Below are 69,485 nucleotides of genomic sequence, written 5' to 3' on the forward strand. Positions count from 1 at the left end.
AATGCCAAATTCTGCACCTAGGAAAAAGAAACCAAATGCACATTTACAAGATGGGGGATACGTGGCTCAACCACACTACAAGCGAGAAGGATCTTGGAACTGTTGTCGATCACAAGCTGAATATGAGACAACAATGTGATGTGGCTGCAAAAAAGGCCAATGCTATTTTGGGCTGCATTCATAGAAGCATCGCTTCCAAATCCCGGGAAGTACTAGTTCCCCTCTACTCAGCACTGGTAAGGCCTCATCTGGAGTACTGTGTCCAGTTCTGAGCACCACACTTGAAGAAGGATGCAGACAAACTGGAGAGGGTTCAGAGGAGGGCAACAAAGATAATCAGGGGACTGGAAACAAAGCCCTATGAGGAGAGACTGAAAGAACTGGGCATGTTTAGCCTTGAGAAGAGAAGACTGAGGGGAGATATGATAGCACTCTTCAAGTCCTTGAAAGGGTTGTCACAGAGAAGAATGCCAGGATCTCTTCTTGATCATCCCAGAGTGCAGGACACGGAATCATGGCCTCAAGTGACAGGAAGCCAGATTCCGGCTGAACATCAGGAAAAACGTCCTGACTGTCAGAGCAATACGACAAAGGAACCAATTACCTGGGGAGGTGGTGGGCTCTCCCACACTGGAGGCCTTCAAGACGAGGCTGGACAGCCATCTGTCAGGGATGCTCTGACTTGGATTCCTGCATTGAGCAGGGGGTTGGACTCGATGGCCTTGTAGGCCCCTTCCAACCCTACTATTCTATGATTCTATAAAATCCTCCATTTCAAATATTACAATATTCTTAGGAGAGAAAAAGAGAAAAAACAGGTTATACAATAAACTTCACTAAAAGACCAGATATCCAAATATAAGTCCATTTGCAAGTTATGCCTACATACCACTCTTTCAAATGTTGACAGTGTTAAGTCTTCAGTCTATTGCATTATAGGTGGTAAGCTTTTATTCTTCCAGTATTGTCAGTCTTTTAGTAACCAAAAGGGCATGAAGGTTCCATTTATGCTGATGTAATCTCACATTCCCAAAAAACAGGTAAGTAATTTAAGAGAACATTTTCATCGGTAAATACTAAAGAGCTTTCCAATACAAAATGTATCTGTATAATAACTTCCTCCCAAAAGGAGGCTACTATTGGGCATTTCCAAAACATATGAATAAGAGAAGCATTGACTCCATTACACCTCCAACAATTAGTCATATTTGACAAGCCTTTATTAAAGAGACGTAGTGGCATCCAATAGACCTGAAACAAAAGTTTTTGCTGAATAAGGCGTAACCGAAGATCCATAGAAATATCTGATACAGATGCGAAAATGGCAGTCCATTGATTAAACAAAATAGGACATGTCGTCTGATCTCGGAAGCTAAGGAGGGTCAGCCCTGTTTAGTACTTGGATGGGAGACCGCCTGGGAATCAGACTTCCTGCAGTGAGCAGGGGGTTGGACTCGATGGTCTTGTAGGCCCCTTCTGACCCTATGATTCAATGATTCCAATTCTCTAGTCCATTCCTGCTGTAAACCCATGTATCATATTTGTTCACTGATAATAAGTATTTCCCCTTCATGGATCACTGCCTTGCTGTGGCGAAGGGGCTTGCGTAACTCAGTGAAGCCATAAGCTATGCCGTGCAGGGCCACCCAAGACGCACAGGTCATGGCAGAGAGTTCTGACAAAATGTGGTCCACTGGAGAAGGAAATGGCAACCCACTCCAGTATTCTTGCCAAGAAAACCCCATGGAACGTATCACAAGGCTAAAAGAGATGATGCCGGAAGATGAGCCCCTCAGGTCGGAAGGTGTCCAATATACTACTGGGGAAGAGCAGAGGGGATTTCGAAGTAGCGCCAGAAAGAGTGAAGCGGCTGGGCCAAAGCCGAAAGGACACTCAGCTGTGGATGTGTCTGGTGGTGAAAAGAAAATCCGATGCTGTAAAGAACAATATTGTTTAGGAACCTGGAATGTCAGATCAATGAATCAAGGTAAGCTGGAGGTGGTCAAACATGAGATGGCAAGATTGAACATCGACATCTTGGGAATCAGCGAACTAAAATGGACAGGAATGGGCGTATTTAATTCAGGTGACCATCATATCTACTATTGTGGGCAAGAATCCCTTAGAAGAAATGGAGTAGCACTCATAGTCAACAAAAGGGTGGGAAAAGCAGTACTGGGGTACAATCTTAAAAATGATAGAATGATCTCAGTATGAATCCAAGGCAAACCATTCAACATCACAGTAATTCAAGTCTATGCCCCAACCACTGATGCCGAAGAAGCTGAGGTTGATCGGTTCTATGAAGACCTACAACACCTTCTAGAACTAACACCCAAAAAAGATGTCCTCTTCATCATAGGGGACTGGAATGCTAAAGTAGGAAGTCAAGAAATCACCGGGATAACAGGCAGGCATGGCCTTGGTGTACAAAATGAAGCAGGACAAAAGCTAATAGAGTTTTGTCAAGAGAACACGCTGATCATAGCAAACACTCTTTTCCAACAGCACAAGAGATGACTCTACACATGGACATCACCAGATGGTCAATATCGAAATCAGATTGATGATGTCCTTTGCAGCCAAAGATGGAGAAGCTCCATACAGTCAGTAAAAACAAGACCTGGAGCTGACTGTGGCTCAGATCATGAGCTGCTTCTTGCAAAATTTCGGCTTAAATTGAAGAACGTAGGGAAAACCACTAAACCATGCAGGTATGACCTCAATCATATCCCTTATGAATATACAGTGGAGGTGAGGAATAGATTTCAGGGATTAGACCTGATAGACAGAGTGCCTGAGGAACTATGGACAGAGGTCCGTAACATTGTTCAGGAGGCAGCAACGAAATCCATCCCAAAGAAAAAGAAATGCAAGAAAGCCAAGTGGCTGTCTGATGAGGCTTTACAAGTAGCTGAGGAAAGAAGGGAAGCAAAAAGCAAGGGAGAAAGGGGAAGATATACCCAACTGAATGCAGAGTTCCAGAGAATAGCAAGGAGAGACAAGAAGGCCTTTTTAAATGAACAATGCAAAGAAATCGAGGAAAACAACAGAATGGGAAAGACTAGAGATCTCTTCAAGAAAATTGGAGATATCAAGGGAACGTTTTGTGCAAAGACGGGCATGATAAAGGACAAAGAAGGCAGGGACCTAAATCTGAATCAGCGAACTAAAATGGACAAGCATGGGCGAATTTAATTCAGGTGACCATCATATCTACTACTGTGGGCAAGAATCCCTTAGAAGAAATGGAGTAGCACTCATAGTCAATAAAAGGGTGGGAAAAGCAGTACTGGGGTACAATCTCAAAAACGATAGAATGATCTCAGTACGAATCCAAGGCAAACCATTCAACATCACAGTAATTCAAGTCTATGCCCCAACCACTGAGGCCGAAGAAGCTGAGGTTGATCGGTTCTATGAAGACCTACAACACCTTCTAGAACTAACACCTATTAGTTACGGCCGCCGCCATTTGGGTTCCTTATTTTTTGGCTGTCTTAGTCTATGTAAATATTTACGTAAACTAAGATGGTGAAAATAAAGGGGATCACAAATAGCACCCGCTACGCTATTTGCGTTTCCCCTTATTTTCGCCATTTTAGTCTATGTAAATATTTACGTAGACTAAGACGGCCAAAAACAAGGAAGGCAAATGGCAGCGGCCATAGCCGCTGCCATTTGCGTACACGTTTTTTTTTTTTAACCCAGCTGTGATAGGCTACATAAGTCTTTACGTAGCCTATCATGGCTGAATACAGGGATGCAAACGGCAGCGGCTACGGCAGCCGCCATTTGCATCCCTGCTAGCCAGCGGCCGGATGTCCGGCTGCTGGCAGAGCCGGCCGGCGGCTCCACGGAATCCCCGCAGAGCGGAGCCGGCGAGGATTCCTGGGGAGAGGGACGGAGCGCCTCCCCCCTGTCGAGGATTCTGGGAGGAGGGACGGAGCGCCTCCCCCCCCCAGCGGATGCCCCGACCGGAACAGGTAAGTGATTCGTACATCCCTACTATCTGATTAGGCTTTACAAGTAGCTGAGGAAAGAAGGGAAGTGAAAAGCAAGGGAGAAAGGGGAAGATATATCCAACTGAATGCAGAGTTCCAGAGAATAGCAAGGAGAGACAAGAAGGCCTTCTTAAATGAACAATGCAAGGAAATCGAGGAAAACAACAGAATGGGAAAGACTAGAGATCTCTTCATGAAAATTAGAGATCTCAAGGGAACGTTTCGTGCAAAGACGGGCATGATAAAGGACAAAGAAGGCAGGGACCTAACAGATGCAGATGAGATTAAGAAGAGGTGGAAAGAATACACAGAAGAACTATACAGGAAAGATCTGAATGTCCCTGATAGCCATGATAGTGCGGTCACTGAACTTGAGCCGGACATCCTCGAGAGTGAAGTCAAGTGGGCCTTAGGAAGCATTACTAACAACAAAGCTAGTGGAGATGACAGTATTCCAGCTGAGCTATTTAAAATCCTAAAAGATAATGCTGTTAAAGTGCTGCATTCAATATGCCAGCAAATTTGGAACACTCAATAGTGGCCACAAGACTGGAAAAGGTCAGTTTACATTCCAGTTCCAAAGAAGGGCAATGCCAAAGAGTGTTCAAACTACCGTACAATTGCGCTCATTTCACATGCCAGCAAGGTGATGCTCAAAATCCTACAAGCTAGGCTTCAGCAGTATGCGAACCGAGAACTACCGGAAGTACAAGCTGGGTTTCGAAGAGGCAGAGGAACTAGAGATCAAATCGCCAACATTCGCTGGATCATGGAGAAAGCAAGAGAATGCCAGAAAAACGTCTATTTCTGCTTCATTGACCACGCTAAAGCCTTTGATTGTGCAGATCACAATAAACTCTGGCAAATTCTGAAAGTGATGGGAGTACCAGACCACCTTACCTGTCTCCTGAGAAACCTGTACGAGGGTCAAGAAGCAACAGTAAGAACCGGACATGGAACAACCGATTGGTTCAAAATTGGGAAAGGAGTACGACAAGGCTGCATATTGTCGCCCTGCTTATTTAACTTATATGCTGATTACACCATGAGAAACGCCGGGTTGGATGAATCACAGCTCGGAATTAAGATTGCCGGGAGAATTATCAACAACCTCAGGTATGCAGACGATACCACCCTAATGGCAGAAAGCGAAGAGGATCTAAAATGCCTCTTGTTGAGGGTGAAAGTGGAGAATGCAAAAGCTGGTTTGAAACTCAACATTACAAAAACGAAGATCATGGCATCTGGCCCCATCACTTCCTGGCATATAGAAGGGGAAGAAATGGAAGCAGTGACAGATTTTACTTTCTTGGGCTCCAAGATCACCGCAGACGGTGACTGTAGCCATGAAAGTAAAAGACGCTTGCTCCTTGGGAGGAAAGCTATGGCAAACCTAGACAGCATAGTAAGAAGCAGAGACATCACCTTGCCGACAAAGGTCCGTCTAATCAAAGCTATGGTTTTCCCAGTAGTAACGTATGGCTGTGAGAGCTGGACTATAAGGAAGGCTGAGCGCCGAAGAATTTATGCTTTTGAACTGTGGTGCTGGAGAAGACTCTTACGAGTCCCCTGGACTGCAAGGAGGTCAAATCAGTCAATTCTAAAGGAAATCAACCCTGACTGCTCATTGGAAGGACAGAGACTGAAGCTGAAGCTCAAATATTCTGGTCACCTAATGCGAAGAGAAAACTCTCTGGAAAAGACCCTGATGCTGGGAAAGACTGAAGGCAAAAGGAGAAGGGGACGTCAGAGGATGAGATGGCTAGATAGCGTCACCGATGCAATGAATACGGCTTGGGGCCAGGTTACCTGAAGGATCGCCTCCTCCCATATATGCCTGCCTGGACCTTAAGATCATCAACAGCGGCCCTTCTCCGTGAGCCCCTGCCAAAGGAAGTGAGGCGGGTGGCTACTAGGAGGAGGGCTTTTTCTGTTGTGGCACCCCGGCTCTGGAATGAGCTCCCTAGTGAGGTTCGCCTGGCGCCTACATTGTACTCCTTTCGGCGCCAGGTGAAGACCTTTTTATTTTCCCAGGCATTTTAGCATTTTAGCTTTCTAAATTTTTATCTTTGTTGTTTTAAGTCTGTATTTTAAACTCCTGTACTGCTGCTAGGTTTTATTGTGGTTGTATTGTTATATTGTGGTTTTAATGTTCTATATATTTTAAATTGTTTTATTGTGTGTTGTTCGGTTTTAATTTTTGTGAACCGCCCAGAGAGCTTCGACTATTGGGCGGTATAGAAATGAAATAAATAAATGAATGAATAAATGAATGAATATGGACTTGAGCATGCTCCGGGAGAAAGCAGAGGACAGGAAGGCCTGGCGTGCTATGGTCCATGGGGTCACAAAGAATCGGACACGACTTAATGACTGAACAACAACATGCTTTCTTGGACACTGTCCACTTCATTAGATGCATGAAGTAGCAACCCCAAATTGGCCAATCTCACATGTGGGGAGTGGGGGGGGGGTGAATCATAGAATCATAGGGTTGAAAGGGGCCTACAAGACCATCAAGTCCAACCCCCTGCTCAGTGCAGGAAGCCTGATTCCCAGGCGGTCTGAGATCAGACGAGATCAGGCACATAATGAATCAGTGTTGTCAAAGAGAACTGAAATGCAAAGAGGTACAGACAATGGTAATTAACAGTTGCCATTCAAATGACCTTTTTGGGCAATGACACAGTTATTTCAGTGATGAGCTGATTAACTTACTTTTATGATTGAATAAAGATTTTTTTGTCCCTATTCAAACCACAGGAAATAAAGTTGAATTTCTAAATGAATTGTACTTCAATTTCGTATTTGAGTTCTTAAAGACCTCTAGGATGGATACCATCTGGGCCTGGTGATTTGTTAGCTTTCAATTTGTCAAAAGGTCAAGTACTTCATTTCTTGTCACCACTATTTGCCTCAGATCCTCAGACACCCCTTCTGAAAACAACTTCTGCAGTGAAGACAGATGGAAAGAATTCATTCAGCTTCTCTGCAATCTCATTTTGCTCCTTTTAAAAGGTAAAGGTGTCCCCAGCCAGTCGTGTCCGACTCTAGGGTGTGGTGCTCATCTCCATTTCTAAGCCGAAGAGCCAGTGCTGTCCGAAGACGCTTCCATGGTCATGTGGCCGGCATGACTGAACACCGAGGTGCACGGAACGCTGTTACCTTTCCCGCCGAAGCGGCACCTATTTATCTACTTGCAATGTCTTGCTTTCGAACCGCTCCTTTAGTACTCCTTTAACTCTGTTGTCATCCAATAGTCCAACTGGTTTCCTGTTTCTGATATATTTAAAGAATGATTTATTGCTGGCCTTGATGTTGTTAGCAATGTGCCCCTCAAAATGCTTTTTGCATCTCTTATTGTCTGGGAGCCAATCTACACGAGTGAGTTAGTGCAGAGGGAGACCAGTTTGAGGTCCTTCATAGAAACATAGAATAGTAGGGTTGGAAGGGACCTATAAGACCATCGAGTCCAGCCCCTGCTCAGTGCAGGAAATTGCATTGTGGCATATGCCCTGGTTCAGAGATTCTCTCAAACTATATTGTCAGGATGTCGGTAACCACTGATCACCTGTCTGCTGTGTATATAGTACAGTCAGATCCCTCTTACGACCAGATACCATCTAGAGCCAGTTCAATACTTCACTCTGATGTAGGTAATACAGGATTCTAATTCTTAAGAAACACTCTCTCAGACAAGATTTTGTCTTTTACTCCAAGTATTAGCATAACAGTTCTAAATACAAGAGCTTATGCATGCATAAATTCAAACACATGAAAACATCTAACATCATTCGTAAACAAGGCTTCTAAGCAAAGTCAAGTACATTTGCTAGTTCTCAGTGATAATCAATATCAAGCTTACCAGCTTGATTCTACAGGCAACATGTTGGGGAAGCTGATCCTAAAGGAGAGCTTCCACTGTTGTGTGTTTTGAGTCTCCTTTATATACTTTTTGGTGCTATAAAATATGTCCAAATTATTTTTACTACAGCTTATATTTCTTATCCAAGAATTCCAAAGATAACCTTTCTACTCTAAATCTTCATATGTCTAAATAAGAGTATTGAATTTTGAAGTTTCTTAAACCTAAATTTAACACTGACACCTCCTTATCTGGATTCCTTTCTAAACAGTAAAAGGGTCTAATGATTTAATTGCCTGGTACAATTGTCTCTCATCTGTCACACCTCATGGCTAAGATATTTTTATTACTTTCAGGTCAGAAGCCCACACTGGGTGATACCAGGCATTGGAATCACACAAGGTCCTGGGAGGCACCACATAAGATTAAATCCAGGGTTGCCTCCCCTCTGGTCACTTCCGTGACCAACTGTTCTCGGGCACAGTCATTTAGGGCATCAAGAAATTTAACTTCTTTCTCCTGGCTGGAACACGCATTTATCCAGGCAGTGTGGGGGTAACTGCAGTCACCCATCATGACAACACTTCCTAATTTGGAGGCCTCCCTGGTTTTGTTTTCCATCTTGAGGTCACCCTGAGCATTCTGGCCTGGGGGATGATGGCACGGTCCCAGCACTAAATTGGTTCTGGAGCCTGGTATCGCCACCCACAGTGGTCCTGCAGGGCGGTTTGCCCCTTTGAAGGTTTCGAGTCCGCTTGACACCATGCCCACTTTGGCATACAGAGCAACACCTCCTCTAGCACCCCCTTCCTTGTCTTTCCTATGGAGTTTATGTCCCGCAACGACTGAATCTCACTGGTTTTCTTCTTTCCACCAGGTGTCCGTTACACCTGCTATTAGGTGACTTCTGAATGCTTGAACAGTCAGTGCCTGAAAGCTGCAATTGATGCTGAGCAATGAAATTGCACTCACAGCCACAATCCGTGTTGCAAAGTCCCCCTGCCCAACACACACACACTCTGACTGGGTTCACATGGTTGCCGCAGCCCACCATGGTTTATGTAAGCCATGGTGGGTTGTGGTGCATGCTGGCCACCCTTTTGAATATCCAAGCCATGGCGGGCAGTCGCTGAGGCTTATTGTGTCATGCGAACCTAGCAAGGGGGGCTTATGTGAGGGTAAAACAATGCTTCCATGGCCTTTAAACAGCCCATGGGGTTGTTTAAGCCTCGCATAAGCCACCCTTGCCAGGTTCACATGACACAATGCGCCACAGCAATAAGCAATAAGTCTTATTGCTTGTCTATTGTGTTTTGCAAATAAATAAATAAATAAATAAATACATACATACATGTTTTTATCTTTTATGGCACCTTGAGGAGGTCCCAGCCTTAGAGGTGGCCTACAATAATTTTAAATAAACAAATAAATGAAATTTATATTGGTATTAGCTCAAGATGGCTGTACTGGTACATGAATTGTGGAAACTTGTCTTTGAGCACATCTTAAGCCACATAACTGTTCTGTGTTACAGACACCAGAACTTTTGTCAAAGCTGAGAACAAACTTTCACAGACCCCCCGTCTCCCCGCCACACACACACACAGCAGGCCCATCGGCACCCTTGCCTCTGCCACTCCCACCCTCTACCCCCCACAGGACTTTTTCTCTCCGTGCACCTCCAAGGGTCTCCTCACAAGCCCCCTTTCAGCTGCTCCCTCTTTCCCTCTGTTTCCCCACCCAAACTCTTTCTTCCTTCGATCCCTCTTTTGCTGCATTTTTCTCTTTTCGAAGCTTGTTTCCTTATCTCTGCTGCTCCGTCCTCCTCAGGGATGGCAAAAGCAGCAGTAGCCCATGGTTTTCTCCCAAGCATTCATACAAACTGGTCAACAAACTCACTGGGAGTTTCAGGCACAAGCCCCCCCCCCCCCAGTGCCTCGGCAGCATAGAAGGGCTGCTGTAGTGGGCCTGGAAGAGTCCTAGCACAACCACCACCAGGCATGTCAAAATGGAGGGTGAGGAGGGTCACTGCAGATGTAATGGCACAGGCACATGATGGGACAGGAGCATAGTGGCGCAGGCATGCTTCCATCCCTGCTCCCACTTTTGTTGTGCACATGTAGCAGGTCTTAAATGCTCCCACCAAGTGCTGGGGAAAAGCTCCCAGCAGTCATTCCCAGGGTGGGCTGGGCAGAGATGTGTGGAAATCCACAGGGGCACGATGCACCATTGGAGACGGAAGGCCATTCCTCTTGAAGGAGAAATGGCAGCAGAACATGCAGGCACCCTGGTGATCCTGCATTTTGTTTGTACACACATGCAGGATTCAGAGAGCAGCACCAGCAGCGCTTCATCAGAGCAATGGCAGCAGCCGCGGCCAACATCTCCCTCCTGCACCCCACCTTCTTCTGTTGACCGGCAACCCAGGTCTGGAGGTGATGCATGGCTGGCTCTCCATCCTGTTTTGCTCCATGTTCTTGGTGGCATTCCTGGGCAACTCAGTTGTCATCCTTGTGGTGGTGAAGGAGCAGAGCTTCCGTGAGCCCGTGTACTTCTTCCTGGTCATGCTGGGTCTCAATGACATCGCCCTCTGCTTGGTCATTGTCCCCAAGATGCTGGCCATCTTCTGTTGGAATGCTAAGGAGACCTCCTACCATGGCTGCCTCACACACTCACACAAATGTTTCTTGTCCATGCCTTCTTCCTCTCAGAGTCCGCCATTTTGTTAGCCATGGCCTTCGATCGGTATGTTGCCATCTGCCAGCCCCTGAGGAATGCAGCAGGCCTCACCAGCATGACGATAGCAAAGATAGGAGGCAGTGTGGTGGCCAGGAGCATCTGTGCGGTGACCCCCGGGGTCTTCCTCCTCGGGAGGCTCCCCTACTGCCGGACCAATGTGATATGTCACACTTACTGCAAGAACATGGGCATTGCTAAGCTTGCTTGTGCCGACTTCACCATCATCAGCTCATACGGCTTGGCTGCTGTCTTCCTTACCACTGGCTTGGATGCCATCTTCATTGTGATGTCCTATGTCCTCATCCTCAGGACAGTTTTGAGACTCCCATCCAGAGATGCCCAGCTCAAGGCCTTTGGCACCTGTGGGACACACATCTGTGTCTTCTACACATTCGCTTTTTTCTCCTTCACCCACCGCTTTGGCCCCAATGTCCCCCACCACGTTCACATCCTCTTGGCCAACCTCTACCTCCTGGTGCCGCCTACCTTCAATCCTGTTGTGTATGGTTTGAAGACCAAGGAGATCCGAGTGCGGGTCCTTGGATCTGAATTTGGTGTGGACTCCTAACAACCTTTTAGTTGCTTCTAGCTCTCACAATTGTAGAGGCAAAACGGACAGCCTTCAGGCTTCATCTGCAAAAGGCTGTGCTATCCAGGGTGCGCTGCTTGGCTGAGACTGGTTCCTCCTTCATAGCCCTCAGGCCCTCCCTTGTGGCTCCCCTGGCCAGACACCCTTCTTCCAGCACCCCTGTTATGCACCTCTCGCATGACAACTTTGCGCATCAGGGTGGCTCTACTGGTGTCCCCCCCACCCCAAACCAGAATTGGCAAGCCCGGTTCTCTGCTGCTGCTTGGCTCTTTCACACTCTCCCCAAGAACTAATCCACATGCAGAAAGGGCACCTTTAGGAGAAAGGCCACGGAAACATGGCCTTGGTGTTATATGGCTTGTTAGCAGCTTAGGTTTGAGGGCAGAATATGCCCTATGCCATAAGGGACATCTGGAGGCCGTGCCTGGAAGATCATCAGCCACCCCTGTTGGAACGCCAGAGGGTCCTGGCTGCTGGATCAGAGCCACTGCCTTTCTAGCCCTGTTTCCCACTGTGGCCAACCAGGTGCCTCTGAGAACCCAGCAGCAGCACAGGAGGGCAGAGAGCAGGGTCTCTCCTCCTTGGTCTGCCAGCATCTCATGTTTCGCAGCCCACTGCCTCTGAGCCTGGAGGCTCCACAGAACCACCAAGATTAAAAGCCACACGCAGACCGCCACTCCTCCTCCATGAATGCATCCTATTTCTCCTTTAAAGCCACCTCAAGGTGTGAAATGGGTGGGGATGGTAGCCTAGGGAAAGGAAGTGGCTGTCCAGGTGGGAGGGCTTGGCCAGCTTGCCTGCCTGAGAGGGTAGCCCTGTGGGCTGCATAGGGAGGTTGAGGGAGCTCTAGTACAGAGGATGCTGGGCTTGCCTGAGCAAGCCCCGGGTTCGACTCCAGAAGCATCTGTAAATTCTCTCCAGGCAAATTACTTCCATGGAGCTCTTATCCATACAATGGATGTAATAGCAACTTATCTTACAAGAATTTATGACAAAGCAGATGTGTCCGTGTGTGCGTGCGTCTAAAATATATTTCTGTACACTTAAAGCACCGTATAACAATAACAACCAATTGTGAGCTGCCCAGAGAGCTTCAGCTATTGGGTGGTATAGAAATGAAATGAGTGAGTAAATGTCTAAACGACAGATCCTTGTGGGGGAGCTGCTAACCAGCCCCAGGCACCGCAGCAAAGCCCTGCCAGCGCACGTTTTTGACTGGCCGAGGAAGAACACTGAGGGGCGGCCTGCCACAGGGGTCTCTGGCCAGAAGTTCCACAGGGCTGGCACTGCTGCTACTCCCGGGAAAGACGAGGCGTGCAAAGCGATTTGCACGCGCCAGAGAGACGACCATGGATCCTTGTGCCGCACGCGCATTGAACAGGGAGCGTGCGGAAACAACGCTGCTGATCCTGCACGTTTGCTCAAAGGCACAGGACTGCGCGCGGTCGAGGGCTGTTGCACACCCCTGGTCAACGTGCGGAGCGGGGCCCATCAAAACTCAAAGCTCCGATCGGAGGCAAGACGACGTCTTAATTTCCTGATCAGGCGGGACATCCAGCACACGGCCCGGGCCTCACTGGGAGAGGAGACGTCTCCTGCCCCTCCACGGTCTCCCTGGGGCTCTCTGTGCCAGAGTGGCCCACGACTCCAGGAAGTGATAGCCAGGCTGGCTGAGGGGGGCGCGCGCGCGCGCGTGCGTCTGTATGGGTGTGCGATGGCGGGCGCTCCAGGTACTGGCTCTCTGGAGGTCCTTGGCGGAAGAGCTGGTTGGGCGGCTGTCCCAGGGCAACTTCCGTGCCACGTGGCCGTCCACTGCAAGCCACCAAGATGCCCTGGCATGGCGAGGGCAGCAGGGCGGCGGCAGTCCCTCCGCGCCATGAGCAGCGTCACGCGGCCGCTGAGGCCTGCGAGGCCATGGCACAAAGCAGGCGCAGGCCGCGAGTGCTGCGGAGGCCGGAGCCCGAGGCCACGCCGCGGCTGGGAGGGCGCAGCGTCCGGCCTGCCGGCAGAAGGGCAGTGATAAGGAACGCCGGCCCCAGCCGAGGCTCGATGCCTCCGCCTCCGGCGCCCGCTATCTGGGCCTCCCGCTCCGCCAGCGGAGCCGCGCCCGCGAGTGGCGGCCGCCCCTCCCTGCTGCTGCCAGCCCCACCAAAGCCGGCCGCCAGCTCCAGCCCGGGCCCCCAGCCGCGGAGGAGGAGCGCAGCCTCGGCGCAGGGTATAAAAGTCCTGCCAAGGAGACCTCGGATCAGCCCAGAAACGTTCCTCAGCCGAGAAGCGCCCAACCCCAGCCAGCCGCCATGGTGAAGTGGACCGCCGAAGAGAAGCAGCACATCCAGACCCTCTGGAGCAAGGTGGATGTGGACGTCGTCGGGGGCGAAGCCCTCACCACGTAAGCCCGGTCGTGCGGTCGCCTCCTCGGGACGGGCCGGGCGCGCCTCCTCCGGCCCGGATGACCAGGTGTGTCTCTCCCCCCCCCCCCCGCAGCCTGCTGGTGGTCCACCCCTGGACCCGGAGGTTCTTTGCCACCGACTTCGGCAACGTCTCCACCAACGCGGCCATCTGTGCCAACGCCAAGCTCAAGGCCCATGGCAAGAAGGTGCTCACCTCCTTCGGAGATGGCATCAAGAACCTGGACAACATCAAGGACACGTTTGCCAAGCTGAGTGAGCTGCACTGCGACAAGCTGCACGTGGACCCGGTGAACTTCAAGGTGAGGCGCGCGCCCCGCTCTCCGAGGGGCTGCCCAGGCTGTGCGTGCGAGACAAGGTGGGATGGGTGTCTCCGTGGGTAGCCGCTATCCCTGCCACAAGCCCCAACCTGGGTGAAGAGCCCGGGGGGGGGGGGGGCGTCTGTGCACCTGAGGGAGTGGCGGCAACATCTTCCGGGAGCGCAATGCCGTCCACGCCTGGCCAGCAAGACGCAGGGCTGCCTAGTCCGTCCGGGCACTCAGCAAAGTCAAGCAGCGCTGCCCTGGAAATGCCGAGCATCCCCCCCCCCACTGGACAGCGCCCGGCAGCCTTGTGCCCTCCTGCCACGTCTGCTTGCCCAGGCGTGAAGGGCTTGGCCCTGGGCAAGCGAGGCGCCGCTGGCCGGGCTCTCGGGGGCGCGGGGCTCGGCCGTTCCCGCCGGGACTAGCGCACGGCCAAGACTTCTCTGTGGCGGCCCCCGCTCTGTGGAACTCCCTCCCCAGGGAACTCCGCCATGCCCCCTCTTTAATGAGCTTCCGCCGTGCATTACAAACGTGCTTGTTCAGGCAGGCATTTGGGGTGGGCTCGGGTACTTTAGGAAATGCTTTTACGGTAGATTTTCATTGTTTTAAACTGCTTCATTGTACGCTGTACATCGCCCAGAGCGGCCAGCCAGGTGGGCGATCAACACATTTAGTAGTGAGTGGAAAGTAAGCGAGACCGGCGCGCGGCTGCCGCGGCCAGCCGGGCTCCGGCGCCTCGCCTCCGCGCAGAAGGCTCACCGGCCCGCTTCTCTTCCAGCTGCTGGGCGACATCCTCCTCGTCATCCTGGCGGCCACCTTCGGGAAGGATTTCAACGCGTCCTACCACGCCGCGTTCCAGAAGCTGGTCAGCGTGGTGGCCCACGCCCTGGCCCGCCGCTACCACTGAGCCGCCGCGAGCGCCCCGCCCCCGAATAAAGCTCACCCTCTGCAATCGGAACGGCCTCCGCGTCTCTCTGGGGGGGCGGGGGGCGGGCGGCGGGCGGGACTCCGAGCCTCGGAGGTGGCCGGGCGGGGCGGTCGGCCGCGTGGGGAGGGTCGGCTGGCGGGGGCAGAGCGGACGGGACGGTGCGCGGACGGGAGCAGCGCCGCCGCCCCCTCACCCCGCGCCTCCCGCCGCTCCGGCGGAGCTGCTCCGCGGCGGGGCCGCGGCCCTCCGGAGCCCCCGCCGCCCGCTGCGCGCCGCGAGAGGCCGCCCTGCCGGCCGGGGCGGCCCGCCTCTTCCTCCCGGGACTCGCCCCCGCTCAAGCGCCGTCCCGGTTGGCCGGGGGCAGGAAGAGACCGGCCCTCGCGGGAGCTGCCGCTCCTCCGGCTTCAGCGCCTCCCCGAGCCTCCGGAAGGCCGGCGCGGGCGTGGGGGCCGCGGCCCCTTCGCGGCCCCCGACCCGCGATGCCCAGCCGCCTCTCCAGAGGGCAGGCGCGGCGCAAGAGGCGGCGCGGCGCGGGCTTTGCCGCGGGGCGGCCCGGCGGCCCCGCCCTCCGCGCGAGCAGGAGCCGCCCGGGCGGCGAGGGCCGGGGCAGAAGGGCCGCGGCGGGGGCGGGGGCGGCGGGGGCCGCGCGGCAAAGGCCCGTGGGGCGCGCGCGTCTGGCCGGGGCGCGTGCTGGCCCCGGCGGGAGCGCGGCTCGCCCCCGCCCCGCAGGGCTCCGCAGCTGCCCGGAGCCCGCACGGCGGGCCAGCGCGCGCGCACCTCTCGGCCCTGGGCCGCGCCGCCCTCCGCCCAGGCGACCAGCGCAGCGCCCGCGATGCCCGCGCCGTCCTCGCCTCGCGGCAGCCCCGTCGGGCAGGGCGAGAGCGAGCGACTGGCCGAGAGCCGCCAGGGAGCGTCGTGGCCGCGGGGCGCCTCCTGGCCGCCCCCGGACTCCCAGCCCTGGCCCGCCCCGCTGGGGTGTTGTGCGGATGAAACGGCGGGAGGGTCGCGCTCGCCGCCTTGGTTTCGTTGGCGGGCCGGGAGGGCTGTACGCGGGAACGGCCGAGGGGGCTCGGATCTCCCCGGGCCGGCCCAACCGCGGCTCCGCCTGGCTCCGCCTGGCTCCCCCTTCCCTCCCCCTCTGCTGCTGACAGCAGGCCGACGTGCCCGGAGCAAGCCCGCGGCGGCTTTCCTGGTGGTCGCGTGGTTCGTCCAACTTTCTCAGCATTCGCTGCCCTGCCAGACAGCGGCTGTCCGGGCTGTCTCAAGCAGAGCGGGGGCCCCGACCCTCTTAGCGGGAGATGCCCCCTGGTTTCTGCATGCCACGCTGGCCCTCTGCCTCTGAGCGAGTGTCCCTCCCCCAAAGTACCACTTGTTGAATTTCTTTGTATTGAGTTGCTGTTAAAGGCAGAGGAGCAGGGGCCCTTAAAAAGGTGGCAACTCTCCATGCTCTGGCAGCTCAGGATCAGGCAACCGTAAGGCTGCATGTGGCCTGCAAACACTTACCTGCCCCCTTCACCTCAAATGACGAGCCCATGGGCAAGTCATCCCACAGAGGCAACCCAGGCGAGGGCAGGGAAGCTGTGGAGCCCAGATCTGGCCCCATGAACACATTGGCAGCTCTCAGAGATGCTTTTGAGGCTCTTCGCAATCCCTGCCTGTTTCAAGTACCCTACATCATTTGGCATAATGTGCAAACTTGGCTCATCCATAACTCCGTGATGATTCCTACCCGTATCGGAGGCAGTATTCCTCTATAGTTCAGTGGTTGGGGAACACAAGTGGGGCAGTGCTGCTATTATTATTATTATTATTAATTAAATTTATTAATCGCCCATCTGGCTGGTCACCCAGCCACTCTGGGCGATGTACAGAATATATAATAAAATAGTTTAAAACAATAAAATTCTACAATAACATTTTCTACAATACCCTAACCCACTCCAAATATTTGCCTGAACAACCACGTTTTTACTGCACGGTGGAAGCTCATTAAAGAGGGAGAGTTCCCTAGGGAGGGAGTTCCACAGAGTGGGGGCCACCACAGAAAAGGCCCTCTCCCTCATCCCCACCAGTCTAGCTGTTCTGGCTGATGGGACAGACAGAAGGCCATCCAAGGCTAATCTTGTTAAGCGGCCTGTCTGGTGTTGCTGGAGGCTCTCCTTAAGATAGGCTGGGCCGGAACCATATAGGGTTTTAAAAGTCAAAACCTACACCTTGAATTTGGCCCGGAAAACAACTGGTAGCCAGTGCAGCTCCTTCAGCACTGGAGTGATGTGATCTCGCCGGCGGCTGCCTTTAATCAGGCGAGCCGCCGCGTTCTGTACCAGCTGCAGCTTCCGAACCGTCTTCAAGGGTAACCCCACGTAGAGCGCATTACAGTAGTCTAAACGAGAGGAGACCAGGGCATGTACTACTGATGGGAGCAGATGGTCGGGAAGGAAGGGGTGCAGCCACCGTATCAGATGGAGTTGATACAGCGCTGTCCGGCTCACAGCTGACACCTGAGCCTCCATGGACAGCTGGGAGTCCAAAATGACCCCCCAGGCTGCGGACCTGGTCTTTCAAGGGTAGCCGTACCCCATTCAACACCAGGTCAACATCCCCCAGCCTCCTCTTGTCTCCCACCAAAAGTACCTCGGTCTTGTCAAGGTTCAATCGTCCCCATCCAGCCACTCACTGTCTCCAGACATTTGGACGGGGATTCTATGGCCAACCCTGGTGAAGATTTGAATGAGAGGTAGAGCTGCATATTGATGACACCGCACCCCAAACCTCCTGATGATGTTGCACGCATGTGGGCATCTGGTTGGCTCCTGTGGGAACAGAAGGTTGGACTGATCCAGCATGGCTCCTCATACGTTCTCAGGCTGCCTGCAGTCCTCTCGTTAAAAATACAGGATGTTTGATAACATGAGATCATGAGAAGAGCCATGCTGGATCAGGCCAAGGGAACACCTAGTCCAGCATTCTGCTCACACAGTGGCCAACTACATGCCCACAGAAACCCACAAGCAGGTCATGAGTGCAACAGCACCCCCCTGCCCATGTTCCCCAGCAACTGGTGTATATCGGCTCACTGTCTCTGTTACTGGAGGTGGCATACAGCCATCGGGATAAAAGGGGATGCAGTTCAACTAGAAAACCGAGCTTAGAAAACAGAAGTCCTGGAAGGAGGATACCTTTGAAAGACACAGGCAGGCTGGGATGAGTGTTACCGAGGGCCAAAATTGTGTGAAAAATGTAACATCTGGACTCTCCTGTCTGGGCATGTAGGGAATGGTCCAGAAGGAGCAGCGCCTTTCACTCCAAGGTAAGGCAATTTCAGGACCATGTTTTCAGAGGGGTCTGAGCCAAGACAGGCCAAGCCCCCTGCCCTTTGCCATCTGTGTGGCATGTTCAGACAGCAAGGGCATAAAGCAGGGAGGGGGTGTCCCCACAGTTATGGATGTGGTAAAATATTTCCCCTCCTGGGCTTGGCTTTGAGGGTGCCCGATCAGTTGGCAATGGACGGGTGTGTGTGTGTGTGTGTGTGTGTGTGAACACCTCTGTCATGCTTTTTAGTAGATTAACAGTAATTTCAAATGGACTGGAATGGGCCATTTTATGATTCCTTCTTGTTACCTGTCCTTAACCTCCTGGATGTGTTGTTTATTATTTATTTATTGCATTTATATCCTGCCTTTTTTCCTCTTGCAAGGAACCCAAGGCAGCTTACGTGGACCTCCTCCTCTCCATTTTATCCTCACAACAAAAACCCTGTGAGGTGGGTTGGGCTGAGAGTCTGTGACTGGCCCAGAGTCAGTGTGAGGGCAATGGGCCCAAAGTGCTTCCATGGCCGAGTGGGGACTAGAATAAAAACTCATTAAGGGTCCAGGGTAGGGTGGGGTGGGGGATGTGTCATGAGATCAGTTTCAGTTAAAAAAAAAAGATAAAAGGATTCTGCCCTTAAAGAAAAAGTTGTTCTAATTCAGGGGTGGGCAACTCCAGATGTTTTGGTTTACAAGTCCCTTCATCTGTTACCCTTGGCTGACAGGAGTTGTAGGCCAAAACATCTGGAGGGCCACCCATTCCTCACTCCTGCTCAAATCAACTCTTCTGGCTAATATTTGGTCCCAGTCCTGCCCAGGTTGCTGCCAACATTCCCATTATGACCAGATCCAAAATATCTGGAGAAACGGCTTCCTGGGAACACCTCATACAGTTCTGGTTGCTGCACCTCAAAAGGATATTGTGGAGCTGGGGAAAGTGCAGAAAAGGGCAACTGAAATGATCAAGGGGCTGGAGCATCCCCCCTGTGAGAGGAGGTTACAACAGCTGGGATTGTTTAGCTTGGAAAAGAGGAGGGGAAGGGGAGACATGATGGAGGTCTACAAAATGATAATCAAAATTAAAAAAGGAACAGCTGCACCAACTAAATTCCCAGCACATTTGGGCATGGGTGTTTATCAAGGGAAACACTCTTAGAGACTTTTCTGGAGGATTCCCTCTCCCTTGGAATCCTCCCGAAAAGTCTCTAAGAGTGTTTCCTTTGATAATGCCCAAACACATTGCGAATTCAAGTGGTGCCGCTGTTCCTTTTTTGATTTTGGTTTCCAGCATTACAGCTGTTTTTTTCTGATCCCTGTTGTGTACAAAATGATGCCTGGTGTGGAGAAAGTGGAGAGGGAGACATTTTTCTCCCTGTCTCATAATACTAGAACTCAGTGAGGTCATCCAATGAAGCTGAATGATGGGAAATTCAGGACAGATAAAAGGAAGTAATATTTTGCACAGTGTATAACCAGCCTATGGAATTCAGTACCGCAAGATGTGGTGATTGTTGCTAATTTCGATGGCTGCTGTCACAGGGCAAATCCGAGGAGGAGGAGGGGAGCTCTGTCAATGTATATTAGCCATGATGGCCATGGTCATAGAATCATAGAATAGTAGGGTTGGAAGGGGCCTATAAGGCCATCGAGTCCAACCCCCTGCTCAATGCAGGAATCCAAGTCAGAGCATCCCTGGCACGTGGCTGTCCAGCCTCATCTTGAATGCCTCCAGTGTGGGAGAGCCCACCACCTCCCTAGGGAATGGGTTCCATTGTCGTATTGCTCTGACAGTCAGGACATTTTTCCTGATGTTCAGCCGGAATCTGGCTTCCTGTCACTTGAGCCCATTCTTCCATGTCCTGCACTCTGGGATGATGGAGAAGAGATGCTGGCCTTCCTCTCTGGGACAACCTTTCAAGTAGTTGAAGTGCGCTATCCTATCTCCCCTCTTCTCAAGGCGAAACATGCCCAGTTCTTTCAGTCTCTCTTCATAGGGCTTTGTTTCCAGTCCCCTGATCATCTTTGTTGCCCTCCTCTGAACCCTCTCCAGTTTGTCTGCATCCTTCTTAAAATGTGGTGCCCTGAACTGGACACAGTACTCCAGATGAGGCCTAACCAGTGCTGAGCAGAGGGGAACTAGTACTTCCCGGGATTTGGAAGCGATGCTTCTATGAATGCAGCCCGAAAGAGCATTGGCCTTTTTTGCAGCCACATCACATTGTTGGCTCATATTCAGCTTGTGATCGACAACAATTCCAAGATCCTTCTCGCTCGTAGTGTGGTTGAGCCACGTATCCCCCATCTTGTAACTGTGCATTTGGTTTCTTTTTCCTAGGTGCAGAACTTGGCATTTGTCCCTATTAAATGCCATTCCGTTGTTTTCTGCCCGGCGCTCCAGTCTATCCAGATCACTGTGAATTTTGTTTCTGTCTTCCAAAGTATTAGCTATCCCTCCCAATTTTGTGTCATCTGCAAATTGGATCAGCATTCCCTGCACCTCCTCCTCCAAGTCATTCATAAAAATGTTGAAGAGCACTGGGCCCAGGACTGAGCCCTGCGGTGCCCCACTCGTCACCTCTCCCCAGCTTGAGAAGGTCCCATTGAGAAGCACTCTTGAATGTGATAAGCACTCATTGAGAAGCACTCTTGATTATGGCTACTTGGGCCCTTCATGGAATCATAGGGCCGGAAGGGGCCCACAAGCCCCGCTGCCCAGTGCAGGAAGCCTGGCTCCCTGGCTCCCAGGCGGCCTCCCATCCAAGTACTAACCAGGCTGACCCTGCTGAGCTTCCGAGATCAGATGAGCACATCCAGCCTTTGCTCGTCCGTGTTCAGCGTTCAATGTGACACTGCTGGGGGAGGGGCAACAAATACATGGCGGCCTCCATGCCCTGCTTTGGGCTTCTCATTGAGGCACCTGGTCTGCCACTATGGCAAATGGGGCGCTGGACCAGGTGGCCCCCCCTTGGGTCTGATCCAGCAGCAGAGCCCTTCTGATGTCCATTTAGCTGATGTCCACAATGGCTTGGCGAAATTGTTTTTTGCTATGTCTAAATTCTTGCCTAGAATTCAAGCAGTGCCTGTGTGGTCTCCATTTCAGGCATGTTTATCTCCTCCCGAGCAAAGGTTCTGCATGCTGAGCTATCAGAGGAGCCAGGCCTGACTCAGCTGTGACTCAGCAGAGCAGGAGGCTGAGCAGATTTGCAGAGTCATTGCACGTGGTGCAGCAGCTTACCCAGCCCCAGTTTGCAGAAAACATATGCAAACATTCTGCCCCTGCTGCTTTTCACAAGCTGCCTTCTGCTTGCAAAACAAGAAACAGGGGAACCACACCACAAAATGTGATGGGGGGCGGGATCCCACGCATCTGCTGTGGATGCTTCACGGTCTTCCGGAAAGGGGTTAATCTCTGGACCCCCATTAACAGGCGTCAAGGCCAGTACTCAGTCTGGGGTGAATTCGGGGAGGGGGGGCAACCATGCCAGTCTGTTGCAGCACATCCAAAAGGAAGCTTTATGGCACCTCAAAAACTGTTTGTTTATTTCATTTCTATACCGCTGAAGAGCTGAAGCTCTCTGGGCGGTTCACAGAAAAACATAGCAGACTTACTAGGTGGGCTGTAGTCTGAAAAAGCTGCTGCTGCACATCTGTTAGTCTTGACGCTGCCCTTTGGCGGCCAAACCTGGAATGTGCCCTTCTTGCGTCTCTGTGGCCAAGGCGCCAAAGCAAGTCTGATCACTGAACCCACTTGGAAAGCCTCCAAGGTTCTCCAATTCCTCTCTTGCTCTTACCCAAGAAGAGCGAGTTTGGGCAATTCCCCCTTTCCACCAAGGCAGTAATCATGCCTGCCATCTTTTCCCTCTAGCCTGCTCCAACACTTTAAAAGACACAAAGAAGTGAAGAAACCCATCCTGCTGCCTCAGTGGGCCAGCCCCTGCCCATCACTGGGGAGGTGGTGGGGGGCTTTTTCAAAAACGTGTCACTGTGCTGCATCCAAGGGTACTTACCATAGAATCATAGAATGGTAGAGTTAGAAGGGGCCTACAAGGCCATTGAGTCCAACCCCCTGCTGAATGCAGGAATCCAAGTCAGAGCATCCCTGACAGATGGCTGTCCAGCCTCGTCTTGAACGCCTCCAGTGTGGGAGAGCCCACCGCCTCCCTAGGTAATTGGTTCCATTGTCACATTGCTCTAACAGTCAGGAAGTTTTTCCTGATGTTCAGCCGGAATCTGGCTTCCTGGCCCATTCTTCCATGTCCTGCATTCTGGGATGATGGAGAAGAGATGCTGGCCTTCCTCTCTGGGACAACCTTTCAAGTACTTGAAGAGTACCATCCTATCTCCCCTCACTCTTCTCTTCTCAAGGCAAAACATGCCCAGGTCTTTCAGTCTCTCCTCATAGGGCTTTGTTTCCAGTCCCCTGATCATCTTTGTTGCCCTCCTCTGAACCCTCTCCAGTTTGTCTGCATCCTTCTTCAAGTGTGGTGCCCAGAACTGGACAAAGTACTCCAGATGAGGCCTAACCAGGGCTGAGTAGAGGGGAACTAGTACTTCCCGGGATTTGGAAGCGATGCTTCTATGAATGCAGCCCAAAAGAGCATTGGCCTTTTTTGCAGCCACATCACATTGTTGGCTCATATTCAGCTTGTGATCGACAACAATTCCAAGATCCTTCTCGCTTGTAGTGTGGTTGAGCCACGTATCCCCCATCTTGTAACTGTGCATTTGGTTTCTTTTTCCTAGGTGCAGAACTTGGCATTTGTCCCTATTAAATGCCATTCTGTTGTTTTCTGCCCAGCGCTCCAGTCTATCCAGATCACGTGGAATTTTGTTTCTGTCTTCCAAGGCATTAGCTATCCTGCCCAATTTTGTGTCATCTGCAAATTTGATCAGCATTCCCTGCACCTCCTCCTCCAAGTCATTCATAAAAATGTTGAAGAGCACTGGGCCCAGGACTGAGCCCTGCGGTACCCCACTCGTTACCTCTCCCCAGCTTGAGAAGGTCCCATTGATAAGCACTCTTTGAGTCCAATTCTGTAGCCAACTGTGGATCCACCGGATCGTTGTTTCATCTAGCCCACTTTGAGCTAGTGTGCTCATCAGGATATCAGGATAATTCATCACACCATTTTTCGAAACCATTTCTCTTCAAATTACTGGGCCAGTTGTTCATATTTTTGATCAAATCACTGATCCTCACCAGGTCTCCTTTCTACACGTGTGTCACAATACTATGCCATTTCTCCTGTAGATATCACACAATTCTTGTCCACCTGGCGATGTTGAAGTGGGTGGCACAAGACAGGGTGGATGGTGATACGGCAGCAGCTGTCCCCAGACACCTCCCCCAGCCCCTTTTTGCAGTGCATTTTTTGCAATGTTGCAGTGTCAGTGATGCCCCCTTCACCTCAAGTGATGACATATGGGGCAGTTTGGGATGGTTGAGAACATTGGGTATTTTTATCCTTAATGGGGAGCATCCTGTGCTACGTAGGGCCTGTCCAGCTGTTGTGCCAGACAGTCAAAGTAAAGAACTATAAAAAAGAATTTGGCTGCGTTCAGACATCATGACAGCCCATTATGGGTTAATAAGCTACTCAGAGCAGATTATTTTTTAAATAACCCACAATCCCCCACCACATGAGCAGGTTAATAAGATACTATGAGTATCTTATTAAGCCACTGTGCCTCACCTGAGTCTCCCCCCCCCCCTGCAGTCTTACAGCCAGAGGAGTGGTGCTGTTTTACCCATTGACAAAAGCAGCTAAAATCCCAGGTGCATCAAAAGGGGGTGATGACTATAACACCTTGGAGGGTTTCAGGATTGGAACCAAGCCTCATAGTCCAATAGCACTATAGTGAAAAGAGTGTGCAGGGTTTTCCTGGTGCATGGGTGCCTCCTTAGTAGAGGAGGCAGGGTATGAGGTTTGGTTCTGATCCTGCAAATCCCCAAGGTGTTATAGTTGTCCCTCACAATGTGCAGTTCCCCCCATTGACACTGCTGGTGGCTTTCGCTTGCTCCCTTTAGGGAAATTGCTCACCCACCCACCCCTTCACTGCTGGCTTGGCCACTTTAATGTGTCCCTAAATGCTAAGCCAACGAAGAGCAGAGCAGCAGTGGGTGTGACCACTCTTGATCCAAAGCTCTACAGCAAGCCAAAATAACCCACGGTGACCACCAGATGACATGATAACCCCCAATGGCTAAATAACCCACTCTCCAGACTGGGTTATCAAAGTGGCTTATTTTGGCCAATTGAGCCATCATGGGTTAAAGAAAACTCCCACCAGATGACACGATAACCAATGATGGGTTAATTAAGCCATCGTGGGTTATTGTGATGTCTGAACCCAGTCTCTGTGCAGTTGTGCAAAGCTGTGCAGCTCCATAGGGCACAGTTAAAGAGATGAAAAGAAAAACCAGTATGTGTTATTGTGCGCACCTGTGGAGATGCCCATTTAAAATATTCCCCCACTCCAAGATTTAGAGAACAAATTACCCCAAGAAATAAAAATTTGGAAGGAACAAAAGCTGCCCCCCAAAGGGTGGAGAGGTCACCTAGGGCCAGGCAGCTGTGGTCCTAGGAGGCGAAGGGCAGCAAATGGTGGACTTCGATGCCAGAGGTGAAGCTGGGACAGAGACTCCACCCAACTGGTTCTGCAGGCTAAACCACTCTGTGGTTTGCTCAGTCTGCAGCACCAACCAGGTGGGACTCGCAGCCGGAAAGCAAGCCGTCTAGGAGCAGCCAGAGGGTGCCACTGCAGCTGGGCACACGGTGTCTAAGCAGCGCCAACTTGGCTCCAGCCTCTGCATGTCAGCCCTTCTTACAAGACAGAGTCAGGGAGCCAGGTCCCCTCTCCAGTTACCGCATGCCAAACTGGCTGTAGACAGGGAAGCTGGTGTGCAGCGTGCCTCATAGAATCATAGAATCATAGAATAGTAGGGTTGGAAGGGGCCTACAAGGCCATCGAGTCCAACCCCCTGCTCAATGCAGGAATCCAAGTCAGAGTATCCCTGACAAATGGCTGTCCAGCCTCGTCTTGAAGGCCTCCAGTGTGGGAGAGCCCACCACCTCCCCAGGTAATTGGTTCCATTGCCGTATTGCTCTGACACTCAGGAAGTTTTTCCTGATGTTCAGTCGGAATCTGGCTTCCTGTAACTTGAGCCCATTATTCCGTGTCCTGCACTCTGGGATGATCAAGAAGAGATCCTGGCCTTCTTCTCTGTGACAACCTTTCAAGTACTTGAAGAGTGCTATCATATCTCCCCTCAGTCTTCTCTTCTCAAGGCTAAACATGCCCAGTTCTTTCAGTCTCTCTTCATAGGGCTTTGTTTCCAGTCCCCTGATCATCTTTGTTGCCCTCCTTTGAACCCTCTCCAGCTTGTCTGCATCCTTCTTAAAGTATGGTGCCCAGAACTGGACACAGTACTCCAGATGAGGCCTAACCAGTGCTGAGTAGAGGGGAACTAGTACTTCCCGGGATTTGGAAGCGATGCTTCTATGAATGCAGCCCAAAATAGCATTTGCCTTTTTTGCAGCCACATCACATTGTTGGCTCATATTCAGCTTGTGATCGACAACAATTCCAAGATCCTTCTCGCTCGTAGTGTGGTTGAGCCACGTATCCCCCATCTTGTAACTGTGCATTTGGTTTCTTTTTCCTAGGTGCAGAACTTGGCATTTGTCCCTATTAAATGTCATTCTGTTGTTTTCTGCCCAGCACTCCAGTCTATCCAGATCACTTTGAATTTTGTTTCTGTCTTCCAAAGTATTAGCTATCCCTCCCAATTTTGTGTCATCTGCAAATTTGATCAGCATTCCCTGCACCTCCTCCTCCAAGTCATTAATAAAAATGTTGAAGAGCACTGGGCCCAGGACTGAGCCCTGCGGTACCCCACTCGTTACCTCTCCCCAGCTTGAGAAGGTCCCATTGATAAGCACTCTTTGAGTCCGATTCTGTAGCCAACTGTGGATCCACCGGAACGTTGTTTCATCTAGCCCACTTCGAGCAAGTTTGCTCATCAGGATATCATGGGGCACTTTGTCGAAAGCTTTGCTGAAGTCGAGGTATATGATGTCTACAGCATTCCCACGGTCTACAAGGGAGGTGACTTGATCAAAAAATGAGATCAGATTTGTCTGGCAGTGATCCACCAGCAGTGGATGGACTGGCAGTGGATGGACTGGCAGGTTCAAGAACTTTGGGGCCCAGATAGTTTTCTCATCCATCCTTCCAGTAGTTAGAAGAGGGATAGAAAGGGAACGAAAAATACTCCAGGTGAATGACTGGCTACGAAGGTGGTGCCGACGAGAGAGATTTGGATTCTGGGACCACGGGCTATACTTCCTGGAAGATGGGCTGTTGGCTAGGGATGGGTTGCACCTCACAAAGGACGGGAAGAATGTGTTTGGCCACAGCATGAAGAACTTCATCAGGAGGGCTTTAAACTGAATCCTATGGGGAAGGGAGATGTAATGTTGGGGGTAACAATGGACGTAGGCGCATGCACTGCAATGGAGAAAACAGCTCTGATAGCGTCCAATAATAGTCTTCAGACACAGGTAGGAAGAAAGCCAGACTATGAAGCACATGGTCTTCGATGTCTATATACTAATGCCCAGAGTATGGGAAACAAACAGAACGAACTTGAACTCTTAATACAGGAGGGAAATTATGACTTGATAGGTATAACTGAGACTTGGTGGGATGACTCTCATGACTGGAATACAGCAATTGAAGGATATAACTTGTTCAAAAAGAACAGGAGGAACAGAAAGGGAGGCGGGGTTGCACTGTATGTGAAAAATACATATCTCTGCACAGAAATACAGGAGGAGGAGCTTGGTAGCCCCATCGAGAGCATCTGGGTTGAAATAAATGGAGCAAAGAATAAAAGGAACCTGGTGGTCGGAGTCTACTACCGGCCACCCAATCAAGGAGAAGACAAGGATGAAACTTTTGAAAAGCAAATAGCCAATGTTTTAAGGAAGCATGATGTAGTAGTAATGGGGGACTTCAATTTCCCCGATATTTGTTGGGAGACTGGCGAGTCTGGCAGGACTTGTTTTTGACAAATCCATGTTGGCTTCGAGTAATCACGGCATTGTTGTCAAGGTGCTTCCAGATGGATTGCTTTATGATCTGCTCCAGAATTTTCCCAGGGATTGATGTCAGACTGACTGGTCTGTAGTTCCCAGGTTCCTCCTTTTTACCCTTTTTGAAGATAGGGACAACGTTAGCCCTCCTCCAGTCATCTGGCACTTCCCCCGTCCTCCATGATTTCTCAAAGAGAATAGACAGCGGTTCTGAGAGTTCTTCTGCCAGTTCCTTTATGACTCTAGGATGCAGTTCATCTGGCCCTGGAGATTTGAACTCATTCAAAGTAATGAGGTGTTCCTTGACCATATGCCTGTCGATCTCAAGCTGCAATCCTGCCCCTTCAGCCTGTACTTCGCCTTTGCCAGGGGGGTCATAGACCCTCTTTTGGGAGAAGACTGAGCCAAAGTAGGAATTGAGCACCTCTGCCTTTTCTTTGTCCTCTGTTATCATTTTGCCATCCTTATTTAATAGCTGAACAACCATTTCTTTCCTCTGCCTTTTACTATGCACGTAGCTGAAGAAAGCCTTTTTGTTGTTTTTAGCATCCCTCGCTAACCTCACCTCGTTCTCCGCTTTAGCCTTCCTGACGCCATCCCTGCAATTCTGTGCTACCTGCCTGTACTCTTCCTTTGTTACTTGGCCTTCTTTCCACTTCCTATATGTGTCCTTTTTTGTTTTCAGGTCATCCCTAAGCTTTTTGTGAAGCCACATTGGCTTCTTCTGTTGTCTTCCACCTTTTCTTCTTGTTGGAATTGTTTGTGATTGTGCCTTGAGAATTTCCTTTTTTAAAAGTTCCCACCCATCTTGGACTCCTTTTCTCACTAGCATTGCTTGCCATGGGACCTTACTGATCATTGTTCTGAGTTTATTAAAATCAGCTTTCCTAAAATCCAGGGTACGCGTTTGAGTACACTCGGCTTTTGCTTCCCTTAGAACCAAGAACTCAAGTACAACATGGTCGCTTTCCCCCAGAGTTCCTGTAACTGCTACTTTCTCCACTAAGTCATCTCTGTTGGTTAGGATCAAGTCAAGGATAGCCGATCCTCTAGTTCCTTCCTCTACTTTCTGTAGGAGGAAGTTATCCGCCACACAAGTCAGGAATTTCCTGGAGGGGCCATGTTTTGCAGAATTTGTCTCCCAACAAATATCGGGGAAATTGAAGTCCCCCATTACTACTACATCATGCTTCCTTAAAACATTGGCTATTTGCTTTTCAAAAGTTTCATCCTTGTCTTCTCCTTGATTGGGTGGCCGGTAGTAGACTCTGACCACCAGGTTCCTTTTATTCTTTGCTCCATTTATTTCAACCCAGATGCTCTCGATGGGGCTACCAAGCTCCTCCTCCTGTATTTCTGTGCAGAGATATGTATTTTTCACATACAGTGCAACCCCGCCTCCCTTTCTGTTCCTCCTGTTCTTTTTGAACAAGTTATATCCTTCAATTGCTGTATTCCAGTCATGAGAGTCATCCCACCAAGTCTCAGTTATACCTATCAAGTCATAATTTCCCTCCTGTATTAAGAGTTCAAGTTCGTTCTGTTTGTTTCCCATACTCTGGGCATTAGTATATAGACATCGAAGACCATGTGCTTCATAGTCTGGCTTTCTTCCTACATGTGTCTGAAGACTATTATTGGGCACTATCAGAGCTGTTCTCTCCATTGCAGTGCATGCGCCTACGTCCATTGTTACCCCCAACATTACATCTCCCTTCCCCGTAGGATTCAGTTTAAAGCCCTCCTGATGAAGTTCTTCATGCTGTGGCCAAACACATTCTTCCCATCCTTTGTGAGGTGCAACCCGTCCCTTGCCAACAGCCCACCTTCCAGGAAGTATAGCCTGTGGTCCCAGAATCCAAATCTCTCTCGTCGGCACCACCTTCGTAGCCAGTCATTCACCCGGAGTATTTTTCGTTCCCTTTCTATCCCTCTTCTAACTACTGGAAGGATGGATGAGAAAACTATCTGGGCCCCAAAGTTCTTGAACCTGCCAGTCCATCCACTGCTCCAGCACGGTCCGGCACCACTAGCAAGGCAGCGTGGGAGGAGCTGTCCCACAAGCAAGGCTCTGACGACGCTCGCACCACCCCTGCCCACACAGCGGCCGCAGTGCATCTGCCTGGCACCTTTGGTTGCTCAGGAAATGCAAGAGTTCCAGTGCCACCTGGGCCAGACACCTGTGGAAAAGAAAGGTGCCTTGGCTCCGAAAGCAATGCTCTGGACTGGACCGGCAAAGAGAGGCCCAAAGGCCAGGAGTCCTGCTGCTGATTGCGGGTGGATGTGCTGCTCATTCTTGCCTCTCCCTTGGGGAGCGAGGGGGTCCCGATGGCCTGTCTCGGTCCATTACTGCCGAGGTCCCCTGCCAGATGGAGGAGAGGTGGTCTTGGGAAGCGGCTTCCCTTACTGTGGCAGACTTTGATATTTGCAACATTTCTGGGGTGTTTTTAACTCTCTCAATAACCCTGTGAGGTAGGCAACATTATCAAAGGAGGATAGCCACAAAATGGTGGGGGAGAGATTGCGACGAGGCTGAGGGTCAGTCCTCTGGCTCTGTCCTGCATCCTCTGGACCACGCTGACTCCCTGGGTCCTGGATGGCTGTGCTGGTGCGGCGGAGGCATTGCTGGGCAGCCCCAGCCAGCTGGGAGGCGTCTTCTCCCACAGCAGCTCCCGCTATCACCATCTCCAGGGAGGGCGGAGGGGGAGCCCTATCAGGGCCTCGGGACGCTGGGTGTGGGCTTGCCATTTCAGCTTCTTCAGAGAGATAGGGCAGGGGCTCGGAAGGAAGGGCCCAAGCTCAGGGCGTGCCCAGGACCCTTGCAAAACCCAGAGCTCAGCCACAGGCCTGAGGCCGCGACGATCCATTGGTGCTGCGAGCAGAGAAGGAAAATGGGGCAGGCAGAAATCTTCACTGCCCCTTCTCAGAGCCAGGGAAGGGGACGGAAGGGAGCAGGCTGGGGCAGAATCACAAAGGTGGACCGTGGTGGACTCGTCAGGGCTTGGCAAGGGCCTGCAACAAAAAGACGTTTGTGGATGTCACCACACGATGTCTGCCATGGCAGCCCTCCCCCCTCACACACACCCTGGACATGGGAGGCAGCAGGACAGAAGAATCACCCTCCCCCTGGGCCAGGCCTCACACGGGCTGAGAGAGAGAGACCCATCTCTCAAGGGATGCTCCTGGTTCCATTCCACCTCCAGACACAGCGGCCGCCACGGCTAGGGGGCCACAGCCCTCCATCCACCATCCCTTCATTACATGTTTACCCTTCCTTTTCTCAAAGGAGCTCAGGACAGTAGATATGGTTATCCCTCTCCCCATTTTATCCTACCAACAACCCTGAAAGGTAGGTTAAGCTGAACAAGAGCAAACTATTGCACCAGAATGGCATGACACCTGCGCATCAGCAGGAGGGCAGTTGAGCAGCAGGGAGGGGCTGTGCCATAAACTAGGCCCCGACAGCACCTGCTTTTACGCTTGCCTAACTACTGTGCAGATGGCCACAGTCATGAGCTGCACGGCTGAGCCCAGGTCTTTGTTCCAAATCCCACGTTCCCTTCACTAGGGGTGCTTCCAGATGAGGCTTTTATCATGCCTTCATCCTGCCTCGTCCATGGAATGTGATGGGGGGTCCAGACATCGCTGTCTCTGCTTGCCAGCCTCCCGTGTTTTCCCACTGTCTTGTTTTCAGTATGGACACAAGGCCTCCTGGCTGCCAGCAGGCAGGCCCCTTCGCCTGGGAGCGCCCTCCAGCACCCTGGCTCTCCGTGCATTCCTCAAAGCCTGTGGAAGGCAGTCCTGTACGCTTGGCTGACAGGCTCTTTGCACTGGGGCTGGGCAGATGTCAGGCTTCCAGGATCTCTTTTTCAGTTAGCTAGAACCTCAGAGTTCACTAACTGGAGTTTGGTGCAAAATAGCGGCTTGGGGCAAGCGCACCTGGTAGAATGAAGGAACAGGGTGCCTCATCTGGCTCACACCAAGAATTTGTTTTATTTTCTGCATCAGAACTTCGCTCACAGTCCTTTCACACAAAAACCTGCCTCAGCTTGCTTCAGTGTAGCTGCCTAATTTAGAGGGGGGCGGGGGGCTTTTATTGTTTCTGTTGTTAAACTGGGAATTAGTAGATCCTGATTCACCATCTCTCCAACCCTGCTCTACACCACTTATGAGTGTATAAACCTCTTTCCAGCAACCCCCCCCCCCCGCCCGCAACATTTTTCTTAAATGAAAAGGTCCCAGCTAGTGGATCATTTCTTCAAAGGGCCTGATCCTAAACCTGCTGCCTCAGGAGGAAACCCCACTAAGTTCAACAGAAAGGGCTATTTCTAGGGAGAGGCAAAGTGGGTGGTCACCTACAGCGCCCCCAGACAGGGAGCAGCCATAAGAGGCCTGACCCTGGCCAATCCAGGCTGCAGCCACGTGCCGTTCAGAGCACAGTATTTCCCCCAGGGTGAGAGGCAGCGAGCCGAACCAAACAGCTCACTACCTTTAATGGAGAACAGGCATGGAACAACTGAGTGGTTCAAAACTGGGAAAGGAGTACGACAAGGCTGCACATTGTCGCCCTGCTTATTTAACTTATATGCAGAGCACATCATGAGAAATGCCGGGTTGGATGAATCACAGGTCAGAATTAAGATTGCCGGGAGAATTATCAACAACCTCAGATACGCAGACGATACCACCCTAATGGCAGAAAGTGAAGAGGATCTAAAGAGCCTCTTGTTGAGGGTGGAAGTGGAGAGTTCAAAAGCTGGTTTGAAACTCAACATTAAATAAACTTAAGATCATGGCATCTGGCCCCATGACTTGCTGGCATTTGGAAGGGGAAGAAATGGAAGCAGTGACAGATTTTATTTTATTGGGCTCCAAGATCACCACAGACGGTGACTGTAGCCATGAAATTAAAAGACGCTTGCTCCTTGGGTGGAAAGCTATGGCAAACCTAGACAGCATAGTAAGAAGCAGAGACATCACCTTGCCGACAAAGGTCCGCATAATCAAAGCTATGGTTTTCCCAGTAGCAACGTATGGCTGTGAGAGCTGGACTGTAAGGAAGGCTGAGCACCGAAGAATTGATGCTTTCGAACTGTGGTGCGGGAGAAGACTCTTACGAGTCTCCTGGACTGCAAGGTCAAATCAGTCCACCCTAAAGGAAATCAACCCTGAGTGCTCATTGGAAGGACAGATGCTGAAGCTGAAATATTTTGGCCACTTAATGCGAAGAGAAAACTCTCCGGAAAAGACCCTGATGCTGGGAAAGACTGAAGGCAAAAGGAGAAGGGGACGGCAGAGAATGAGATGGCTAGATAGCATCACTGATGCAATGAATACGGACTTGAGCACGCTGCGGGAGAGAGCGCAGGGCAGGAAGGCCTGGCGTGCTATGGTCCATGGGGTCACAAAGAGTTGGACACGACTGAACAACAACAAAGCCAATTTTCACAAAAAGTGACCATGTGAAAGTGGGCCCCATGCTGCAGGTTAGGAATCAGAGGTGGGTCTTGGGTCTGGAAGACCACTGGTTTAAAGGATGCGCATATTGTCTTCCAAACAAATGTTCAAAGCACCTTACGGTACAGTGACACGGATAAATGTTGCCACGTTAAAGAATGAAATTAAAAACAGAAATCAACATTGGAAGAAACCCATGTTTTTCCTCCCCAGGATCCCATTTCATGCTGTTTGGGTGCAGTGGTTGTGGGCGCCTGTGTGCACGGGCCAGCGTGGCCCCTCACCGAGGGGGCCAGAGTGCCATGCAATGGTCCTGTCAGCAGGGCTCCCATCTGAGTGAGAAATCAACGAAGGCAGAGGCCTGCACCGTCTTTCAGAAACACATTTATTAAAAATAACGACGTAAGCATGACTGGTGGGGGGGGGGTCAACAAACTGTAGGGGTGGAATTGTCAGGTTGGCTGCTGTTAAGAAATGGGTTGCTATCTCCAAGTCTACGTCCACAAGAATTTGGTTTTGGTAGCGTTTTGTTGTTGCTGTTACTAATGGATCACAGGTATTCTCAAGGAATCACTCCCACCATTACCTCTCATGGAACTGCTGAGAGAGGCCTTGCAGGGCCTGGGGGGCAGGATCATCAGTATTTATGCCTTTACTTATTACATCTTTATGCTGCCCAACAGCCAAAACTCTCTGGGTAGCCCCTCTGCATGAATCAAGGGGTGTGGGGCATCACACCTGCCTGTCCAGCTCTACTCCCACCCAGCCTGCATGGGGTGAGGCGAGTGTGCTGGCTGCTTTCATGGAGGCTCTTCCATGCAATTAGGCATGACGGGGGGGGGGGCAGCAGTGTCTCTCTTCAGTCCTGGGAGCCCCGTGACGCATTTTCATCAGTTGAGTGAAGGCACAGCAGTGCTGAGCCAGCGACTGGGCTCAGCCACGGACTGGACAAGAGCCCCTAATAAACCCCATATTAGTATTAACCTCATAATGCCCAGAACCCATCCAGGTTCACCAGTTAGGTGTGACTGGTGAATTTAGTTGATTTGGCTCACTTGGATGTTGCTGTTCCAGGCCTTTTTGCTGGACTATGGACTATGGCCCGGAATGGCTACTGAAATGTGGTTTCTGTGGATGGTTTGTAGCTCATTATATCAATCCCATCTAATCACGTGTGACCAGCGAGTCTGGTTGATTTGGCTCCCTTGGCCGTTGCTGTCCCAGGCCATTTTCTGGAATACAGACTGTTGCTCAGAACGGGGATTGGAACGTGGTTTCTGTGGGAGTTTTAGGGCTCACTGCATCTCTCCCATGTACTTATGCATCACTAGTGCCTAATGAGGCCTGTCCCACTCCGTTCCGGCTTTTACACTGTCCCGGGCTGAACTCCCCCTAAAGACTAGGGCTGCAGCCTTGGTGGGTATCAGGCCTGGTTTTGCCTTTGCAGGCCCAAGTGGCTTCTGTGGCATTTACCTGTTTGTTTGCTGCATTTATACCTGGCCTTTATTTTTTTGAAAAATGCCCAAGGCAGCTAAGGATTAAATACACCCTAAATCATTTTTTAAAATGACATAACAAATAAGCCATATAAAGTTGTTTAGAAATCAGACAAGAGCATAAAAAATGACAGCCAGTAGAACGCAGGTGGAAACACAGAGCAACGGATGAAAACTACTCACCTCCATAGGCCAAATGTTTGTTTAAATGAAAAGGGGCCAGCAAAGGGGCTAGATGAACCTCCCTTGCAGAGAGCCCCAAAATCTGGGTGCAGCCACTGAGAAAGCCATCATGAATTCCTGCCAAACCCCATGGGGAGGGGCACTTACACATGGCCTAAAAGGAGGAAATGCATCAGTGAAAAAGGACAACTTCGTATAGATGCAAATTTAGAAAGAATTGCTATAATTTTGATGCTTTCCAGAGGGTTAGCTGTCTCAGTCTGTTGCAGCAAAAACAACGAAGTCTCTTGTGGAGCCTTAAAGACTAACATTTTTTTAGCATAAGCTTTCATGGACACATCATGAAAGCTTCATCACTTGTCTGACAAAGGGGACAGCATCCAGAAACTGTCCTTTAACCAGTTACTGATCCCTAAGAGGACCTCTTAGGTTAGAAGGGGAAGAAATGGAAACAGTGACAGATTTTATTTTTTTGGGCTCCAAGATCACTGCAGACAGTGACTGTAGCCATGAAATTAAAAGACGCTTGCTCCTTGGGAGGAAAGCTATGGCAAACCTAGACAGCATAGTAAGAAGCAGAGACATCACCTTGCCGACAAAGGTCCGCATAATCAAAGCTATGGTTTCCCCAGTAGTAACGTATGGCTGTGAGAGCTGGACTATAAGGAGGGCTGAGCGCCAAAGAATTGATGCTTTCGAACTGTGGTGCTGGAGAAGACTCTTACGAGTCCCCTGGACTGCAAGGGGGTCAAATCAGTCCATACTAAAGAAAATCAACCCTGACTGCACATTGGAAGGACAGACTGAAGCTGAAATATTTTGGCCACCTAATGCAAAGAGAAAACTCTCTGGAAAAGACCCTGATGCTGGGAAAGATTGAAGGCAAAAGGAGAAGGGGACGGCAGAGGATGAGATGGCTAGATAGCATCACCGATGCAATGAGTATGAACTTGAGCACGCTCCGGGAGAGAGCGCAGGACAGGAAGACCTGGCGTGCTATGGTCCACGGGGTCACGAAGAGTCGGACACGACTTAACAAGAAGACCTCTCCTCTTATTCCACGATTGCGAAGTTAGCTCAGGAGTCCTTGGTGAGGGACTTTTGTCAAAAGCCTTCTGAAATCCAAGTATACAATGTCTACCGGATCACCCGTCTACACGTCTACTGACACTGTGAAAGAACTCTAGATGGTCAGTGAGAAAGGACTTACCTTTGCAGAAGCCGTGCTGATTCTTTTCCAGCAGGATTTGTCTCTCTATGTGCTTACTAATTTTATCTTTAATAATGCCTTCAACCAATGTACCCGGAATAGACGTTAAGCTAATTGGCCTGTAATTTCCCAGATCCCAGAGACTCCCAGAGTACTAGGACAACCGTTTCACAGGGGCAATATCCTCAGGAGAACAGAATAATACACTGGAGACTTAGGCCTCCATACCAGTCCCCCCCCCCCCCAGCCCCTTTGCAATGTCTGGCTGACTTGCATAGCACATGACATGCTTGCCATCCCATTGTCCTCATACTATTTCTGTCTCTATATCCTAGTATTTTTCAGACTGCTATGATGTTTAAATTGTATTTATTGTGGTTCCGTGCAGTATTGATTTAGGCATGTACTAACAGCATGGTATTGTAACTCATACCAGCGGGGTTGGCTTCAAGGCTGTAGAATCAGTTTTGCAACATTTCCCCCCACTTTTGCCTTTGACCTCGGTCAAGGGAAAGAGATTTATGAGCAGGAAATTCATGGTTGTCCTCCATTTCTTCTCCTTTGATGGCACAGGTGGTTGGTCAGCTATTATTTTTGGAGGGGAGGCTAATTTTCAGTGTGCACATACACAACTCCACAGCTGTAAATAACTGTGCAAACTTTTATTTTAAAAACTACATTTCTGCACAGCTGCACAGATGTGCACGTATTCACCAGGCTTAATTTTTTTTTTAAAAAAAGGAACCTGAAATGGCCCATGTGACCTGCCACTTCTCCTCCAACTGCAGCACTATACTGTGGCCGGTGCTTCTGCTAGAAACACAAATGTTGAAGCACACGGGCACTCAAGATCCACCTATTTCCCCTGCAATTGCAACGCTACATGGCGTGTGGCACTTGATCGTGTTATAAACACACCGGATACTGCACTGTATTAATGGGTGCCCACGGAGCAGCAATTCCATTTGAAAAACCCTGGCCCAGGGCTGCCTCACAAACAGAAGGGGCTCCAGTGTAGATTATGTAGTGCCATGTGCAAAATAATAATAATAATAATAAAATCATTAATTTATGAAGATATAGGGTGATGGGACTCATTTATTTATTTAAATTTATTAATCGCCCATCTGACTGGTCACCCAGCCACTCTGGACGATGTACAACCCACCATAAAACAATTTAAAACAATAAAATTTTACCTTTTTTTTAAATACCCTAACCCACCCCAAATGCCTGCCTGAACAACCACATTTTTAATGCACAACGGAAGCTCATTAAAGAGGGGGCATGGCAGAGTTCCCTAGGGAGGGAGTTCCACAGAGTGGGGGCCACCAGAGAAGGCCCTCTCCCTCGTCCCCACCAGTCTAACTGTCCTGGCTGATGGGACAGACAGAAGGCCATCTGAGGCTGATCTTGTTAAGCGGCCTGTCTGGTGTTGCTGGAGGCGCTCCTTAAGATAGGCTGGGCCGGAACCATATAGGGTTTTAAAGGTCAAAACCAACACCTTGAATTTGGCCCGGAAAACAACTGGTAACCAGTGCAACTCCTTCAGCACTGGAGTGATGTGATCTCGCCAGCGGCTGCCTTTAATCAGGCGAGCCGCCGCGTTCTGTACCAGCTGCAGCTTCCGAACCGTCTTCAAGGGTAACCCCACGTAGAGCGCATTACAGTAGTCTAAACGAGAGGAGACCAGGGCATGTACTACTGATGGGAGCAGATGGTCGGGAAGGAAGGGGTGCAGCCACCGTATCAGATGGAGTTGATACAGCGCTGTCCTGCTCACAGCTGACACCTGAGCCTCCATGGACAGCTGGGAGTCCAAAATGACTCCCAGGCTGCGGACCTGGTCTTTCAAGGGTAGCCGTACCCCATTCAACACCAGGTCAACATCCCCCAGCCTCCTCGTCTCCCACCAAAAGTACCTCGGTCTTGTCAGGGTTCAGCTTCAGCTTATTCCTCCCCATCCAGCCACTCACCGTCTCCAGACATTTGGACAGGGATTCTACGGCCAACCTTGGTGAAGATTTGAATGAGAGGTAGACCTGCGTGTCATCCGCATATTGATGACACTGCACCCCAAACCTCATGTAGATCACAAGCTGAATATGAGGCAACAATTTGGGCTGCATTCATAGAAGCATCGCTTCCAAATCCCAGGAAGTGCTAGTTCCCCTCTACTCAGCACTAGTTAGGCCTCATCTGGAGTCCTGTGTCCAGTTCTGGGCACTGCACTTGAAGAAGGATGCAGACAAGCTGGAGGGGGTTCAGAGGAGGGCAACAAAGATGATCAGGGGACTGGAAACAAAGCCCTATGAAGAGAGACTGAAAGAACTGGGCATGTTTAGCCTTGAGAAGAGAAGACTGAGGGGAGATATGATAGCGCTCTTCAAGTACTTGAAAAGTTGTCACAGAGAAGAAGGCCAGGATCTCTTCTCGATCCTCCCACAGTGCAGGACACGGAATCATGGGCTCAAGTGACAGGAAGCCAGATTCCGGCTGAACATCAGGAGAAACGTCCTGACTGTAAGAGCAATACGAGAATGGAACCAATTACCTGGGGAGGTGGGGGGCTCTCCCACGTTGGAGGCCTTCAAGACGAGGCTGGACAGCCATCTGTCAGGGCTGCTCTGACTTGGATTCCTGCACTGAGCAGGGGGTTGGACTCAATGGTCTTGTAGACCCCTTCCAACCTACTATTCTATGATTCCATGTCTAGTCAGGAATAAGCACCCAAGCATGGCATATCAAGCAGCAAGTTAGCACATTTACTCATGAGTAAGCACCAAGTTCAGCATTCAAGCCATGAGATGGTGCACCTTCCAAGCAGGTTTGCTCATGAAGAAGTGCTTTAGCCCTCCATTTGTTCTTGTTGCATCTCTTGCTCCTTAATCCTTTGCGAGAACTGCCCTGGTGGGTCAGAACAAGGTGGGTCCACCTAGCCGCCCAGTAACCTGTTTCCAACAGTGGCCACCCATATGTCTTTTGGGAGCCCACAAGCAAGCTCTCCTCTGGTGTTCAGTCCCAGTGACTGGTACTCAGAGGTAGTTTCCCCCTAAACATGGTGGCTCAATTGTTCTATTAGCATTTGGGGGCTTTAGACAAAGAATGTCATAGGGACATGATGGCTGATGTTCCCTCATCATGTGACAGTAGAGAAGAGGTGGAGGGATGGAAAATCCCGGCAGCCCGTCCAGCATGAGAATCCAGAGGTCTTGCTGGCTTCTGGTGGGGATCTGAGGGGATGCCATGTCCAAATGACAGCTTCTCTGCAGCTGCCTCAGTGCAGCAGAACCTCCTGGCACTGCTGTGCCTCTTGTTTTGTTTTGCTTTGCTTTATTCATTCTAGCATCGTTTTAGATCACGTCTCTCCGCAATGAGTGCTTGAGGAGATGTACAGAAGAGTACAATGCAAACGTACAAGCCACCGACAGAGGACAACCAGGGATCATGAAACATCAGAGAGCAGCATTAACTATCAGGAGCTCAGCTGAGCAACGATGTCCTTGCCAGCTATCCAAGGGACAGGGAAGGAGCTCGCCAAGCCTCCGTCCCAAGGGGGAGGCAGGGGCTGCCACCCTCAGCTGCCCTCTCACGTGCCAACCAGCCTCACCTCGCCAGAGGGACACACAGCTGCAGAGTATGAGCAGGTTCGTACGGGTGGAGTTGCTCTTTCAGACACATGAGCCCAACCCATCTAGGGTGTTAGAGGTAAGAGCCAGCACCTCGAATTGGGCTTGGAACCAAACTGGATGCCAGTGTCGCAGTTTCAAGACCAGCATTGTGTGATCTGTAAAGCACATGCTTAATAACAATCAGGCCGCTGCATTTTGCACCAGTTGCATTCCACACCCTTTTCAAAGGCAACCCCATGCAGAGCGTGTTATAGTGCTCTAAATGTGAGGTGACCAAGGCGTGCGCCACTGTGTCCACACCTGCCTTCCACAGGAAGGGGCACAGCTGGTGCGTCAGCTGAACACGCATTTATCCAGGCAGTGTGGGGGTAATTGAAGTTGCCCATTATTACAACACTTCCTCACTTGGAGGCCTCCCTGGTTTTGTTTTCCATCGCCAGGGTGCCCTGAGCATTCTGGCCTGGGGGAGGACAGCATGTTCCTAGAAATAAATTCATTCTGGAGCCTGGTATTGTCACCCACAGCGCTTCTGTGGGACAGCCTACCCCTTTTAGGTGTTCTAGCCTGCTTGATGCTATGCTGTCTTTATGACAGGGCAACACCTCCCCGAGCACACCCTTCCCTGTCCTTCCCACGGAGTTTGTATCGACATGGCCGTATCCTCCTGGTTCTCTCCACTCCACCAGGTTTCCATAACGCCTACTAGATCGAGGTTCTCCTTTAAAACCAGGCACTCCAACTCTCCCATCTGGGCTCGGAGGCTTCTAGCATTAGCACAGAAACATCTACACACGATGTCTGTCTCCAGATCTCTCTGGCATGTGCACCCTCTGCTAGGGATGTATGAACCCCCCACTGTCTGGTTGGGGGGGTCCACTGCGGGGAATTCAGGCCACTCTGGGCCCTGCGGAGCCCTGCCACATCTGCCAGAGTTGGTGGAGCAGCTCTCCGGCTTTCTATAAAACGTGATATGCTAACAGCAGCTGCCATTAGCCTATTGCGGGAAAATTACAGCCAGAAATGGTGTATTTTATACCATTTTCAGCCATAAAGCACTTACTTTGACCAAAATTGAAGCTATTTATGGCTGTATTTAGGTAAAAGTGAGTGCTTTACGGCAGCAAATGGCCTACAATACACCATTTACGGCTGTGGCTTTTCCTACGGTAATATCACTTTTTTAGGAAGCTGGAGAGCCGCCCTGCAGGATCTCCTCCAGACAGAGGTGAGTGCAGCCAGTCCAATGTGGACACCAGATTCTTTGGAATCCAGCCTCATTTGAGTCTGTGGCAGATTTCTCCAACATCCCTATCCTCTGCTATGGCCCCTAGGCCTCTTTGACTGGCTATCATGTCCTACCACGTACTTCCGCCCTATTTCCTCCCCTTCTACATTTGGGCAATCAGAAATATTTTCATCTTCATCCCTTTGGGATGTCCTAACCCAAACCAGATGCTTCCCAGATCCTGTTGGCTTTCCCCCAGGGTTGAGTTTAAAAGCTGCTCTGCCCCCCCTTCTATGTTTAGCGCCAGCAATCTGGTTCCATTTTTTTTCAAGTGGAGCCCATCCCTCTTGTGCAGGCCTGGCTTGTCCCAAAACGTTCCCTAGTGCCTAACAAATCTCAACCCCTCCTTCCTGGCACCACCGTCTCCTCCACTCATTAAAACTCCTCAGCTTTGCCTGTCCAGCTGGCCCTGCGCGTGGAACAGGTAGCATTTCCAAGAAAGCCACCGTGGTGGTCCTGGATTTCAGCCACCTACCTGGCAACCTAAATTTGGCTTCCAGGGCCTCCTGACTACATTTCCCCACATTGTTGGTACCATCATGGACCATGACCACTGACTCCACCCCAGCGCTGTCTACTAGGCTATCTAGACGGCGCGTGATATCCGCAACCTTGGCACCAGGCAGGCAATTCACCACGTGCTCCACATGCCCATCACAAACCCAGCTGTCTGTGTGCCTAATGATGGAATCCCCACCACCACAAGCCCCCTCCCCTCGGAGGTACGTCCCTGGTGCGAGAGGACATTTGTTCGTCTTCTGAGGAGTGGGTCCCGTCTAAGGGGTCAGTTCCCTCTTCCTCAGAATGCCGCCCCCCTTCCCCGAGACCCTTCTCCATGGCAGCAGAGGAGCAGGCACCCAGGAGTGGGACACAGCGAACGGGTCCCCGGGTCTCACCCACCAGCCTCTCCCAGCTTCTCCAGGTCAGCAACCTGGGCCTCAAGGGAACGCACTTGTTCCCTGAGAGCCAGGAGCTGATTACACCGAGCACACCCCCACGACTTCCACCCAGATGGCCGTCGTACAGATTCTTTGGAATCTGGCCTCATTTGAGCCTGTGGCAGATTTCTCCAACACCCCTATCCTCTGCTATAGCCCCTAGGCCTCTTTGACTGGCTATCATGTTCTACCATGTACGTCCACCCTATTTCCTCCCCTTCTACATTTGGGCAATCAGAAACATTCCATTTTGCTTCAAGTGGAGCCCGTCCCTCTTGTACAGGCTCGGCTTGTCTCAAAACGTTCCCCAGTGCCTAACAAATCTGAACCCCTCTTCCCAGCACCACCATCTCATCCACGCATTGAGACTCCTCAGCTTTACCTGTCTATCTGGCCCTGCATGTGGAGCAGGTAGCATTTCCAAGAAAGCCACCATGGTGGTTCTGGATTTCAATCTCCTACCTGGCAACCTAACCTTGGCTTCCAGGATCTCATGACTACATTTCCCCATGTCATTGATACCAAAATGGACCATGACCACTGACTCCACGCCAGCACTGCCTGCTAGGCTATAGTGATGGCACATAACATCTGCAACCTTTGCACCAGGCAGGCAATTCACCATGCGGTCCACACACCCATCACAAACCCAGCTGTCTATGCATCTAATGAGCGAATCTCCCACTACTACGAATGGGTCCCTTCTAAGGGATCATTTCCCTCTTCCTCAGAATGATGCCCTCCTCCCCAAGAGCCCCATTGTCTGTGATGCTGTTGTCCACACATTTACTGACATTCTCAAAGAACTCTAAGAGGTTAGTATGACGGGGCTTACCTCTGTGGAAAGTAATCTATTCCAGTTTGCAGATCCAATCCAGATTGCAAGGATTGAGATGTTTCACCAAACAACACAAGCCCTATAGTCAGTGGGAACTTTGGTGGCCCTCATTAACCTTTCAAGGGTCTGGGATTTGAGGGAGTATTTTATTCAGATTTTATTGCATTTAATATCTCTTGGACTGACTGTAACTCCATCGCAGGGCCAGTTTTTGTACAAAGTGCGACATGTTGAGTCACTGGAGTTGGCTTGGACCGGAGTTTAGCAAGTCTCGGCCTCACTTCCTCAGCGGTACATGGGAACAACAACACCCGCTTGCCTCACGTGAGACCTGAAAAGCGCTCTGAAAAATGGGACATTCAGCGTCAGCGCTAAGCAGCTGCTTTGGTTGCTGCCGGCCGGCCGCGTCTTCCGACCTCATTTCCTTACCTGTAAAACAGTGATGCTGGTGGTGGCCTGATGCCAAACACACAGCCAGAACCCCAGGCTGGGGCTGGGGCAGCTTCTGCCCTTTCCTGCTCTGCCTTTCGTAACACACCTGGTCCCTGCCTTGCCTTCCATGGCTGAGAAGCGTGGTTTGCCAGCACCTCACCACAAAGCCCTTCGGGCAAATGCCAGCTTACACGCCAGCCCCGTTTGGAAGGGAAGGGCTGCCTCCACCGCTCCCCCCGCACTTATCTGGGCCTCCCCTTGCCATGGCATCCACAACCCAGCTGGTGTCTCCCCTCACGCCCTGCAGGCAGCTGGGCAGGGCCGTGGTATCTCTGCCTGGCAGGGCAGAGGAGCAGGCCCAGGGAGCCGGGTGTGGAGGCCCCAGGGTAGGAAAATGGGCCAGAGGCAGGGGAAAGGGGCTAGAAGCAACCCGCCTTCACCACAAGGACAAGCCGTGGGGCAATGCAGGGAAAAATGGGGATGTTGAACACAGGAGTTCCATGGGTTTAGGAAGCATGGCCTAAGGAGAGGTGTCTCGAGTTTTTCCCATTCTGCTGCCCATGGGTTTCAGGGCATGAGACTGGGGTTATGTCCCTCTGCAGCATCCGGGGTGCGCACACAGGCCAGGGCCTCCCTGCACCCACCATTCTAATGCACAGGCACCCCATGCAAGCAGCTGCCACTTGAAGTCCCCCTTCTCAAGTTGAGGTGAACCATGAGAATGGATGGAATCCCTCAAAGCGCAGGTGCTGGGCAGCCCTGGGGCAAAGTGCTGGTAAGCGAGGATCAAGGGTGGGGAGACTCAACTCACCTGCTTCACTTGGCACTTCCTTTGGGACAGTGCCAGCCCCTCACCACCCCTTGAAAGATTGGGTGGTAGGTATATCCTATTCAGGACCCCAGTGCTGTCAAGCAGCAATGGCTATGGTGCTTTATGTCAGAAAAGTGCTGCCAACTTTTTCATATTTGGCAGCTTGTTGTCACACTTGAGGCTGGGAACGTACTTTTCTATCCACCAGTGTGTGTGTGTGTGGGGGGGGGGGGGAGTGAACTGCTTGATTTTAATGCATAATTAACAGAATAAAACTGACAGTCTATTTAGCAAGAAAACACAAAAAGCATTGAAACGTTACGGGCTGTTCACTGAATGTGTGATACACCCCTGGGTACCTCCCAGTAAAGGGGCTTCAGGCACAGGGAGGGTTCCTAGCACTAACAAGGAGAACACCCTGTGCAGCAATTCCATCTGTTCTTCCTTAACAGATTAGCTGTGCAAGGAAAACGTGAAAGAAGCAGTGGGGGAACACAGGAGAGTTACATGTGGAAGGGGACGACACTGGGATCCCCCATAAAACTGCAGTAACAGCCCTGTCTGGGAGCACACGGCATCTCCTATTGTGCAACCCGCCTGGCTCAGTGGGGACTGCACAAGAAACGCCTTGTCCACAAGGCCCCTTACAGACAGTCCAGACACGTGTCACCCTCACATACTTCCCCAACACCGCTTCATCCATCCTTTTTCTTACCACAGAAAACCCTCTAAGGAGAAAAGAATGGAAACGTTGCACCAGGCCTTTTGATGGGTAGTAGTGCCAGGAGCCCTCCGTCTGGATACCCCCCCACTCATGAGGCCTAAGCTGACACAGAACTTTAAGCTCACCTGTTTAAACATGCACAAAGCAACTGGACTGTCTCATCACACTGGCTAGTGATGGTAAGGAACTTAAAGATCATGCTGCATATGTATGCCTGCAGATGCTGAATAAGAGGAGAGGAACCCCTTGCTCTGCAATCCACTGTGGACAGAAAAAGAAGCAACGGGTTCTTCAGGTAGCCATGACTCCAGAGAGATGAAGTTTTTTTAAAAAAATCCAGAATGAACATCCTAACTGTAAAAAGTTCTGCATTTCAGCACTCCGCTTCCCCAGGAAGGCTGAAGTTTTGCCATCTTGGGAACAAACAGCACAGCCGTTCGCTTCTCTCCCCGCCACCCTCCAAAGGAAGAAATATCTGAGGCAGCCTCTCCAGATGCTGCCAGCCACCCTCAAGCACCAGCCCCAAATCAACAGGGATGGCATGCGCACCGTGGAAGCCCCTAATTTCCCCAAGGTGCTGCGTGTCTCCTCCTCCACCACCAGCTATCTGGGCCTCCTGCTCCGCCAGCAGAGCCGCACCCGCGAGTGGCGGCCGCCCCTCCCTGCTGCTCCTCAGCCCCACCAAAGCCGGCTGCCAGCCAGAGCCCCCCTCAGCCGAGGAGGAGGATCCTCAGTGCAGGGTATAAAAGTCTTGCCAAGGAGACCTCAGATCAGCCCAGAAACTTTCTTCGGCAGAGAGAAACACCCAACCCCAATCATCCACCATGGTGCACTGGACCGCCGAAGAGAAGCATCACATCCAAGCCCTCTGGAGCAGGGTTGATACTGCTGTCATTGGGGCTGATACCCTTGCCTGGTGAGCCCAGTCATGCGGTTGCCTCCTTGAGACAGGCTGGGCACGCCTCCTCCTGCCAGGATAACCAGGTGTGTCTCTTTCTCTCTCCTCTCCCTCCCTGCAGCCTGCTGGTGGTCCACCCCTGGACCCAGAGGTTCTTTGCTGATTTTGGGAACCTCTCCAGCTCTACAGCCATCTGTGGCAACCCCAGAGTCAAGGCTCATGGCAAGAAGGTACTCACCTCCTTCGGAGATGGCATCAAGAACCTGGACAACATCAAGGACACTTTTGCCAAGCTGAGTGAGCTGCACTGCGACAAGCTGCATGTGGACCCCGAGAACTTCAGGGTGAGGCGCGCACCCCCCTCTCTGAGGGGCTGCCCAGGGTGTGGGCGGGATGGGTGTCTGAGCACACCTCTGCAGAGGCCAACCTATTATCAACGCTGCAAACGCAAACCCAAACCATGAGGAGGAGGTCTACTTGAATGTGTGCATAAGAGGGAGCACCATTTGCTTTCCAAATAATTATGTAGTTATTTCCTGGCCACCAAGAGCAGCGCATTCTTCTCCGCTTGTAAGTTCAGCCAGGTTGAACGCAGCTGTCCTGGGGAAGCAAAACGTTGACTTCTGCCATGCTTTTGCGTATAGTCTTTGATTTTCACTCATTGCACATGGAGAACAAGAGAAGAAAGTGACATGCCCGTTTGAATGTAGAGCTCCCAGCAGAGATGGACTTGAGCCCAGGTCTCCAGGGCCAATTCATACTGCTGAGCTGGACGACAGAACCTACCTGGGTTCAAACTGCATGTGTGGCCATGTCACTGGAGAGTAGCGCACGGCTGTGAGTGGTGCATGATTTCCCGTCTGACTGGCGTCCTCCCCAGCACCGTGTCTCTTTTGCTCTCAGCCAACTTCATCCTGTCCAGCGTTCCTTCACCATTTCCTGAGGGGAGCGGGTGGCTGCCTGTGGTTACGTGGGCTGGGGAGGAAGAGAGGGCCATCCACACAGCCAGGCCGGGGTCTCACGTCTCCCCTTTTCTTTTCCAGCTTCTGGGAGATGTCCTCATCATTGTCTTGGGGAACCACTTCAAGAAAGATTTCACCCCAGCCTGCCACGCCGCATTCCAGAAGCTGGTCCGCGTGGTGGCCTACGCCCTGCAACGCCAGTACCACTAGGCCGCTCTGAGGGCCGAGCGGCTGCCGCATGTTTGCCTTGCCACCCTGGGGGGCCCCTTCCAGCCCTACAGGACCACCTAATAAAGTGCCCCTGCAATCTGAGCAGACTCCCTGTCTCTCTGTGGGTGCTGGGGGGGCGGGGGAGAGGCCACCTTCGCTGGAGCACGCCCCAAAGCCCAACATGGGCGCCCAAACTGGGCACTTGAGCAGGGGCGCGGGGGGGGGGGGAGGCGAGCCGGAGAGAGGCCCCGTCCCGGTAACACCCGTCCTCCGGGCCGAAAAGCGGAGGCGGCTGCCCGCGCGGGGCCCGGGGACACACCCGGGTTGTTGCTGAGCCAACATCCCCGCCCGCGGGCTCAGGGCGGAGGCCTCGCTCTGGGTTCAGAGCGGCAGGTTTCCGTGGAAGGCCGCCCGACTGTGCTCAAGGGGGTCACTCGCGAGCCAGCGCGTTAAGGATGGGGGCCTCCGCCTCTCGAGCGAGGGCTCCGCCGTCTCCCGACCACTCGGGCTCGGGGCGAGGCGAGAGGCGGCGCGCCCAGGCGTGCGCGCCTCGCGCCGGTCTGTCCGCCCGCCCGAGCGCGCCCGCAGCCGGGGCGGCGGGGGTCAGGATCCGGGCCGCCGCGTGCGGGAAGGGGCGGCCCCTGTGCGGCGGCCCCAGCGGAAGCCCGCCTCGAAGGCGCCGGGGCCGCCGGGCCGGGGCTGCTGCAGCCGGCTGGCTCTCCTCCGCCTGCCCCGGGGCCCGGCCGCCCGCCGGGCCCGGCGCGCTGCACAGGACGCCGCCGCGGCCGAGGGCAGAAGCCCCGAGACGGCGCCCCGCACGCGGGCAGCCGCCCCGCCGCCCTCTCCGGCCGGGCTGCGGCTGGCGGCCTTGCGGGGGCGCCCGCGGCGCTGCCAGCCGGCCCCGCGCCCCCGCTGGCGCGCCGGCCGCAGCCCCGCCACGCGCCCCGCCGCCCTGGGCCCCAGCGGGACGCTTCCCGGCGCCGGCAGCGGCGGCCGCCGCGCAGGAGGGGCGGGGCCCTTCGCGCCCGGCCCCAGCGCGCCGCCCGAGGCCCGGGCCGCCGCCCACGAACGGGCGGGCGAGCGGGAGCCCCCGGCGGCGCGGCAGGGGGCGGGCGGGGGCCGTCCCGGCCCAGGCCCCGCCAGACAGCGCCCCCTCTGCGGGCCGCGGCCCCTCCCCCGAGGCAGCCGCGCCTGCCCCTCTGTGCCGCGTGCTGCCCAGCCCGGACCGGGAGGCGGGTCCCTGCCAGGGAGGGCGCGCAGACCGTCGCTGGAGCCACGGCCCGTCCCGGCCCGGCCCAGGCTCCCTTCCCAGCGCTGGGGCACCCTCACAGCCGCCGCGGATAGAGTGCTCCTGAGCATCCGCAGAGTGCTCCGCCGCATAACTGCTCCGCGCATGGGGCGGGCCCCGCCAGAGGGGCGTGCGTCCGAGCCGCGCCCGTCTCGGCCCGCGGAGGCAGCTGCCGTCCCAGGCCGGGCGGAGGAGCGGCCCGCTGCGCGCGCGGCTGTCTGCCGAGGCGCCTGGCAGAGCTCGGCGTCCGGGCGGGAGGGGAGCGCCTCGCGCGCAGGGGCGAGGGGCGGGCGGCGGCGAGCCGAGAGGCGCGCCCCTCGGAGGCAGCGGCGGAGGCCCTCGCGGCGCCGCGCGCTCTCCGGCGCGCCCCGGAGGCTGCGCGGGGCGGCGGCGCTGAAGCCTCCTCGCGCGCGCGATTCCTCCCGGACGCGCCGCGCGGGGAGCCCCGGAGCCTTCCGCCGATGACCCCGGCGCGCCCCTCCGCAGGTGCCTGTCGCGGGGGCGCGCCCGTGCTGGGCTCCTTCCGTGTCACGTGCTGTCGTTACATTCCGCCTTCCCGCCGAAAATGGTGAGCAGGGCGGCTGGCAAGAATAAAACCGCAGGGCGAGCTCGCGGCTAAAACGCGGCGCGACAGCAGATCGGTTGAAAGCGCAGCAGCAAAGCAGCCCCCCGCAGGAGCCCCCAGCAACGGACCGGCTCGCGCCCCCGGCCGGCCCGAATGCGAGTGGTGTCGCCTGCTGGCGAGGGGCGGCAGCGGGGCAGCCGCGTCGCCTCGCTCGGCATGGCTCTGGACAGGTGGTCTGGGGGGGAGTTGCAGTCACTGCGCTGCAGTGGTTCCGCTCCTGCTTGGATGGCCGATTCCAGAAGGTGGTGCTGGGGGGTTACTGCTCTGTGCCATGGCAATTGTGCCTCGGGGTTCCACAGGGCTCTATTCTATCCCCCATGCTGTTTAACATCTACATGAAACCGCTGGGGGAGGTTATCCGGAGGTGTGGGCTGAGGTGCCATCAATATGCGGATGACACCCAGCTCTACCTCTCTTTCTCATCAAAACCAGGTGAGGCAGTGGCTGTTCTGAACCAGTGCCTGGGCACGGTAATGGACTGGATGAGGGCTAATAAACTGAAACTCAATCCAGACAAGACGGAGGTACTGTTAGTGGGTGGTTCGTCTGCCCGGCTAGGTGATATTCAACCTGTTCTGGAGGGGGTTGCACTCCCCCTGAAGGATCAGGTTCGTAGTTTGGGGGTGCTCTTGGATCCAGAACTGTCACTTGAGGCACAGGTGAACTCAGTGGCACGGAGCACTTTTTATCAGCTGAGGCTGGTATACCAACTACGCCCTTATCTGGACAGAGATAGCCTAGCTACAGTTATCCATGCTCTGATAACTTCTCGTCTGGATTACTGCAATGCGTTATACGTGGGGCTGCCTTTGAAAATGGTCCGGAAACTTCAGCTGGTCCAAAACAGGGCAGCAAGATTGTTAACAGAGACTGGCCTGCGAGCTCATATTACGCCAGTACTTTTCCAGCTGCACTGGCTGCCAGTCCATTTCCGGGCCCGATTCAAAGTGCTGGTGTTAACATTTAAAGTCCTGAACGGCTTGGGGGCTGGTTACCCGAAGGATCGCCTCCTCCCATATGTGCCTGCCCGGACCTTCAGATCTTCCTCAGCGGCCCTCCTCCGTGAGCCCCTGCCAAAGGAAGTGAGGCGGGTGTCTACTAGGAGCAGGGCATTTTCTGCTGTGGCCCCCCGGCTGTGGAATGAGCTCCCTAGTGAGGTTCACCTGGAGCCTACATTGTATTCCTTCCGGCGCCAGGTGAAGACCTTTTTATTTTCACAAGCATTTTAGAATTTTAGCTTTCTAGACTTTTAGCTTTGCTGTTTTAAATCTGTATTTTAAATCTCCACATTGCTGCTAGGCTTTACGCTGGTTTTATTCTGGTTGTATTGTTATATTGTGGTTTTAATGTTTTATATTTTATATTGTTTTACTGTGTGCTTGTTGGTTTTAATTTCTGTGAACCGCCCAGAGAGCTTCGGCTATCGGGTGGTACAGAAATGAAATACATTCATACATGGGCCTCTCATGGTCGCAAGGGGAGAGCAGGGCTTCCCCCAGGATCTCACGACCCCGGCAGGGGATGCGGGTGCATGTGCTCTTTCGGCCAGCCTGGCCGCCCTGGACAGCCCTGTTCCAGCCCCTCCCGCCCTTCTCTTTGCCCTTGGGGATGTCTTGCTGCTGCCCCCGGGCGGGCGCTGAGCGCTGGGGCTTGCTGGGGTTGTCACTCTTTGGGGTTCCTCCCCCTCCCCCAGAAAGTTGCATATCCGAGCAGGAAAGGGTGCCTCGTGCCCCTCGTGCACTGCCTGCGGAGGAGCCACAGGGAGGGGCGGCCCCTCGCGCTCGGCTGCCGAGCTCTGTTTGGAAATGCCGATCGCCTCCTGGAGGGCAGTTTTGCTCCCGAGGCTGGGGCGGAAGGAGGGGGACGGGGGACGGGGGAGCTCAGGCAGCGATCTGCAGGCTCACTGAGAACTGTGGGGGGCGGGTGTTGAGAACTGCATGTCTGTCCAAATGAATATGCTCCCACCACTGCCCCATGTTGCGCCTTCTCTCTGGGGGCACCTCTACACCAGCCTAACATCCTGCATTTAAAGGGGGGCTTTCTGCTTCCCTTTTAAATGCAGGATCACGGCTGAGTGCCTTTACATGCGCTCCCATTCCCCCCCTCCTTCTCCCTGTAGCTTAACTTCTGCTGTACTGTTTTCTCAAGGCCCCAATCTTGGGCACTCACTTGGGAGTAAGCAGCATTGAACTCAGTGGGACTTAACTTTGAGTAGACATAAGATCACCTGCAACCCTCGAGTAAGCCCCATTGAAAGAGGGTGTTGCTTCTGAGCTTGGTGGGGTAGGGGGTCAGATGTGTCTCCCTTCGTTGCAGGGGGGCATTTTACCCTCTTCTCTCTCTGATTGAGAAATGCAGAGGAAGGGACACCAACCCTACTATTCTATGATTCTATGATGCAGACAGTAGGAGTGGGAAAGGGTTGCCACTGGACAGAAGGGCAGCTTCAAGAGGAAAGGCACAGGGGGAAGCAAGAGGACGGTGCTCCTGAGCAGGAGGCCCAGGCCAATCCTGGCCACTCCGGAGGTGGTCAGCAGCGCCGTGTACCTGAGAGGGGAGCAGATGGCCAGGAAGCGGTCCATCGCCATGGCGAAGAGCACGGCCGACTCCAGGAAGGAGAAGGCGTGGATGAAGAAGAGCTGAGTGATGCATGCACGTTTGCTGATCTTGCTCATCTGGAACCAAAGGACTCCCAGCACGGTGGGCCCCGTGGCGAGGCAGAGGCCCAGGTCGGTGGTCACCAGCATGGCCAGGAAGTAGTACATGGGCTGGTGCAGCCGCAGCTCTGTCCGTATGACGTAAAGGACGGTGCAGTTGCCCAGCATGGCGGCCAGGTGGGCAGAGAAGATGGGGAGGCAATCCAGCTGTGGGCCGCTCCCGGCCCAGGGAAGCTGCCCAGGGCAAATGTTGTGCTGCTGAGGTTGGCCAGGGCCATGATGAGCCACAGCTAGCGCCCTCCCCTTCCCCTGTGGAGCGCAGAAGAGGGCTGGCAAATGCCTCCTCCAGAATCCACTCTGGGGAGAGCCCAGCATCAGATCTGAAGATTCCCTGGCTTGTCTGTTGTTGTTCAGTCGTTCAGTCGTGTCCGACTCTTCGTGACCCCATGGACCATAGCACGCCAGGCCTTCCTGTCCTGCGCTCTCTCCCGGAGCGTGCTCAAGTTCATATTCATTGCATCCGTGATGCTATCTAGCCATCTCATCCTCTGTCGTCCCCTTCTCCTTTTGCCTTCAGTCTTTCCCAGCATCAGGGTCTTTTCCAGGGAGTTTTCTCTTCGCATTAGGTGGCCAAAATATTGGAGCTTCAGCTTCATTATCTGTCCTTCCAAAGAGCACTCAGGGTTGATTTCCTTTAGGATGGACTGATTTGACCTCCTTGCAGTCCAGGGGACTCGTAAGAGTCTTCTCTAGCACCACAGTTCGAAAGCATCAATTCTTCGGCGCTCAGCCTTCCTTATAGTCCAGCTCTCACAGCCATACATTACTACTGGGAAAACCATAGCTTTGATTAGACGGACCTTTGTCGGCAAGGTGATGTCTCTGCTTCTTACTATGCTGTCTAGGTTTGCCATAGCTTTCCTCCCAAGGAGCAAGCGTCTTTTACTTTCATGGCTACAGTCACCGTCTGCGGTGATCTTGGAGCCCAAGAAAGTAAAATCTGTCACTGCTTCCATTTCTTCCCCTTCTATATGCCAGGAAGTGATAGGGCCAGATGCCACGATCTTAGTTTTTTTAATGTTGAGTTTCAAACCAGCTTTTGCACTCTCCAATTCTCTTGTTGAGAATTATCAACAACCTCCGATATGCAGACGATACCACCCTAATGGCAGAAAGCGAAGAGGATCTCAAGAGCCTCTTGTTGAGGGTGAAAGAGGAGAGTGCAAAAGCTGCTTTGAAACTCAACATTAAAAAAACGAAGAGTCTGTTTCCTGCCTCCCAGCTGAGCAGAGCAGAGCAGAGCAAGCTGCTCCAGCTGGTCCAGGGACTACAGAAGCAGGCAAGCTCCCAGAGAGCGAGCGAACAGAGCGAGCGAACAGGGGGAGCAAACAGGAGTTGGCCAGGGGAGTTGCAGTGGTTGAAGAGACAAAGGAGACAGAGGCTAAAAGGTTGCAGAAAGCCCAGGGCGCTGCCCTTTATCCTTCTGATTGGCTGTGAGCTCACCAGGTGCTTCTGAGAGCTCCAACTGAATTGGAGGGGTGTGGCCTGAGTACTCCCAGCAGCTGACTGGGCGGGAAGCTTCAGTCTGTTTCCCGCCTCCCAGCTGAGCAGAGCAGAACAAGCTGCTCCAGTTGGTCCAGGGACTACAGAAGCAGGCAAGCTCCCAGAGAGCGAGCGGACAGAGCGAGCGGACGGGGAGCAAACAGGAGTTGGCCAGGGGAGGTCAAGGGGGAGGCCCCTAACATTTTTTAAATTATTTTTATTTTTTATTTTAACTAACTTTTTCCCATTTATTTGTCTTGTAACACACACTTCCACACCAGTGGGACTCTGCTTTTAACCTCTACTGAGTAAAGGAGCAGGCACAGGCTAGTCTAGAACAATCACAAAGCCAGACACAAAAAGGGAAAAGAGGCAATGGAAGGACAAGACTCTCCGGTGGTGGTGACCTGCAAGGTGTGTGCCATGTTTGTTTTCTTGCCTGAGAACAACATGGCCTACACCTGCAACAAGTGCAAGTTGATCACGCTGCGGGAGGAAAAAGTAAGTGGACTGGAGCGGCGACTGTCGACCCTCCGGGGAATAAGAGAACACGAAGAGTTCTTGGACAGAATGGGGGAACTACAGCAGCAAAGGGCAGACCAGAAGCTTGAAGAGCAACAGCAAGATGAGGCAGTGGGAAATGCTGAGGTGAAGAAAAATGGAATAGAAGATACTCCTTGGAAAAGGGTGACAGTTAGGAGAAGAAGAACTAGACGCCACTCTGCACCAGTGGAAGCGGTGGAGCTGTGGAACCGATTCCAGGTACTTGTGGATGAGACTGGAGGACAGTCTGCAGAGGAAGAATCACAGGGGAACCTGCATGAGAGTGAGCAAGAGGCTGAAGGTCAGTCAAGCAGGGGCGATGAAACCCAGGCCTACAAGAAGAAGAAGAGAATAATAATAGCGCCCTTCGCCACAACAAGGCAGTGATCCATGAAGGGGGAGACATGATAGAGGTGTACAAAATTATGCAAGGTATGGAGAATGTGACTAGGGAGACATTGTTCTCCCTCTCTCAAAATACTAGAAGCTGGGGTCATCCCATGAAGCTGAGTGGTGGGAGATTCAGCACTGATGAAAGGCAGGACTTCTTCACACAGTGCATAGTTAAACTATGGAATTCGCTACCACAGGAAGTAGTGATGGCCACCAGTTTGGATGGCTTTAAAAGGGGTTGGACAAATTCCTGGAGGAAAAGGCTGTTAATGGCTACTAGTCCTGACAGCTCTGTGCTACCTCCAGTACCAGAGGCAGGGAGCCTATGTACACCAGTGGCTGGGGACCATGGGTGGGAGGGTGCTGTTGCGCTCCTGCCCTGCTTGTGGGCTTCCTATGGGCAGCTGGTTGGCACAGCTGTGTGAACAGAATGCTGGGCCCTTGGTCTGCTCCAGCGGGGCTCTTCTTATGTTCTTATGTTCACGTACGGAGGCAACATGTCACTGAATCCAGCTTCTTGGGGCGCAGCAACATGGAGCTGGACCTTGCCTTCCAGTTCTGCTTGTGGGCTTCCCATTGGGGCACCTGGTTGGCCGTCATACGAAGCAGAATGCTGGACTAGATGGACCTTTGGTCTGATCCAAGCAGGGATGGTTGTTTTTTATGCCCCTTCAACCATGTTAGAGGATAAGGAAACCTGCTGGAGTGATCCAAATGCCAGGCTCAAAGGCAGGGGAGGCTGGTGGCTCCAATTTTGGTGGGATGGGGGTGGGTGGTGTGGCGATTCCATTTTGGGTTTTACTTAGAAGCAGCCAGCAGTCCAAAGGAGCTTTCCAACATGCTGAACCCTATCTCCAAAATGAGTCCAGCACTTTGGATAGCTCCTTTAAACTTCTGGCTGGTTCTTACTAAAACCCAGAATGGAATCATTGCCCCACTGAAATTGGAGCCACCAGCTGCCCTTAATCAAAGGTTGTCACTACCTCTCCCTGTTTGCATCCTGCTCATACCTGAAGGTCTCCTAGGAATATCCCCATCAGATACAGCAGCAGGACCACTTGGAAAGGAGGCCTCGTCTTCATTTCCCACTCCTTTCAAAACAAAACAAAACTTTGTTTATTTCTAGCCCATTTGTTTCATCGTGGGATCGTATCACTGAAGACAGATGGTGCAGGTCTTACAGATCTAATGGGCTTCAGCTCAAGTTAAGCTGCTGATCAGCACCAACAAAACAAAAGCAGAAAACAAAGTTTGCTCTCCCCCAAAACTCAGTTATGAGACTAAACATGAATTTTGTTAGTCTTGACTGTTGAGATATTGCAATGTATTTTTACCACTATTTAGATAGATAGATAGATAGATAGATAGATGAGTCAGAGAGGCGTTAATGGGGTTGCCCTGCTGCCAGCATGAGCAGCATTGGCTCTGGTCTTCCAGTCACTAACGGGGAAGAGCTGCAGAGACTCTCTGGTCTGCTCCCCCTGAGACTGGAAGCTAGCCTTGTGCACGTGTGTGTGCGAGCGTATGTGAACTTTTCCACATGAGGTCCAAACTACCTTAGGACTAGCAATGCTATCGCACTGTCTTTTGTAAAGAAAAAAGAAATAGAAAAATTCTATTGATAGAATTTTTTTATATCACTAACACACATATAGAAGGATAGTACACAACAAAATCATTAACAAGCTGTGCCATGAAACTACTCTCCGGAACGCTGTGACGTTATCTTTCATCCACACCAACTCACGGTTTCAGTTTGGTCAGGGCCGGCAGTGATGCTCTTCAGCAGCAAGTATTTCGATACTCAGAAGTGTTCCTAAAACGTTAAGGCAGCTGTAACTGTTACCTGGCTCTCTCTCGCCATTAGAAACCAGATTGCCAGGCTGATTTGTGCTTTCCTGGTCCAGCTCACTTTCTCCAGCTGACCCTCCCATGCCAATGGCGTTTCTCAGCTGTGGGACGCCGTTGTTGACATGACAGATGAAGAGCAGGAGGTCCTGCTTTTTGTAATGCCTGCTGGAAACCCCCAGCCTGCTCACTCATGAGCTATTTATAGCCAGCAGCTCCGCACAAGAGCCCTTCAAGAACACTGGCTGTCAACAGATTGTGTTTCAAACTGTGAGTGTGTGTGTGTGTGTGTGTGGGGGGGTATAATACAGCCAGGGATCCCTCTTGATCATAGGAAGCAGGTTCTTGCTGGGGCCTACAGCACTTAGAGAAAGGTCTGGAGTAACCATTCCGCTAATTCCACAAGAGCTGTAGGCCGAGAGGCAAAAGGGAGAGCCAATTATGAGGGTGGGATGGACTGTCACCAGATATGACACCAGGGCAGGCGTGCCCAGCCAGCGGCTTCCTACTTCCATCAGCCCTAGCCACTGGCCGTCCTGGCTGCAGCTGATGGCAGTCGTGGGCCAAGCCCTCTGGAGCGCGTCAGGTTGGGCAAAGCTGCACCAGAGTAACTCTCAGAAACTCTCAGACCTCGAAGCTGCCGGGCTCCAAACAAGAGCTTCAAAGGGAGAATCCAGAGCAAAGCCATGGACTGAACTCACTGAATACAGCGGCAAATTTGTTGAATGTGGTCTCCACAAAGGCTGGGAATGGCTGTCTCACTACCAAAGTAACTGCCTTGAAAACTGTGTTTTCAATTCCACATCACGTTTGTCATCTAAAGGAACCACATAAACAGAACGACATAAATTGCACCACATAAACGGAAGCAACATGTGCCTGTAGGGCTGCAGGATTTTCCGTTAATGCAAGATACCCAGATAACCTCCAGCGTTATCCCACCACTTCTTTCAGCTTTTCTCTTACTGCAGAAAATCCGTTAAGGAGAAAAAGTTTGAATAGCTGTACAATAGCTGCACTAATTAGTAGTGCTCGGACCCCCCATCTGGAAACACCCACTATTAGGCTTGCCATGTCTTTTCATCTCCAGGGGCTGCTAATTGGGCAGGGGGGCAGGGGGGCCTCATGCCCACACCGATGGGAACTTGCAGGCGTTGCTACTTTAAAGGAAGCACAAACATTTTTGCCCCTATTCATGTGCCCCTCTAAAGATCACATGCTCTTTTCACACCTGGAGAAATGAGCCCCCCCATGCCACCCTTTCAGCTCTTTAACCCTGTATGCAATTTCTGTGCCTTGTAGCATCCCCCATCATTTTCAGTGCATTCAGTTAAACACCAAGCCACAACACTGCATATTAGCAATAAAATATTTATCACATTTAATTAATGATAACATCCATTTACTTGATTATTAAAATTATTTAAGGAGGCAAGATGTCCACAGTACAGAATTCCAGTTCCTGTAGTCCATTTTTTCATTAATGGGGGGGGGGGGCGGTAGCTTCCCTTGATGACTTCTTGGGAAAGTTGAGGCCTCAGTGATGCCTCGAAGCAATTCTTGTAAAAGGATTTGCAGCTGCCCTTAGCAAACAAGAGGTGTGGGGAGGAACCCTGGCATGATGCTTCCCAGAAGGCCACGCCCCTTTCCCCAAGGTTTGTGCAGTTTTTCCCCCATTCTAAAATGCTGAAATGCCTCTAAGACTTAGTTACCGAAAGTAAGAGTTGGAAGCTAACCTATGCTGGTTTTGGTTTTGTTTTGGCCCCCCCCCCTTTTGCCTTTGGCCCGGCCCACCACTGGACTGCGGCCCCTGAGAGATTCGGCCCTCAAACTGAAAGAGGTTCTGTAGCCCTGGCCTTCCCCAATCACAGTGTGTGTGTGTGCGCGCGCGCGCGCGCGCGCATGTGTGTCAGAAACGGGCAGGCACTATTAGCATGACTTTAGGCCTATGCTGCTAAGGAAATGCCACCCTGAACTCTACAACGGATCTCAGCTGAGAGAATGGGATGCGTCGTTCCTCTTTCAAGAAAAGGCCAGTCAGGACTCTGGCTCTTCCTCTGGCTTCTCCTCCTTCACCAGCTCTGTGTCAGCCTGGGGTGGCGTCTCCTCAGCCTCCAGCTCACCCTTGGAGTGTTCCTGAGGCAACGGAATTCCGTCCTCCTCCGGAATAATGACCCCATTCTGGTGCACGACAACCTCCACGGGGGACCCCTGGCCAGAGCTGCCAGAATCGTGATCGTAGCTCTGGAAACTGTTGCGCACCTTCATGATGTACTTGCGCAGCACGCTGGCGCCATCCAGAGGGTTGGCCGCTGTGCCATTGGCAGCCACGGTGTGGCGCAGGTGCTTCATCTCAGAGTGAAGGCGCAACACCGACTTGTTCAGCTCAGTCAGGCAGTTCCCCAGATCTGTGGGCAAAAGATGCCGAAAAGGGAGACCTCATGGCTGTACAACTCCATCAAGGCCTCCTTGGATCCCAGTTCAAACAGTCTCCTGGAGCCTAGGAACCCACATACTCTAGGTCAGCCTTCCGCACAACCTGGTCCCCTCCAGCGGTTTTGGACTACACCTCCCATCATCCCTAACCATAGGCTGGAGCTGATGGGCTAGAGCAATAACAAATAACAGGGAGAAGAAATTCTCAAGTGCCTGAAAATGCTTTAATAAGCCCCACACGTGAAGGAAATATATTACTTTCCTCCAAATAAAATATCATTGTAAAACTTTATTGACATGTTTCTGTCAATTAAAAGCTCTCAAGGGAGTTTTTAAAAAAGGAAATTCTCAAGGCAGAATTACAAACAATTCCAACAAGAAGAAAAGGTGGAAGACAACAGAAGAAGCCAATGTGGCTTCACAAAAAGCTTAGGGATGACCTGAAAACAAAAAGGACACATATAGGAAGTGGAAAAAAGGCCAAGCAACGAAGGAAGAGTCCAGGCAGGTAGCACAGAATTGCAGGGATGGCGTCAGGAAGGCTAAAGCTGAGAAGGAGCTGAGGTTAGCAAGGGATGCTAAAAACAACAAAAAGGCTTTCTTCAGCTACGTGCATAGTAAAAGGCAGAGGAAAGAAATGGTGGTTCTGCTATTAAATAAGGATGGCAAAATGATAACAGAGGACAAAGAAAAGGCAGAGGTGCTCAATTCCTACTTTGGCTCAGTCTTCTCCCCAAAGAGGGTCTATGACCCCCCTGGCAAAGGCGAAGTACAGGCTGAAGGGGCAGGATTGCAGCTTGAGATCGACAGGCATATGGTCAAGGAACACCTAATGACTTTGAATGAGTTCAAATCTCCAGAGCCAGATGAGCTGCATCCTAGAGTCATAAAGGAACTGGCAGAAGAACTCTCAGAACCGCTGTCTATTTTTTTTGAGAAATCATGGAGGACGGGGGAAGTGCCAGATGACTGGAGGAGGGCGAATGTTGTCCCTATCTTCAAAAAGGGTAAAAAGGAGGAACCTGGGAACTACAGACCAGTCAGTCTGACATCAATCCCTGGGAAAATTCTGGAGCAGATTATAAAGCACTCAGTCTGTAAACACATTGAAAACAATGCCGTGATTACTCGAAGCCAACATGGATTTGTCAAGAACAAATCCAGCCAGACGAATGTGATCTCATTTCTGGATCAAGTAACCTCCCTTGTGGACCGTGGGAATGCCGTAGACATCATATACCTTGACTTCAGCAAAGCTTTCAACAAAGTGCCCCATGATATCCTGATGAGCAAACTAGCACAAAGTGGGCTAGATGAAGGAACTCTCAGGTGGATTCTCAGTTGGCTACAGAATTGGACTCAAAGAGTGCTTATCAATGGAACCTTCTCAAACTGGGGAGAGGTAACGAGTGGGGTACCACAAGGCTCAGTCCTGGGCCCAGTGCTCTTCAACATTTGTATTAATGAGTTGGAGGAGGAGGTGCAGGGAATGCTGATCCAATTTGCAGATGACACAAAATTGGGCAGGATAGCTAATACTTTGGAAGACAGAAACAAAATTCAAAGTGATCTCGATAGACTGGAGCGCTGGGCAGAAAACAACAGAATGACATTTAATAGGGAGAAATGCCAAGTTCTGCACCTAGGAAAAAGAAACCAAACACACAGTTACAAGATGGGAGATCAACCACACTACAAGCGAGAAGGATCTTGGAATTGTTGTCGATCACAAGCTGAATATGAGCCAACAATGTGATGTGGCTGCAAAAAAGGCCAATGCTCTTTTGGGCTGCATTCATAGAAGCATCGCTTCCAAATCCCGGGAAGTAGTAGTTCCCCTCTACTCAGCACTGGTTAGGCCTCATCTGGAGTCCTGTGTCCAGTTCTGGGCCCCACACTTTAAGAAGGATGCAGACAAACTGGAGAGGGTTCAGAGGAGGGCAACAAAGATGATCTGGAAACTGGAAACAAAGCCCTATGCCGAGAGACTGAAAGAACTGGGCATGTTTCGTCTTGAGAAGAGAAGACTGAGGGAAGATAGGATAGCGCTGTTCAAGTCCTTGAAAGGTTGTCCCAGAGAGGAAGGCCAGGATCTCTTCTCGATCATCCCAGAATGCAGGACTAGGAATAATGGGCTCAAGTTTCAGGAAGCCAGATTCCAGCTGAACATCAGGAAAAACTTCCTGACTGTCAGAGCAATACGACAATGGAACCAATTCCCTCGGGAGGTAGTGGGCTGTCCCACAGTGGAGGCATTCAAGATGAGGCTGGACAGCCATCTGTCAGGGATGCTTTAACTTAGATTCCTGCATTGAGCAAGGGGTTGGACTCGACGGTCTTATTTGCCCCTTCCAACCCTACTTGTTTCGCGCCTCCCAGCTGAGCAGAGCAGAGCAAGCTGCTCCAGTTGGTCCAGGGACTACAGAAGCAAGCAAGCTCCCAGAGAGACAGCGACCAGAGTGAGCAAACAGGGGGAGCAAACAGGAGATGGCCAGGGGAGTTTGGCAGGTGAGGTCAAGGGGGAGGCCCCTAACATTTCTTTTTTAATTTTATTTTTTAACTAACTTTTTTCCATTTATTTGTCTTGTAACACACACTTCCACACCAGTGGGACTCTGCTTTTAACCTCTACTGAGTAGAGGAGCAGGCACAGGCTAGTCTAGAACAATCACAAAGCTAGACACAAAAAGGGAAAAGAGGCAATGGAAGGACAGGACTCTCCAGTGGTGGTGACCTGCAAGGTGTGTGCAATGTTTGTTTTCTTGCCTGAGAACAGCATGGCCTGCAGCTGCAATAAGTGCAAGTTGATCACGCTGCTGGAGGAAAAAGTAAGTGGACTGGAGCGGCGACTGTTGACCCTCCGGGGAATAAGAGAACACGAAGCGGTCTTGGACAGAATGGGGGGACTACAGCAGCAGAGGGAAGACCAGAAGCTTGAAGAGCAACAGCAAGATGCAGTGGGAAATGCTGAGGTGAAGAAAAATGGAGTAGAGGATACTCTTTGGAAAAGGGTGACAGTTAGGAGAAGAAGAACTAGACGCCACTCTGTGCCCGTGGAAGCAGTGGAGCTGTGGAACCGATTCCAGGTACTTGTGGATGAGACTGGAGGACAGCCTGCAGAGGAAGATTCACAGGGGAACCTGCATGAGAGTGAGCAAGAGGCTGAAGGTCAGTCAAGCAGAGGCGATGAGACCCAGGCCTACAAGAAGAAGAAGAGAAGAGTGGTAGTAGTGGGAGACCCCTCGCTGCATGGGATCGAGACCCAAGTATGTTGCGAAGACCCGTGGACTCGCCAGGTATGTTGTCTCCCGGGAGGACGGATTAGAGACATGACTGAAAGGTTGCCTGCACTCATAAAGCCCACTGACAGGTATCCCTTTCTTCTCATCCATGTGGGAACAAATGATACCGCCAAGCGGAGCTACGAAGAGATCACGTCAGACTTTGAAGCTTTGGGAAGGAAACTCCAGAACTTTGGGGCCCAGATAGTTTTCTCATCCATCCTTCCAGTAGTTAGAAGAGGGATAGAAAGGGAAAGGAAAATACTCCAGGTGAATGACTGGCTACGAAGGTGGTGCCGACGAGAGAGATTTGGATTCTGGGACCAAGGGGTATACTTCCTGGAAGATGGGCTGTTGGCTAGGGACGGGTTGCACCTTACAAAGGATGGGAAGAATGTGTTTGGCCACAGCATGAAGAACTTCATCAGGAGGGCTTTAAACTGAATCCTATGGGGAAGTAGGGGTGCACGAAAGTCACTTACCTGGTCTCGCAGCTTTTCGCGGTGGGGGGGAGGCGCTTCGCTGCTCTCCCCGCGAAGTTCAGGCCGGGGGGGGAGGCTTCCCGCCTTGCCCGGCCGAAATTCAGGCCGGGGGGGAGGCTTCCCGCCTCGCCCAGCCGAAATTCAGGCCAGGGAAGAGGCGCCTCGCCCGGCCGCAAAATAAAAAGTTAAAAAAAAAAAAAAACGCCCCGTGATAGTGTTAGAAAAAAGGAGACTCCATAACCATTGGCATCTCAAGTTACGTAAGAGCCCGAGTGGCGGGAAAATATAGGCGGTGCAAAAAGGGAATCATACTGACGCGCTCATGACTAACGGCTTGGTAAGCTGATAGTGACTGTTTACTGGATATTGACTTAGTGAGCCGATGTACTAACTGTTTCATTGGTTACTGGTAAGAACAATAGAAGCGATATGATATAAAGGGCTTTTGCACACGTGTCTCGGGGTCCAGACTGCTCTGCACCCGTTTTGCAAAACGTTCAATAAAATAGTGTTGGATTCACTGCTGCCTGCCTGGCATTCTTTTCTTCTAAACCGAAAGCAAGGACTTTTTATCTAACAATTTGGTGCCGTGACTCGGATCCTGCTTCGGGGCGCGTCCCCTTCGCGCTGAGCCGAGGGGCCGCGGAGAAGTGGCCACAGGCGGTTGTTTTATACTGCCTTCTCCTCACGACGGTGGCGGCAGAAGCGCCTGGGGACCAACGCCAGAGGAAGAGGGAGACGTGATCACTCCTTTTAGGCACCGGCAGTGGATCAATAAGCAGCTGGACGCAGCTGCGGGCGGGACAGAAGAGGCTTTTGGGGTAAGTGAAACAGCTTACATTAGGGGATAAACGCGGGACGGTGGTGTGTTTGTGATTGTGTGAGATGCCTACGGGCGAAGCGAGTGAGGAGCCCCGATCTGCATTTCCTTACCCCGGAGACGGGCTGGGTCAGAGGAGGGCGAAGCGCAAGAATTGCTGACTGAAATTCCCACCGTCATGGGCGGGTCCCAATCTAAGTCTGCGAAGAAGTCCCATACGCCCTTGGAGTGTTGTTTGCGCAATTGGTCACATTTTAAGCAGGATTATGGAACTAAGATGACAAAGGATCGTCTTGTCTTTTTTTGCACCCGGGAATGGCCAATATTAGAACCCAAATGGCCACCCGAGGGGTCTTTTGACCCAACCTTGGTATCTGATGTGCGAACAATAGTAGCACAGAGGGGAAGCTGGGACCAGTTCCCTTATATTGATTCGTGGGCAACTTGTGTGCCCCTTGGCGGCAGGCCTGCTCCGTGGGTTGTTAAATGCATGTCCCTTGCCCTTCCCATGGTGGTCAAAAGGAAACTACCAAAAGAAGGACCACCCAGGGTCGTGGCCACGGCACCGGAGGACCTACTGCTTCCTCCTCCCTACGGGACAGCCGTCGCAGGGCGCTCGTTGCAACCACCACCCTCTCCTGAGGGGCCTGCCCAGCGGTTAGATGCCCCCGAGAAGGACCCCTCTCATGAAATAGTACCAGAGGACCCCACCCCTCTAGTTGAACGCCAGGACACTCTCCAAGATCGTCTATATTCCCTAGAGGAAAGATTGGAGGTCCTACAGAGAGAGGCAAAAGGGGGACCTAACTACAACCCTCAAAAGGACCCCCAACCACCGGTGAAGTTCACCTTCCCCATCAGAGAAGTCCCCGACCCTACCGCCCAACATCCTCAAGGGACGATGTTTGTTTATGTCCCATTCACAACATCTGATTTGTATAATTGGAAACAATTTAACCCCTCCTTTGAAGAGGATCCCGGGCCACTCCTGTCTCTGATGGAGAATGTGAGGCTTACTCACAACCCCACATGGGACGATACACAAATGCTATTGAACACCTGTTTTCTCAGCCAAAAGCCAACCATCCTTGCGGGGGCACGAGCCAAGTATAGGGAGGAAAATCCCCAGGCAACTGAGGAGGAGACGGCGGAGGTTCTGCCCACAGGGCGACCCAATTGGGGGGTGGCCACAGCGGCACATAGACGCTTACATGCTGACTATTTTTGACTCATTTTAGCAGGCATGAAGCAAGCCGCGAGAAGGGCCCCCAATTTGCAAAAAGTCCTGACTCTAAAGCAAGACAAAAACGAACCTCCTGCTGTGTTCCTCCAAAGGCTGAGGGAAGCCTTCGCTAAATATACTGACATTGACTTGAATGATCCAAATAATTTAAGGATCCTCACGACTCAGTTCGTGGGAAATAGCTGCCAGGACATCAGAAAGAAGTTGCAAAAAGTTGAAGGAGGGTTGGCAGCTGACCTAGGAGTTTTAGTTGAAGTAGCTCAAAAGGTTTATGAGAGGTGAGAAGAAGAAGGAAAAGAAAAAGACAAGAGGCAGGCCAAGCTCCTTGCTGCGGTTCTTAAACCTGACAAGGAGGGAGCTAGGAACGGGAGAAAAGGGGGAAGGAAAGGATCTCCCCTGGGGAAAGATCAATGTGCCTTTTGTAAGAAAATGGGGCACTGGAAGCGTGACTGTGAGGCTTTGAAGCAGAAAGAGAGAGGGGAAAATACGGGAGAAGCGCAGAGAGTTCTGTATGAACAGGAAAGAGATTAGGACAGACCGGGGCCCGGCCCCCTCTTAGCCGTCTCTGAGGCAAGACGGGACCCCATGGTCAAAATAAAGGTTGGGGGCCGCTCCTACAAAGCCCTTGTGGACACAGGGGCCACCCTGTCCGTCCTCCCCCTCAGTGAGCCCCCAACGGGAGGTGGGGGGTTCACCACCATAATGGGGGTCGAGGGAAGGGCAACCCAAGTGCCCCTCTCTCGTCCCCTGTTCACCAAGGTTGGGAAAACACACCTAGAACATGCATTTGTCTGTACCCCCTCCTGTCCGGTGGCATTGCTAGGGAGGGACTTATTGACTAAACTCCAAATTGAGATTGCTTTTACTCCTGACGGAAGGATGGAGATACGGCTCCCTAAACAGCAGAGTAGTAACTACCAAATGGCCCTTTTGAAGGTTGCAGAAGAATCCACCCCAGAGGCCACCGAGGACTGGAGCTTAATAGAAAACAGAGTCAACCCTCTAGCTTGGGCCGGGATTGGAGGGGCCTCTCGTGCCAAGTCGGCAGCACCATACAAAATTCCCCTCAAGGAGGGAGCAAGGCCTGTTCATGTGAAACAGTATCCCCTTTCCCGCCAAGGAAAGGAGGGCCTACAACCAGTAATAACAAAGCTCCGAGAAGAAGGCCGGCTCATTGAGATAATGTCCCCCTATAACATGCCCATCATCGCAGTGCCAAAAAGGGGAGGGGGGGCAAGGGCTTTCGCTTAGTGCAAGACCTCTGGCTCATTAATCAGCAGATCGAGGCCCCCCATCCTGTGGTCCCCAACCCACACACCCTCCTTGTAGGAATTCCGGAAGAGCACGCCTGGTTCACTGTCATAGACCTAAAAGACGCCTTTTTCAGCATCCCCCTCCACCCTGATTCAAGGCCTTTGTTCGCCTTTGAATGGGAAAGCCCGGGGGGGGGGGGTGTCAAAAGTTCAATTAGCATGGACAGTCATCCCTCAGGGGCTGAATCTCTCACCGGTGGTCTTTGGCCAGCAGCTCCAAAAGGATCTCGAACCCTGGGTCCAGCAGCACTCAGAGGTGCATCTCCTCCAGTACTGTGACGACCTCCTGATTTCAGCCAAGGCCAAGAATGCGTGCCTGAGTGGGACGGTTTCCCTCCTCAACTATCTAGCAGGGGGGGGGGGGTATAAAGTGTCAAAAGAAAAAGTACAGTTGGCCCAACCAACTGTAAAATTCCTAGGCTACCACATAACTAAGGGGACTCGGAGCCTAGGGCAAGAAAGAGTTGAAGTCATCCGTGACACTCCTGTCCCTAAGTCCCCCCGCGAATTGAGGGCCTACCTGGGGTTGACCGGATTCTGCCGACTATGGATAGCAAACTATGGGGAGACAGCGCGGCCGCTGTATGAGGCGCTGCAGAAAGATAGACTGGATAAATGGAAATGGACTAAGGAAATGAATAAGTCTTTTCTCAGTCTTAAAGCTGCTCTTGTGTCACCACCTGCTCTAGCCATACCAAATCCCAGCCGGCCATTTAGACTTTATGTGCATGAAAATAAGGGCATAGCTTCGGGAGTGCTTTGCCAGCGAAAAGGGCCCTCTTGGAGACCAGTGGGATATTACTCCAAGGTCCTAGATGTCGTAGCACGAGGATGGCCAAGTTGCCTGAGGGCAGTAGCGGCAACGGCTCTGGTTTGTGCTGAAGCGGAGAAAATGACAATGGGAGGACCCATTGAAGTTTGGGTGCCGCATGGAGTGCCACAAATTTTGGGATCAGGAGGAGGAAGCAAATTTCTCAACCCAGCCCGGCATTCCCGATATGAAATAGGTTTACTAACAAACGAAAACCTCACTTTTAAGACTTGCTCCAGCTTTAATATCGCCACACTACTGCCAACATTACTGGGCACAAACAGATCAGGACTCCCAGATCATGACTGCCTTGAAGTATTAGACCTAGACACCAAAGGCCGACTGGACCTTGAGGATGAACCAATAGAGGGAGCCAGAGATCTGTTTGTAGATGGATCTAGCTATATGCTGGATGGAAGGCGCTACACAGGCGCGGCTGTCGTTACTCTAGAGGAGAGTGTGCATGAGGAAAGGCTGCCTCCTCATTTCTCCGCCCAATCCGCTGAACTGGTAGCCCTGACAAGAGCCCTGCAAGCCAGCAAGGGAAAGCGAGTAAATATTTATACCGATAGCAAAAATGCCTTCGCCATTGTGCATGCTCATGGGCAACTGTGGAAAGAGAGGGGATTCCTTACAGCAAACGGATCTCCAGTGGCTAATGGCGGCCTAATAGTGGATCTTCTGGATGCCCTCCAGCTACCCTCACAAGTAGCTGTTGTCCACGTCCGAGCCCATGGGAAAAAAAAAGAGGAAAAATGGAGACAGGGAAACCAGAAGGCAGATGAGGCCGCAAAAAGAGCAGCCAGAGAGGGAATCCAAGGAACATTCCTCATTCTACCCAAAAGAAAAGAGCGCCCCACATACTCCCCTGCTGAGTTACGGATGGCACAAGAACACGGAATAAGTCCCTGCGATGACGGATGGATCCAGATGACAGATGGAAGACTGCTTCTTCCACAGACCCTGCAGAGGGTTGTTCTAGAGCAAGTTCACCATTCTCTTGGACACCCTGGAGCATCAGCCATGATCGACTATTGCAAGAGGCTGTTTGTCTCCCCTGGGTTAACTGTATGCGCCCACCGACTAGCCGCAACCTGTGAAGTCTGCCAGAAAACCAACCCTCCCAGGGCACCCCCTCCTCCAAAAGGAGGGCGACCATGGGCCTACTATCCTTTCCAGAGGGCGCAGATTGATTTTGCTGAGATGCCACCATGTAGGGGTTACAGAGACTGCCGTTAGATGCACCTATCCATCTCTTCCAGATGGGAGACGAGGTGTTGCTGAAAAAGTGGAATAAAGAAGCTTTAAAGGAAGGGTGGGAGGGGCCTTATTTGGTGGGACCAACCAGCCACTCGTGTGTAAAGCTTGTGGGTTCTAGTAAATGGACACATTGCAGCCGGATAAAGCCATTTAAGCGACCCTCGCTTCCTTCTGTCACTTGGAAAGAACAGGAGGACACAGACAACGGTCCTTTGCTCCCTGGCACCCCTCTGGAAGCTGCCAAGGACACAGGCGAAGAAGCCATCCAGGAGCCACAATCGCCTGTAATAAACAAGTCACAACATCTGGGAAAAGCTCGGGTTTGAATTACAAAAAACTTGTAATATGAAGCAAGTATTGTGGGTGGTGTTGGTAATGTTAGTTAAAGAAATATTAACGTGGATGGTGATACCTCAAGGACTTGGGCTTGACAGCTTTAAGATAAAACCCCGAAATGTCACACCAACACCCCTCAGACCACTTCTGGTACAGATCCCTGAGAAAGAGAGGCGTCCCTGGAGAACCAGGTTAGGGTTCCCAATAACAGAGGAAACTGATAATGTGTGGTTAGAGTGGATAAAGTATACAGCCAAGTCTTTAAATAAGTCTGACTGTTTTGTTTGTGCCACAGGGAGATCTGTGGCAAAGGTGCTGCCCTTTCCACTGGGATGGGACACTCCTTCCCTCCTCACCTGCGTGATCCGTTTGTTCCAACACCCTGATGCATGGGGAGAGGAGGAATGCCAAACCCTCAATAAATTATACCCCCCACTCAAATCAAAGGATCGTGTCAGACCTTCCACAGTCTTCCTGCAAAGAAGAAACCATACCGGATGCATACACCGAAACCTTGCAGACACAGAGGGGCGTATAGGGAACCTGACGAGTAAAGTAAGATGTGTTAATTCCACCCGCTTTAGGAATAATTCCCTTTCAATCCCACGAGCTGATCTCTGGTGGTATTGTGGTGGCCTAGAGTTGTATGAGGTATTGCCCTCCAATTGGTCCGGAGCTTGTGGGTTAGTTCCGTTGGCAGTCCCCTTTTCAATTGCATACCATCTAGCAGAGAAGACTGGCCAACCCCGGCAGAAACGATCAGTAACCCCTTTTGATGATCAAATATATATTGACTCCATAGGAGTACCAAGGGGAGTGCCAGATGAGTTCAAAGGAAGAAATCAAATTTCTGCAGGATTTGAATCTACCCTGTTTTGGTGGGTGACCATTAACAAAAATGTAGATTGGATCAATTACGTTTATTATAATCAACAGAGGTTTATAAACTATACTCGAGATGCTGTAAAAGGATTGGCTGAGCAGCTAGATGCCACCAGCCAAATGGCTTGGGAAAATCGGCGTGTTCTTGATATGATGTTAGCAGAAAAAGGAGGGGTTTGTGTCATGCTAGGTGGACGGTGTTGCACCTTCATCCCTAACAACACTGCCCCAGATGGCACGGTAACAAGGGCTTTGCAGGGCCTCAACACCTTGTCTGAAGAATTAGCCGAGAATTCAGGGATTAACAACCCCGTGACTGACTGGTTGGAGAGATGGTTTGGAAAATGGAAACACCTAGCAGCCTCAATCCTTATTTCGCTTGTAGTGATGATAGGAGTTTTAGTGTTATTTGGTTGTTGCATTATCCCCTGCGCTAGAGGCTTATCCCAGCGGTTAATTGAAACCGCTCTGTCAAAACAGATGCTCTTGCTTTATTGTGCTGATAAAGAAACTCCGTTTTAAATGCTTTAAGACGTGAATAAAGACTTAAAGGAGGGAATTGTTAGAAAAAAGGAGACTCCATAACCATTGGCATCTCAAGTTACGTAAGAGCCCAAGTGGCGGGAAAATATAGGCGGAGCAAAAAGGGAATCATACTGACGCGCTCATGACTAACGGCTTGGTAAGCTGATAGTGACTGTTTATTGGATATTAACTTAGTGAGCCGATGTACTAACTGTTTCATTGGTTACTGGTAAGAACAATAGAAGCGATATGATATAAAGGGCTTTTGCACATGTGTCTCGGGGTCCAGACTGCTCTGCACCCATTTTGCAAAACGTTCAATAAAATAGTGTTGGATCCACTGCTGCCTGCCTGGCGTTCTTTTCTTCTAAACCGAAAGCAAGGACTTTTTATCTAACAATAGGCTACGTGACGATTAACGTAGCCTATCATGGCTAGATCTGCAAAGTCAGCCATGATAGGCTACGTAAATCGTCACATAGCCTATCACGGGTGAGTTAAAAAAAAAAAAAAAAAAAGCGCGTACGCAAATGGCGGCCCCCATAGGGAGCCGCCATTCGCGTTCCTTATTTGGTCGCTGTAGTCTACGTAAATCTTTACGTAGACTACGGCGAAAATAAGGGCAACGCAAATAGCGTTGCCCTCATTTTCGCCGTAGTCTACGTAATCTTTACGTAGACTACAACGACCAAATAAGGAACGTGAATGGCGGCTCCCTATGGGGGCCGCCATTTGCGTACGCGGTTTTTTTTTTTCTTTTATTGGAATGCCGGCTGCTCCTGCCCCTGACGAAGACCTGACGAACCACCGGCCGGATCCGCCGCCGGGAGGGACATTCGGGAAAGGTAAGTCCCGTCCCGGGGGGGGGGGGTGCGGGGTGCGG

The 69,485-nt window shown here is 51.7% G+C and overlaps 4 protein-coding genes, 1 long non-coding RNA gene and 1 pseudogene across 5 annotated transcripts; 4 read left to right on the forward strand and 2 right to left on the reverse strand.

The window, feature by feature from the left end:
• Positions 1–10,168: 10,168 nt before the first annotated feature.
• On the forward strand, positions 10,169–11,176 carry LOC146349181 (olfactory receptor 52B2-like; annotated as a pseudogene).
• A 2,268-nt stretch (positions 11,177–13,444) lies between these two features.
• On the forward strand, positions 13,445–14,865 carry LOC146349182 (hemoglobin subunit beta-1-like). Its single transcript, XM_084842160.1, has 3 exons — positions 13,445–13,586; positions 13,682–13,907; positions 14,686–14,865. The coding sequence occupies exons 1-3, from the start codon at positions 13,495–13,497 to the stop codon at positions 14,812–14,814; spliced, it is 447 nt and encodes a 148-aa protein (XP_084698286.1). The 5' UTR covers positions 13,445–13,494; the 3' UTR covers positions 14,815–14,865.
• Positions 14,866–18,068: 3,203 nt separating this feature from the next.
• LOC146349183 (uncharacterized) lies at positions 18,069–21,659 on the forward strand. Its single transcript, XR_014788915.1, has 2 exons — positions 18,069–18,145; positions 20,479–21,659. It is a non-coding gene; the product is annotated as an uncharacterized LOC146349183 (long non-coding RNA).
• An 8,161-nt stretch (positions 21,660–29,820) lies between these two features.
• LOC146349184 (uncharacterized) lies at positions 29,821–44,975 on the reverse strand. Its single transcript, XM_084842163.1, has 3 exons — positions 44,797–44,975; positions 44,373–44,508; positions 29,821–30,253 (listed from the first exon to the last, which is right to left on the reverse strand). Exons 2-3 carry the CDS (start codon positions 44,444–44,446, stop codon positions 29,920–29,922), a joined length of 408 nt encoding a protein of 135 aa, XP_084698289.1. The 5' UTR covers positions 44,447–44,508; positions 44,797–44,975; the 3' UTR covers positions 29,821–29,919.
• A 44-nt stretch (positions 44,976–45,019) lies between these two features.
• On the forward strand, positions 45,020–46,419 carry LOC146349185 (hemoglobin subunit beta-2-like). Its single transcript, XM_084842162.1, has 3 exons — positions 45,020–45,163; positions 45,267–45,489; positions 46,189–46,419. Exons 1-3 carry the CDS (start codon positions 45,072–45,074, stop codon positions 46,315–46,317), a joined length of 444 nt encoding a protein of 147 aa, XP_084698288.1. The 5' UTR covers positions 45,020–45,071; the 3' UTR covers positions 46,318–46,419.
• A 4,136-nt stretch (positions 46,420–50,555) lies between these two features.
• LOC146349186 (olfactory receptor 51G2-like) lies at positions 50,556–51,323 on the reverse strand. The gene has a single exon (XM_084842159.1). It carries the CDS (start codon positions 51,260–51,262, stop codon positions 50,609–50,611), a length of 654 nt encoding a protein of 217 aa, XP_084698285.1. The 5' UTR covers positions 51,263–51,323; the 3' UTR covers positions 50,556–50,608.
• Positions 51,324–69,485: the final 18,162 nt, after the last annotated feature.

Source organism: Heloderma suspectum, chromosome 3 (genome assembly GCF_057233095.1).
Source record: "Heloderma suspectum isolate Gila_16-S chromosome 3, 16-S_ref, whole genome shotgun sequence".
Classification (NCBI taxonomy): domain Eukaryota; kingdom Metazoa; phylum Chordata; class Lepidosauria; order Squamata; family Helodermatidae; genus Heloderma; species Heloderma suspectum.

Excerpts from the sequence above, each read along its gene's own strand:
- LOC146349182 (XM_084842160.1), top strand. The coding sequence starts at position 13,495 with ATGGTGAAGTGGACCGCCGAAGAGAAGCAGCACATCCAGACCCTCTGG. Across the intron at positions 13,587-13,681 it reads GGGGGCGAAGCCCTCACCAC|CCTGCTGGTGGTCCACCCCT; the intron begins GTAAGCCCGGTC and ends CCCCCCCCGCAG. Across the intron at positions 13,908-14,685 it reads TGGACCCGGTGAACTTCAAG|CTGCTGGGCGACATCCTCCT; the intron begins GTGAGGCGCGCG and ends CTTCTCTTCCAG.
- LOC146349184 (XM_084842163.1), bottom strand. The coding sequence starts at position 44,446 with ATGATCTTTAAGTTCCTTACCATCACTAGCCAGTGTGATGAGACAGTC. Across the intron at positions 30,254-44,372 it reads CTTTGTGCATGTTTAAACAG|GCCCTTGCCAAGCCCTGACG; the intron begins GTGAGCTTAAAG and ends TTTTTGTTGCAG.
- LOC146349185 (XM_084842162.1), top strand. The coding sequence starts at position 45,072 with ATGGTGCACTGGACCGCCGAAGAGAAGCATCACATCCAAGCCCTCTGG. Across the intron at positions 45,164-45,266 it reads GGGGCTGATACCCTTGCCTG|CCTGCTGGTGGTCCACCCCT; the intron begins GTGAGCCCAGTC and ends CCCTCCCTGCAG. Across the intron at positions 45,490-46,188 it reads TGGACCCCGAGAACTTCAGG|CTTCTGGGAGATGTCCTCAT; the intron begins GTGAGGCGCGCA and ends TTTCTTTTCCAG.
- LOC146349186 (XM_084842159.1), bottom strand. The coding sequence starts at position 51,262 with ATGCTGGGCTCTCCCCAGAGTGGATTCTGGAGGAGGCATTTGCCAGCC.